Source organism: Hemitrygon akajei, chromosome 15 (genome assembly GCF_048418815.1).
Source record: "Hemitrygon akajei chromosome 15, sHemAka1.3, whole genome shotgun sequence".
In the NCBI taxonomy this organism is placed as follows: Eukaryota; Metazoa; Chordata; class Chondrichthyes; order Myliobatiformes; family Dasyatidae; genus Hemitrygon; species Hemitrygon akajei.
The window spans coordinates 31,070,565-31,142,653 of record NC_133138.1 but is presented as its reverse complement, the minus strand read 5'-3'; positions in this window follow the sequence as shown (position 1 = coordinate 31,142,653).

Here is a 72,089-nt window from a genome sequence, read left to right as displayed (position 1 = left end):
GAGCAAGCCATTGGAAGGATTATGAGCAATACGAGAGAGACCATTTACCATTTATATTTATACCATTTATATGGTAGTTTTTTACACTGTCAGAATGTCCCAATACACTTTATATGTTAATATTCTACCATGAGATGTGGATATTGATAGTAAAGCTTGGTATATTATACCTCTGCTTAATTGCCCTTGAGACTGTCCAGATGATAACATCTTCATAGCTGAAGATTTGCTTTTTGATGTGCTCAAAGCAGTCGGTTTGCTCACAGCAATACACACCATCGAGCAAGAGTCTGGGTGTTCTTGACTGAGGTAACTGCTTTTCTGTTCATAAACTGCAGAGATGAAACCTTTGGTCTCAAACCTTCAATCCATGCTGTGAACTAATCCGAGCCAAGAAATACCTTGGGTATTACTATTGATGGCAGCATGCAAAGACGACAGAGGGAAAAAAATATAAATGTTGGGGTTGATGAATTACATCTGATCCAACAATTCCTGGTGGAGAGTGCTATAAGCTGGCAATTAAATGGAAACAGAATTGAATCAGGGCAAAACACCCCAAAATGTATGCTCACTTGAGAAGAAAAAGGGAGCAAGAAGATCTTAGTTTAAACCCTGGGAAACAAGGTAAGTGAGAAAATTAGCTGAGAGGCAATGATCAACCATGATGTGGTTTTTAGAATCAGAATCAGATTTATTCTCACTGACATATGTCATGAAATTTGTTGTCTTATGGTAGCAGTACAATGCAATACATTTTTACAAATATATTATAAGATACAATAAAAAATACAGTACTGTGCAAGAGTCTTGGGCACATATACATATGGTAAGGGCGCTTAAGACTTTTACAAAGTATATTTGGCAACATGGAGCAGAGAGCTGGTTTGTCAATCTGGCAGGAGCAAAGGATGTTGGGAATGGTGAGGATGGAGTGTAGAGGGAACAAGTGCTGGGGTAAGGGGTGGGGTGGGCACAGGCGTACTCAGCCCTGAGACATCAGGCAAGATCACTTGATTCCAAACAGTTGGTTTATTGATCATTACAGAATGTCTCTCTGGTGTCTCCTGCTCCCTCCCTTCTCCCTTCCTCTTTTCTCAACTACGATTTCCTCTCCCTGCCCCCTTCCCACTCTCAATCTACAATAGAGACCCATATCAAAATTGTGTTTATCATCACTCACACGTCATGAAATTTGATTTTTTGCAGCATCGGTAAAGTGGTAAACATAAAATCACTATAGTACTGTGCTAAAGTCTTAACCACCCTAGCTATACATTTGTGCCAAAGACTTTTGCACAGTACAGTATATGTATAAAATAGATAAGTTATGCAAAATGAGAGCAAAATTATAAGGTAGTGTTCATGGACCATTTTAAAATCTGATGGCAGAGGGGAAGAAGCCGTTCCTAAAGCATTGAGTCACAAACACAAGAAAATCTGCAGATGCTGGAAATCACATAAAATGCTGGAGGAAGTCAGCAGGTCAGACGGCATCTATGGAAATTAATAAACAGTCGACAGTTCGGCCCAAGACACTTCATCAGTCTTCTTCACTCAGAGGGTCATGAGAGCGTGGAATGAGCTGGCAGCACAAGTTGTGCATGAGAGCTCAATTCCAGCGTTTAAGAGAAGTTTGGGGATAGGTACATGGATAGTAGAGATATCGAGGGCTATGTTCCCAGTATAGGTTGATGGGAGTAGGCATGGTTTGGCATGGACTAAATGGGCTGAAGGGCCTGTTTCTGTGATGTATTTCCCTATGACTGTTTTAAACACCACACAAGCCAGAAGAGAGTTTGCAGCTCCATACAGATAGCACCTAGGTCCTGAACTGTGAGACAACAGCAACAACTGCTACATCATCTCATCGAGCCATGGTTTCTGATGCGTTCCTGCTTTCATTCACTCCATCTTCAGTGCTCAGGAAAGATTGAAAATTCTGGAATTTCATCCCAAAATCTCCTTTGTCTTTCTACCTGTCATTTACTGATATTCTCTTTAAAGCCTACAATATTGTGCAAGAGTCTAAGGCACATACATATAGCTAGGGTGCCTTAGACTTCTGCACCATACTGTTGCCACAAAAAAAATTAAAAGACAAATTTCATGACACGTGAGTGAATATAAACCTTATTCTGACATTTGTCTCTATTGTGGACTGAGAGTGGGAAGAGGGCAGGGAGAGAGGATTCATGATAGGAAAGGGGGCAGGGAAAAGGGAGAGAGCAGGGAACACTGGAGAAACATTCTGTAATGATCAATAAACAAATAGTTTGGAATCAAATGACTTTGCTTGGGCTCTCAGGGCTGGGTATGTCTCCACTCCTTTGCCCCTGGCATTCCTTCTCTACCACTCTTTCCTTGGCATTCCCAATGTTTGTTCCTACCAGATTTAATAAGTTGCTCTCCACTCCACGTTGACAAACACAGAATGGCTTAGGCACCCTGGCCTTATACATATACGCCTAAGATTTTTGTGCAGTACTGAACTTCATTGATTAAACTTCCATTCACCATCTCAATACTAAATTATCAGTAGTTGCATCAAATTCTATTCAAAATGTTCTGTGAGTTAGCTAATCACAAACAAGAGAACATCTGCAGATGTTGAAAACCCCTAGCAACACACAAAAAGTATTGGAGGAACTCAGCAGGCCAGGCAGCATCTATGGAAAAGATTACAGTCGATATTTCGGACAGAGACCCTTCATCAATCAACTGTTTACTCTTTTCCCTAGATGCTGCCTGGCCTACTGAGATCCCCCAGCATCTTGTAGGTGTTCCACGAATTAGCTCATGCGTTTTTAGTTTACTACGTTAAAGGTATTAGAAAGAGAAAAGTGTTTAATAATAAGTTTGGTGTTTAATAAGTACTTGGGCTGGATTCTGGAGGTTCAAAGTGCCTGTGGACCTGTAAGTAAGCTGACATGCAGGAGACCAAACAAAAAAGGTAATGATAAGAGAAATTCATGAAAGAGATATTCCCTGGGAAACCAAGATGCAGTAGTCAACTCAAACTTGGTATGAATAATTAAACATATGTCTGGGAATTTTAAAAAACGATGTTAAAATGTACTAAACATTTTGATTTCTGCACAGATCTTGTTTCTTGTTTGAAATTGCAATATGTCGAGGGGATATGCCATCAACTTACAAAGTTTTTACACTATAAATCCACTGCTGAATTATGTTAACGCCAGCCTTCTGTTCCCAATGTCTTTCAACAACTGATAGAAGAGCAAGAAGCAAAGATTGGATTTTAATGCTGGGACTCAGGGACAAGTGTTCACAGCCTCAAAGCAAGTGTAGTTGTGTGCTGACACTGTAATGTAATAATGTTTGCAAATTGGACTCTACTTTGAAATGTACTTTGACAGAACATGATTTCAGATGTAGAGTTCAATGCAGATATGTTGCTATACTCATCATCTCTTGTCCCATCATTGAAATGTTCTCACAATCTATGGACTTACTTTCAAAGACTCTTTATCTCATGTTCTCATTATTTATTGCTATTTATTTCTATTTACATTTACACAGTTTGTTGTCTTCTGCACTCTAGTTGATCTTTCTATCGATTCATTGAGTATGCCCACAAGAAAATGATTCTCAGTGTTGTATATGGTGACATATATGTACTTTGGTAATAAGATTCACTTTGAACTTTATTGTGTGTTCAATATGGTAACAGATAATAAATTTCTAACATCAATATATGATCATTATAAAGTTGTTGTTGTTTGGAGCTTGCTATGTGGAAGTTGCTGTGTTTCCTTGATTGCAACAGCGACCACACTTCAAAGAAGAATGTATTTGGTTAAAGATTTAAGATTAAAGATAAGCTTAATTTGTCATACATACATCAAAGCATCGAAAGATACAGTGGAATATGTCATTTGTGTCAAATCAAATCAGTGTGACTTTGCTGGGGGCAGCCTGCAAGTATCGCCAGGTTTCTGGCACCAACATAGCATGACCACAACTTCCTAAGACCCAAGGACCATGAGATATAGGAGCAGAATTAGGATATTTGACCCTTCAAGTCTGCTCCACCATTTCAATGTGGCTGATCCATTTTCCCTCTTAGCCCCAATCTCCTGCCTTCTCCCCATATCCCTTCATGCCCTGCTTCTGCCTTAAATATACTCAATAACTTGGCCTCCACAGCCGCATGGGGCAACAAATTTCACAGATTCATCATTCTCTGGTTAAAGAAATTCCTCCTCATCTCCATTCGAAAGAGATGCCCCTTTAATTTGAGGCTGTGTCCTTTGGTCTTAGACTCTCCTTTCCTAAAAAACATCCCTTCTACATCCTCTCAAAGATCCAATCTAATGTCAGAGAAATGTACACGATATACATCCTGAAATGCTTTTACTTTGCAAACATCCATTAAAACAGAGAAGTGCCCCAAAGAATGAACGACAATTAAACATGAGAACCCCAAAGTACCCCCAGCTCCCCCCTCCCGCATGTAAGTGGCAGCAAGCAACAATCCCCCTCTCCCCCATCGGCAAACAAGCAAGCATCGCACTCAAGCAAAGCAATAGCAAATACACAGATTTGCAGTTACTCCGAAAACTTTGCTTTTTACACCAGCATTCGAGATGCCACTGGTTCTCTCTCTCTCCCTTATAAGGGAGAAGGGGGTGTCTCCATTTTCCCAGCGAGTGGGGAGACATAACAAACAGCTTGCTGGTTTATGAAGTTAAAAGTCCGTTATGTTGTTTTTTTTTCCGAGCTCTGTGTCTGAAGATCACAAAGATCTTGGGTCTTCGTGCACACAGCTGAAGATTTCTCGACTTCCCCGACAACACATGGGGCTCCTGCCATGACACTGACCCTCGATCCACCCATCTCCTGAGTCCCGAGATCTTAGGCTTCCAAATACAAGCTGGACTCTCATGCCGAACCCTTGACATGCCGAACAACGTCCAGTCCCGAAACCCCAAGAACAGGTCCCATTCCCACAAAGAACCAATGTCAGCATTTAACTTCAGGTCAGGGCCTTCAAAAGAACCCTGAAAGAGAAAAATAAAGATAGTTAAGATGGAAATAGAGCTGTTTCTGAAGATGCAAGCAAAGGAGTCGTTGTTTAGCGCCATCTTTATCAAGATCTCTCAAGATTCAATAAATTTCAATGAGGTCACCCCCCGTTTTTCTGAATTCCAGTGAGTAGAGGCCCAGTGCCATCAAATGCTCCTCATACGAAAAGACTTTCAATCGTTTTGGTGAACCCTCTCCCTAACCTTAACCGTACGTCTTTGGAATATGCAAGGAAACCGGAGCACACAGGGGAAAGCTACACAGTCATGGGGAGAATGTACAAACTCCTTACAGACAACAGTGGGAATCAAACCCTGATTGGTGATTATTGGCACTGAAAAATGTCTGCGCTATAGCACCGCCCTTAATGATTAAATGCCTTGAGATATTCAGAGAGTACTAAAGATAGAATTTTGATAAAAATTTGTCTTTCTTACTCCTTCTTGTAACCATTCTCTATGCGTTTTGTGTTAATAAATTGCTCTTCCTTATTAATATCTTTTTCAGTGTTAATGAGAAACTTCCAATATAGACTGTGGTTTTTTACTGAAATCATACAGTGCCAAAAAAGTCTAAAATCAGTGCTTTTACAAACCACACTGCCTGGCTCCAAATTTCAGTGTCTTTGCTAAGTTAAAAGAGACACTGCAAATGAGAAACTAAGAGCAAGAGAACTGAAGCCTGGCTTCAACGTTCTCCCAAGGACAAGAATAAATGAGTGCTTGTGGTCAGAGAATAGAAACACTTGCCTTAATCAAACACCTTTTCATTTTTGCTCTGTCTCTCAGCTTGAGATAGCTTGTTTATCAGAACTGGTTTGCACAGTTAAATGTTCAATGAATTATTTATGAAGAATAATGTGGTTTTGTAGAATGGTGTGACACTCTAGATTTGAACCAACTGTTTCACTTAGTTCTGGAAAATTCTAATAATAGCTCCACTTGCTGGTGGTGATAAATCCTAATATTCCCGATAGGGACATAACTGAGTGAGTACCTTTACAGAGTCCCAAAGCCATAGAGTCCTACAGAACAGGAATGGGTTATTTAACAGAATTGGTCTATGCTGGTCAAGATTTCTATCTAAATTAATCTCATTTGCCTGTATTTAGCATATATCTCGATGTGTTCCTCAGGGGTTGTCTATTGTTGGCCTTACAGGCTGATCTGGGATCCACATTTTCTGATGCAGTGTAGACAAGAGTAAATGGTGGCTGTGGTTAGTGGTTGGGTCTTCTGGTTGTTGAATCTCTCCTTTTGCAGCTGCCACTTGTCTAACACAGCACAGCAAAGGTCACTCTGATGTAGCATGGCTCCCTCTTGAACAGCTTTCCTCCAGTTTTATCTATTGAGTGCCATGTCCTCCCAATTGTTAGATGTAGTATTATGCAAATATTCTTAATGTTGCTAATGTACCTTTCTCAACCACTTTCCTCTGGCATCTCATTTCATGTACAGTACTGTGCAAAAGTCTTAGGCATCCTAGCTATAAATATGTGCCAAATGCTTTTGCATAGCATTGCACTGACTAACCTCTGGGTGAAAAAGTTGCCCCTCATTTTCTTATTAAATCTCTATCTTCTAACATTAAATCTATGGCCTCTGGTTCATGATTCCCAACCCTGGGCAAAAGACTGATTGCATTCACTTTATTGATGGCTCTCTGGTAACAAGCAAGGGAGTCAGCAAACTTCACAGTCTTCTTCACTAAAGAAATCTTGAATCATTTACCAGAAAATGTCGATGGTTATGTTTACCACAGTTCAGGGTAGTTATATGCATTTTAAAGTAGAGCACTGAAATGTCGCAAATTCACCTGTCAATTTATAGAGCCATAGAACATTACAGCACAGAAACAGGCCATTCGGCCCTTCTTGGCTGTGCTGAACCATTTTTCTGCCTAGTCCCACTGACCTGCACCTGGACCATATCCCTCCATACACCTCTCATCCATGTACCTGTCCAAGTTTTTCTCAAATGTTAAAAGTGAGCCCGCATTTACCACTTCATCTGACAGTTCATTCCACACTCCCAACATTCTCCGTGTGAAGAAGCCCCCCCCCCCCATGTTCCCTTTAAACTTTTCCCCCTTCACCCTTAACCCATGTCCTCTGTTTTTTTTCTCCCCTAGCCTCAGTGGAAAAAGCCTGCTTGCATTCACTCTATCTATACCCATCATAATTTTATATACTTCTATCAAATCTCCCCTCGTTCTTCTACGCTCCAGGGAATAAAGTCCTAACCTATTCAACCTTTCTCTGTAACTCAATTACTCAAGTCCCGGCAACATCCTTGTAAACCTTCTCTGCACACTTCAACCTTATTAATATCCTTCCTGTAATTAGGTGACCAAAACTGCTCACAATACTCCAAATTCAGCCTCACCGCACAGTACTGTCAGCTACTGACCTATCAACCAATTGGTTCTCTAACTTAACCCCACAGCAGCCCTGAGTACAAGAGATTCTGCAGATGGTGGAAATCTTGAGCAACACACTCAAAACGCTGGAGTAGCTGAACAAGTCCAGGCCAATCTCTGTTTGGAGGAACAGCATTTCAAATTCTGTCTGGGTAGTCTCCATGTCTATCCATTTGCCTGTCCAAGTGACTTTTAAATGTTTTCAATGTACCTGCCTCAGCCACTTTCTTTAGCAGCTTATTTCATATACCCACCACCCTTTGACTGGCAACATTTCCTAGTAGATTCCTATTAGATCTCTATCCCCTAACCTTAAATCTATGACCTCTGGTTCCTGGTTCCCCAGCACTGGGCAAAAGATGGTGTGTATTCATACTGTATATGCCCATGATGATCTTATACACTTTCAGGAGGACTTCAGCAGAGATTCAAGAAAAGGAATCACCAGCACCTTCTTAAAGGCAGGTGACCAGAGACACTTACAGTACTGTGCAAAAGTATTAGGTACATATTTATATATATATACTAGTTCTTCTAAGACGTTTGCACAGTATTGTATGTGTATGTTGGTTAAAATATGAAGGTGATTTGGAAACAGAAATTAAGAGTTCTTAGCTTTGTATTAGAAGAAATTTAGCAACTAGAAAGATGTAATATACAGTGTTATGCAAAAGTCTTGGGTACCCTTGCTGTATGCTGTATATGCGCCTGAGACTTTTGCACAGTACTGTAAACTTTACTTTTGTATGGTTCCTACAGACCTGTATGTATGATTATCTCAAAAGAAATGACTGGTACAAATTGTAAGATATAAAATAACGATGTGTAGTTCACCACCTTGAAGTTTGGTGGAAATCAGTGCATTTGGAAGAATGATGGATGGCAATGTAAGAGAACAATTTGTAGGAAAATGTGGAAAGGTGATTGGAATGGGAGTGATGTTGTCACTCCACTGGAAGATAGCATAAGTTCAACAAACTGAAAGTTCTCCTTCATCTTCTATTAAGTCTGTAGTTCTGTACCTACAGTTTAAATGACAATGGAAGCATATTCTAAACTGCCAAAAGAAATGAGATATAATGAAACAATATTTATTGGTCTAGGTACTGGATTGGAATTATTCCTTTTCTAAATAGTTACCACATGCATGATCACCAAAGATACTCACAGATTTCTACAGATATATTCTAACTGGCTGCATTACCTTTTGGTATTGAGGTGGGAGTGGTAGGGCGGCACTGCACAGGATTAAAATAAGCTGCAGAAAGTTGTAAACTCAATCAGCTCCATCATGGGCACTAGCTTCCCCAGCATCCAGGACATCTTTCAAGGAGAGATGCCTCAAAAAGACAGCATCCATCATTAAGAGCCCCTATCACCAAGAACATGCCCTCTTTCCTTTGCTACCATCAGGGAAGAGGTCCAGAAATCTGTAGGCACACACTCAATAGTTTCTTCCTCTCCATCATCAGATTTCTGAATGGTCACTGAACTCCATGAATATGACCTCACTACATTTTTCTCTTTTTGCACTAATTATTTAATATGTATATATATAAGGTTCAAAGGTGCATTTTACTGTCAGAATATTCATGTACAATACAACTCTGCTATTTGTCTACTCTAGATAGCCATTAAATACAGAAAGACCATGGGATTTGATGAAGGAAAAGACATGAACTGCCCCCCTCCCTACAGCATGAAAAAAAGAAACAAAACTTGTAGACCCCAAATCCCCCCGTCCCGCAGCAAAAAACAAAGACAATAACAATCTTGACCCCCTCACTTGCAGAAAAGAACTATGACAATAACAAGAAAAGAACAGCGACAGCAGCACCAACTCCCCCTTTTACATACAAAAAAAATGAACAAATTACCGTAGATTCCGGACTACAGAGCGCACCTGATTAAAAGCCGCTGGCTCTAATTTTAGAAATAAAATCAATTTTTTACTTGTACAGGCCGCACCGGATTTTAAGCTGCACCGGATTTTCGGCCGCAGGTGTCCCACGTTGTAATATGAGATATTTACACAGAAAGATATTACACGTGAGGATTTTTTAACTTTTAATTAAATCCATATGGTAACATAAACAAATACATATTGCAAATGCTTTTTTTCAAACCGTGCCTGTAACGCGGCTACTTTTAAATATACGTTGCGTATACTTCTTTACTGAACAACATTCCAATATCTCCTAACGACTGGTAAAAAATATATATACTGCAGCCTACCAGGAAAAGTTATTGATTGCCTTTAACTTAAAAGCAGCGTTTTCGCTCCGCCGCTCGCCCCCCTTCCTTCCCGTTTATCGCAAACTGGTATCCCACAAGACGCGGCGAAACCAGGTGTGACGTCATAGCATCCCGCGATGTAGTACAGAAAACAAATATAGTTAAAACAGTTCTAACTTTAACTAACAAATGAATTACTAAGCGAAAATATTATAAACTAAATAACTGCCATAAAAGCAGCACAATGCTTTTCTTCGAGTGTTTTCCATGTTGATGAGGGTGAGTACAAATGACTGATTTACAATAATTTAATTGTGAAAGTGCACTTGATTTATCATACAATTTCATTGGACCTCTGTGAACTACTCATCAATTTTATTGGTCTACTGTTATGAGGCAAAATGTTTTTGGCGGCATGAAAAAAAAACATGTATTAGCCGCTCTGTATTAAAGGCCGCAGAGTTCAAAGCTGTTCAAAATGTGGGAAAAAAGTAGCGGCTTAAAATCCGGAATCTACGGTACACACTCACCAACTGGCCACAAGAAAGAAAACACTGAAAAACTGACAGACACCAGTCCAATAATCACAGAAATCTCAGAACATGGGAAGCATCTTTTCATCTGCATACAAGGAGAGCAGCCGCACAAACTCATTCCTTCCATAAGTGTGACTGCTACTGATCAAGTACCACTGATCTGGGGCTGAACACACCAATCCGGGTCCATTGGGAGCCAGCACTCACCCCCTCTGCATTCACCTCAGTTCTTCAAACTTCCTCGCCACTTTGAGATGCAGTCATTCATGACCCCGCTTCCCATGTTTGGTTTTCTCCGTGAGTCAGCTCATGCTCCAGGTCCTATTCGGCCCCCGTCTCTCATCTCCACAAAGCAGCTCTCCGGACATTGCCAAGCGCTGGATCCTTCAACTGAGTTCCAAACTGTATGTCACTGTCTCCAATAGTTTCCATAACACAAACAAGACAAAAAGAACAAACAGAAGGTGTAGAAAAAGTGAAATAATTGGAGAGATTTGCTATTTGGAAGATGTTGCCTGAGAAATCATTCACTTAGACCATGTTGACTGGAAGTCCAGGTCCAAGTATATATACCTACTTTAATTTACATTCTTGTATTATTATGTGTGGAATTGCATTGCTGTCGCATAACTACAAATTTCATGACCTATGCTGGTGATATTCTGATTCTGATAGGCTTAAAATAACTGCTAGCAATGGGAGGGTTCAGAGGAGGTGTATGTGACTGATCCTGGAATTGAAAGGGTTAATGAATGAGGAGTTCTAGATGGCTTTGGGCCTGTACTTGCTGGGGTTTAGAAGAATAAGATGGGTGGGGATCTCATTGAAACCTATCAAATATTGAAAGGCCTAAATAGAGTAGACATGGAGAGTATGTTTCCAACAGTGAGAGAGTCCAGGACCAGAAGGTGCAGCCTCAGAATAGAAGGATGTCCCTTTAAAGTAAAGATGAGGAAGAGCTCCTTTAGCCAGAGGGTGGTGAATCTGTGGAATTCATTGAAGAAGCCACGTCATTGGGTTTATTTAAAGTAAAAGTTTGGAAGAGGTAAGCAGAAGGGTAAATAATGAGAAAGTTAGGCAACCTGTGCTAACTATGGGTTTTTAGCAGGTTAAGGTATGGACCTGTATCAGTTTTTGCCATTCATTTGTGTTCAACAGATGCGTGGAGTGGGGGAGCTTGCTCTCTATATCATTCTGCCTTATCCTGCATAGCTAGACAGCTAGGACGCAACATCCATGGTCAACCCTAACAACAGAGACCTCACCAAGTTATTGACTTGAGTAAGTCGATGATCTTCGGTTTGTTAGGGAAGTTAAGCAGTGATAAACAGGAGCTACAGGGAGGTAGTAACCCCAAGCTACAGGAGACAGATAAATGGGTGAACCATCAGTAGAGGGTAGGAGGAACAACAGGCAGTGGAGAGCATCCCAGTGGCCATCCCGTCAACAATATGTACTCCTGTTTGAGTACTGTTGGGGTGGATAACCTACCTGGGGGAAGCAACAGTGGCTGAGCCTCTGTCCCTGAGTCTGGCCCAGCAACTCAGAAGCATGGGGAACTGAGGAGGATTACAGCAGTAACAAGGGACTTTGTAGTCAGAGGAACAGACAGGTGATTCTGTGGACACAAAAAGGAAACATGGATGGTAGCTTGTCTCCCAGGTGCAAGAGTTCGAGTTGTTTCTGGACATGTCCACAATATCTTGAAAACGGAGTATGAGCAGCCAGAAAATGTGGAACCAACAACAAGTGAAGGAGGCCCTGAAAACAGAATTTAGGGATTTAGGAAGAAAGGATCAAGACTTCAAGGGTAGTAATCTCAGGAAAGCTGCCAATGCCAGATGACATTGAGGATAGGAATAGAATGAGGAGGCAAATAAATGTGTGGCTGAAGAATTGGAGCTGGGGCAGGGATCCAGATTTCCAGATCACTGGGACCTCTTCTGAGGCAGGTGAGACCTGTACAAAAGGGACAGGTTGCACTTGAATCCAAGGGGGACCAATATTTTTGCAGGTAAGTTTACTAGAGCTGTTGGAAGTGGTGTAAACTAATACAGCAGGTGGATAGGAACCAGTATGATAGAGCTGAGGATGAGCCAGCAGGTTTACAAGAAGATGATAGGTGTAACATGAATCTGAAAAAGGACAATCCAATGATTGAGTGTAAATGCAGACAGAGCAAAGAGTTAAATTGTACCACAGAGGCAAAATTCAGAAGGGCAAAGAATGCTGGACTGAAGGTGCTGTATTTAAATGTGCATGGCATTTGGAATAAGGTGGACAAATTTGTGACACAATTAGAAATTGATTGGTATGACATTGTAGGCATCACTGAGTCGTGGCTGAAAGAAGGTCATAGTTGGGAGCTTAATATCAAAGGATATAATGTGCATTGAAAGGACAAGCAGGAAGGCAGAGGGTGTGGTGTAGCTCTGTTGGTAAGAGATGGAATTACATCTTTAGAAGGAGGTGATATAGGGTCAGAGACTGTTGAAATTTTGTGGGAGGAGTTAAGAAATTGCAAAGGTAAGCAAAACATTATGGGAATCATATATTAGCCTCCAAGTAGCAGATATCTGTGGGATTTAAATTGCAAAGGGAGCTGGAAAAGGCATGTAATAAGGGTAATGACTTAACTCTAATGGGGGATTTCAATATCAGGAGGATTGGGAAAATCAGGTTGGTGTCGGACAATAAGAGAGGGAATTTGTTAAATGCCTATGAGATGGCTTTATAGAGTAGCTTGTGCTTGAACCCACTCAGGGAAAGGCTATCTTAAATTGTGTATTGTGTAATAACTCAGATCTTATTAGGGAGCTTAACATAAAGGAAGCCTTAGGAGACAGTGATCATAGGATGATTGAATTCATACTGCAATTTGAGAAGGAGAAGCATAAGTCAGTTGTATCAGTATCACAATGGAATAAAATGAATTACAGTGGCATGAGACAGGAGCTTACCCAGGTGAATTGGAGGAGGATACTGGTAGGGATGAAGGCAGAGCAGAAATGGCTGAAGTTTCTGGAAATCGTTCACATGGCATGGGATAGTTATGTCCTACAGAGGAAGGAGCTCTCAAATGGCAGGGCTCGGCAACTGTGGCTGACAAAAGAAGTTAAGGATTGCATAAAAGTCAAGGAAAAGGCATATAAAGTAGCAAATGTGAATGGGAAGTTGGATGATTGGGAAGCTTTTAAAATCCAACAAAAGGCAACTAAAAACGCTTTAAGAAGGAAATAAATGAAATATGAAGGCAGACTAGTCAATAATGTAAAGCGGGCTACCAGAAGTTTTTTCAGTTATATAAAAAGGTGAGAGTTAAGATTGAACCACTGAATGCTGGTGAGGTAGTAATAGGGTCAAAGAAATGGCAAATGAACTTGATGGGTACTTTGCATCTGTCTTCACTGTGGAAGACACTAGCAGTGCGCCAGAGGTTCATGAATGTCAGGGAGCAGGAGTGAGCACCATTGCTATTATAACGGAAAAAGTGCTAAGCAAACTGAAAAGTCTTAAGGTGCATAGGTCACTTGGGCCAGATGGACTACATCCCAGAGTCCTGAAAAAGTTTGCTGAAGAGGTAACAGATGTATTAGTCATGATCTTTCAAGAATACTTGATTCTGGCATGGTCCCGGAGGGCTGGGAAATTGCAAATGCCACTCCACTCTTTAAGAAGGGAGGAAGGCAAAAGAAAGGGAATTATAGGCCAGTTAGTCTAACCTCAGTGGTTGGGAATATGTTGAATTCTATTATTAAAATGAGGTTTCGAAGTACTTGGAGATTACTGGCATGGATAGAGGAATGGCTGACAGGCAGGAGGCGCAAGTGGGAATAAAGAGGGCCTTTTCTGGTTGGCTGCTAGTGACTAGTAGTGTTCATCAGGAGTCAGAATTCAGACTGCTGCTTTTCACATTGATCATCATTGATTTGGATAATGGAATTGATGGCTTTGTGGCAAAGTTTGAGGATGATATTAAGATAGGTGGAGGGGTAGGTAGTGCTGAGGAAGCAAGCAAGACTTTGACAAATTTGAAGAATGGGCAAAAAAGTGGCAGTTGGAATTCAGTGTTGGGAAATGTAGAATAAAGCATTTTGGTAAAAGGAGGAGACAATGCTCAGCCTTTATAAGACACTAGTCAAGCCCTAGTTTTGGGCCCCATATTTTAGAAAGGATGTGTTGTCATTGGAGAGAGTCCAGAGGAGATTCACGAGGATGGTTTTGGAGATTAAGGGGTTAACATATGAAGAGCGTTTGGCAGTTTTGGGCCCGTACTCATTGGAATTTAGAAAAATACAGGGTTGGGGGGGGGGGGGGGGGATCTCATCGAAACCTACCGAATGTTGAAGGGACTAGATGTAGAGAAGACCTCTAGTGGGGTATCCAGAACTAGAGGGAACATCCTCAAAATTGAGGGTCGACACTTTAGAACAGAGCTAAGGAGGTTTTTTTTTTAGTCAGAGAGTAGTAAGTCTGTGAAATGCTCTGCCACAGACTACAGTGGAGTCCAAGTCTGTGCATATATTTAAGGCATAAGTTGATAATTTCCTAATCGGTCAGGGCATCAAAGGATATGGCAAGAAGACAGGTGTATGGAGTTGAGTGGGATCTGGGATCAGCCATGATGGAATGGCAGAGCAGATTAAATGAGCTGAATGACCTAATTCTGCTCCTATGTCTTAAGGTCTTATGGTCTAAAAGTGTACAGATGGCATACTGAAGGATGGAGTCAAGTGTGTGGAATAATGGTGTTCAAAAAAAAGTCTATAGAGAAAAATGAAGTATTTCAGCCTGAAACATTGACTATTTATAATCCTCCAGAGGTGCAATTTGAAACTGAGTTCATCCAGCATGTTGTGTGTCGTTTCAGTATTTCCAGCATCTGAAGAATCTTTTGTGTTTATGGCTATCGGACCGATTCCAGCCTAATTTGCATAATGCACATTACAACTCCCATCAATCCATGTACATTTTTTTTTTAAAATTAGACATTAAGCAGTTTCTTTGAAACCGTAGGGCTCTAAATTATTCTCACTCGGTGAAATTTGAATGAAAATTGGAATCATTAATTGATGAGTTCTTCTAAAGGTCAAGAGGAAAACATTCTATTAAAGTAAGAGATCAAGTACGTGATTGGTAACTATGTGAAGTTGTTTTACCGTTGTTTATATAATGGATTACTTTTTTATCTACATTTTTAATGATCCAGAAATTGTCAGTTTTTGCTATATTTTACTCCTGCCATAGATTCATGGACGTGTACAGGAAGGAAACTGGCCCTTCAGCAAAACTTATCCTTGCCAACCAAGATGCCTACTTTCATTAATCCCAGTTGCCTGCCTTTGGCCCAAATCCCTCTTAACCAGTTCTACCGTATACCCGTCCAAATGACTTTTAAATGTTGTAATTGTTCCTGGCTCTACCACCTCCTTCTGCTCCATATACAACACACACAAAATGCTGGAGGATCTCAGCAGGCCAGGCAACATCTATGGAAAAAAGGAAACAGTCACCATTTTGGGCTGATACCCTTCATCTGGACTGAAAAAAGAAGGGCGAGGGAGTCAGTGTAAGAAGGTAGGGAGAAGGGGAGGGAGAAATACGAGTTGGAAAGTGATAGGTGAAACTGGAAGAGGGGGAGAGATGAAGTAAAGAGCTGGGAAGTTGATTGGTGAAAGAGATAAAGGACTGGAGAAGTGGGAATCTGATAGGAGAGGACAGCAGGGCATGGAAGAAAAGGAAGTGGGGGGAGCACCAGAGGGAGATGATGAGCAGGCAAGGAAAGAATGTGTGAGAGGGAAACAGGAATGGATAATGCTGAAGGAGAGGAGGGGGGTAATTACCATAAGAAAAGATGTGCTGGCATTGCAGAGGGTCCAGAGGAGGTTCACAAGGATGATTCCAGGAATGAAAGGGTTATCATACGAGGAATGTTTGATGGCTCTGGGTCTGTACTCACTGGAATTCATGAAGAATGAGGGGAGATGTCATTGAAACTGTGTGAATGTTGAAAGGCCTAGACAGAGTAGATGTGGAAAGGATGTTTCCCATGGTGAGAGAGTCTAGGACAAGAAGGCACAGCCTCAGGATAGAGAGGCGCCCTTTCAAAACAGAGATGCAGTAATTTCTTTAGATAGATAGATAGATAGATACTTTATTCATCCCCATGGGGAAATTCAACATTTTTTCCAATGTCCCATACACTTGTTGTAGCAAAAACTCATTACATACAATACTTAACTCAGTCATAATATGATATGCATCTAAATCACTAACTCAAAAAGCATTAATAATAGCTTTTAAAAAAAAGTTCTTAAGTCCTGGCAGTTGAATTGTAAAGCCTAATGGCATTGGGGAGTATTGACCTCTTCATCCTGTCTGAGGAGCATTGCAGGTGAATTTATGGAATTTGTTGCCACATGCAGCTGTGGAGGCCAGGTCACTGGGTGTATTTAAGATAGAGATTAATAGGTTCTTGATTGGACATGGCAGCAATGGCTACGGGGAGAAGGACGGGAACTGGGTTTGAGGAGGTGAAATAAAGGATCAGCCATGATTGAATGGCAGAGCAGACTTGATGGGCGTCCAGCTGCTCCAGTTTCCACCCACAGTCCAAAGACGTTCCAGTTAGTAGGTTAATTTCCCTGTGAATAGACTGATGTTCATTAAGTGAGATGAAGGGTGGTGCAGCTTGTGGGAGCAGAAGGGCCTGTTCCACGCTGTATATACCAATATGTCATTTTCACCACTCTGCCAGCCTGTGTCGTCATTTTCAAGAACCTGATTGTAACCCAATTTCTCTAATACTCCCCATGGCTCTTTCCTCTGAGCTCGTTGAACTTCCAAAAATACATTGTTTCAATAATTCATTTCATGCAATGCACCTTCACCTTCATGTATTTCTAAGAAAAAAATGCATAAGAGGTCATCATTCAATCCTGCTGACAACTTCTTAGCTCACTGATTGTAGATTAATGAGTTTGACAAAGAGCAGTCAGTAAATGCATATCTCTCTCTCTCTCATTTTGTGCCAAGAGCAATTATGGTCACTGACTATAATCCCCTACATCATATGACATGGCACATAATAATGATGATGATGATGATGATGGTGAGTGCAAACAAAGGACAAAATAGTGAGGCTGTGTTCATGGGTTCATGGACGAGTCAGTAATCTGATAGTGGTGGGAAGAAGCTGTTCCTAAAACACTGAGTGTGCATCCTTAAGCACCTGTACCTCCAAACTGATGGTATTAATGAGAAGAGGGCATTCCTAGATAGTGAGGGTCCTTAATGTAGATGCCACCTTCTTGAGGCTCCACCTACTGAAGATATTCTCGATGGTTCCGATGTGGAGTCAGATGATTCTACAATACTCTTCAAACTTGTGCATTGGAGTTTGCATTCCAGACAAAATGTTCTCCATAGTAAATCTGTAGAAGTTTGCTAGAGATTTTGGTGGCATACCAAATCTCTTCAAATTCATCATGACGTACTTCAGTGAGGACAGCTTATGCTAAATTAAGTTCAAACATTTTAATTTGTTAAACACAAGAGATTCTGCAGATGCTGGAAATCCACAGCAACACGCACAAAATGCTGAAGGAATTCAAGAACTCAGACAGTATCTATGGAGAGGAATAAACAGCCAATGTTTTGGGTCAAGACCCTTATCAGGACTGGAATGGAAAGGAGAAGGAAGCCAGAATAAGAAGGCAAGGAGAGAAGGAGTACAAACTGGCAGATGATATGAGAAACCAGGCAGGGGGGAAGGTGGGTAGGTGGCAGAGGGGGATGAAGTAGGCTGGTGAGAGGTGACAGATAGATGAGGTAAAGGGGCTGAAGAAGAAGGAAGCTGATTGGAGAGGAGAGTGGACCATAGAAGTAAAGCAAGGATGAAGAACACCAGAAGGAGATGATGAGCAGGTGTGGAAAGGAGAATATGTAAGAGGGGAGCCAGAATGGGTAATGGAAAATGAGGAAGGGGTAGAAGTAAGCAGAAGTTAGACAAATCAACTTTTAAACTGTTTCTTTTTATGTTTTGCAAAATTGGATATTTTCATTTATTAAAAGGTCAATTTGGGGGTCAGCTTAGAACATTCTTTCTACATGCGAAAACACATTATAATTGTCTACCTTCTACCAGTCACGCAGCTGACCAACGTATTCCACAATCAGAATCAGAATCAGGTTTATAGTCAATTTTTATATGATGTGAAGTCTGTCGTTCTGTGACAGCAGTAAATAAATGGGATTAGTCAGTAATCGATCCATAGACACATTTTTAATGGGCACGTGTGGCTTTATACATACAAAAATGAACGGAAATAAAAATTCTGCACGGTTGACATTTATTAGTGACTTGGAAACTTATCAAAAAATACAATTCAATTTTATCAGGTGAAGACTTGGAATTTTGCTTTACAACAAATTAGATCACAAATTGATTATCAATTATAGTGCCCGCTAAGCCATTAACTCTTCTGTAAGTATGCTCCAGTATGATATTTCATCTGCTTATTACTGAACTGGATAAACTGCTGGATGCCAATCAAGAAAGGGAAAGGAAACCATGCCAGAGGGAATGAAAAGTTTTCTCAGTAGGTCACAGCCACCATCTGAAGTGGAAGGAAAGTTAACAATTTGTGGTACTGTTCTAAGCAGTTACTTTGCATCAATTTGTCAGTTTTGTTTTTTTTAATCTTTTGAAATCTTACTGAAGACAAAATGTGGAGAAGAGGATTCCTTTTGGAAAGGTGACTGAAGGTAAAATTGAAAGCCATCAAAATATACTCAGTGCCCACTTTATTAGTTACACCTGTTTGTTAATGAAAATATCTAATTAGCCAATCACGTGGCAGCAATTCAATGCATAAACACTTGCAGACATGGTCAAGAGGTTCAGCTGTTGTTCAGACCAAATAACAGAATGGAGAAGTAACGTGATCTAAGTGGCTTTGACTGTGGAATGATTGCTGATGCCAGATGGGGCAGTTTAAGTACCTCAATAAACTGCTGATCTAGAGTCTTTAGGCACAACAATATCTAGAGTTTACAGAAACTGTTTAGAAATACAAAAAAAAAGCCCAGTGTGCAGTAGTTCTGTGGGTGAAAGTGCCTTGTTAATGAAAGAGGTCAGCAGAGAATGGCCAAACTGGTTCAAGCTGACTGGAAAGTAACAGTAACTCAAATAACCGTGCATTACAGCAGTTGTGTGCAGAAGGGTAGTGGGTGGTACGGGTACAGACATACCCAGCTCTAAGACACCAGGCAAGTTAAGTTGATTCCAAACAACTGGTTTATTGATCATTAAAAGATGTCTCTTTGGTGCTCTCCCCTCACTTCTCCTTTTTCCAACCATGATTCTCCTCTCCCTGGCCACTTCCCACTCTCACTCCACAATAGAGACTCATATCAGAATCAGGTTTATCATCATTCACATATATCATTAATTTTTTTGTAGCAGCAGTACATACAAATATATAAATCTAAATTAAATAGGTAGTACAAAAGAGAGCAAAAATAGTGAAATAGTGTTCATGGGTTGGATCATTGTCTATTGAAAAATCCGATGGTGGAGGAGAAAGAACTGTCCTAAAATGTTGAGTGTGTGATGGGATTAGAGGATTTCTGATGGGAAGAGGTTGAGTGAGGCATACGGAATGTCCACTCTGTTGACTCAGATGAGGTCTTTGGTACAAATTCAAGGATAAATCCAAGGAAGGCGATGGGCCCAGATGGCGTCACGGGACGGGTTCTCCGGGCCTGTGCAAGTGAGCTAGCTGGAGTGTTTGCTGACATCTTCAACTGCTCCCTGCTTCAATCTAAGATCCCCTCATGTTTTAAGAAGGCACTGATAATCCCAGTGCCGAAGAAAAGCAAGGTGGCATGCCTGAATGACTACCGACATGTGGCTCTAACATCAATTGCTATGATGTGCTTCAAGCGATTGGTTGTGGCACACATCAACCATAACCTACCGGTCAACCTCGACGCTTTGCAATTCGCCTACCGGAGCAACAGGTCAACAGCAGATGCCATCTCTCTGGCACTACATTCCTCCTTAGAACACCTGGAGAATAAAGACGCATATGTAAGGCTCCTTTTCATTGACTACAGCTCTGCCTTTAATACCATCATTCCAAATAAACTGATTCCTAAGCTCTGGAACCTGGGTCTTAGCATTCAGATCTGCAGCTGAATCTTCAACTTCCTCACAGACAGGACCCAGGCTGTAAAAATAGGAGACAAGTTCTCCTCTACAATCACTCTGAGCACCGGTGCCCCACAAGGCTGTGTACTCAGCCCCCTGCTGTACTCACTGTACACCCAGGATCGTGTAGCCAAGTTTCCATCGAACTCAATATATAAGTTTGCTAATGACACCACAATTGTAAGCTGTAGCTTGGGTAATGATGAGTCTGAGTACAGAGAGGAAATTAAGAACCTGGTGGCATGGTGCAAAGACAATAACCTATCTCTCAATGTCAGCAAGACGAAGGAATTGGTTGTTGACTTCAGAAGGAGTAGTGGACCGCACAACCCCATCTACATCGGTGGTGCGCAGGTGGAACAGGTCAAAAGCTTTAAGTTCCTCAGGGTGAATATCACAAATGACCTGACTTGGTCTAACCAAGCAGAGTCCACTACCAAGAAGGCCCACCAGCGGCTTTACTTCCTGAGAAAGCTGAAGAAATTTGGCCTGTCCCCTAAAACCCTCACTAATTTTTATAGGTGCACTGAAGAAAGCATTCTTCTAGGGTGCATCACAACCTGGTATGGAAGTTGTCCTGTCCAAGACCGGAAGAAGCTGCAGAGATCATGAATATAGCCCAGCACATCACACAAACAAATCTTCCATCTTTGGACTTGATGGGTTTGTAGTTCCTTTCTGGGGAATGTTCTAAGACGGTAGCGCGATATCGATACGCAGCAGCCTCTCTGGACTCTAGATTTGGGATTACCAAACGTTATGTGGTTTTTCTTGTGTGGTCTGTTTTGTGCTTTTTCGTGATATCATTCCGGGAACGTTGTCTCATTTTTAACTGCATTGTATTTGTGGTTTATAAATGACAATAAACTGAATCTGAATCTGACTTTACACTGCACGCTGTCGGAGCTGTGCTGCCAGGATAATCAAGGACACGACCCACCCAGCCAACACACTTTTCGTCCCTCTTCCCTCCAGGAGAAGGTTCAGGAGCATGAAGATTCATACGGCCAGATTTGGAAACAGCTTCTTTCCAACTGTGATAAGACTGCTGAACAGATCCTGACCCGGATCTGGGCCGTACCTTCCAAATATCCAGACCTGACTTGCACTACCTTACTTTCCCTTTTCTATTTTCTAATTATGATTTATAATTTAAATTTTTATTATATTTACTTTGATTTGTACTTCAGGGAGCGCGAAGCGCAGAATTGAATATCGCTGTGATGATTGTACGCTCTAGTATCAATTGTTTGGTGACAATAAAGTAAAGTAAATAAAAATTCTAAATGTTACTTCTGAAACTGCCACGATATTGTGATGCAGTTGACATCACAATCATTTCTGAACAAATCTGAATGACATCATCAACCTTCAGTCCTCCACATAAACCGAACCATGTTACACAAGGTTGAATATAAAACACCTTTATTCTGTGAAAGGAACAGAATTTAGGCGCATCCTGAGTGAAGATGGAAGACTACTTTGTAAGGCACAGTATAAAATAAGATTAAGTAGGCAGTGATATAATAAGACCTGATGCTGTGAACTTCTTCAACACAATGGTGCTTAGGGCTACATTAATTCCCCCATAGGCAATTCCACAGCACAGAGGAATTCTGTTCACACATGTACGGGTTATAGTTGATAATCATCACTCAGCTGTTCTCAATTCGTTGTTGCTGAATTCTGGAGTCAGAGAACTGATCTAAAAGAATTAAAGGACTTGAATATTTCTCAAGGCATGGAGAAAATGGAAAGGGTGGCTAGTGGTAACAAGGTTAGGGTGATTATTCTATAGGGGAGAGCTGTTGTGTAAGATATGCTGCAGTCCTTATGAACTGGGACTCAGTTATACTGTCATTTTCTCTGTACTATGAAACTGATGTCAAAACTAGTAAGAATACTGAATGTCTGGTGTGAGATCATGCCCTCGAATAGCGCCAAATAACTGCAACTGTATTGAACAACCTGTTCCATAATGAGTAATCTGATGCCTACACCGGTATCACCCCACAACACCTCCTACGCTACATCGATGACTGCATGGTGCTGTTTCCTGCACCTAGGCTGAGCGTACTGAGTTCATCAACTTTTCCTCTAATTTCCACCCTGCCCTCAACTTTACTTGGTCTATTTCCGTCACCTCCCTCCTCTTTCTCAATCTCTCTGTCTCCATCTCTGGAGACAGTCTGTCCACTGGTATCTTCTATAAACCCACTGATTCTCACAGCTACATGGACTATACCTCTTCCCACACTGTCCCTACTAAAAATGGCATCACCTTCTCTCAATTCCTCTGTCTCCAGCAGATGTGCTCTCAGAATGAGGCTTTTCATTCCAGAACTAGTGAGATGTCCTCCTTCTTCAAAAAAGGGGCATTCCTTCCTCCACCATTGATGCTGCCTTCACCCATATCTATTCCATTTCATGCACGTCTGCCCTCACCCCATCCTGCTGCACCCCACCAGGGATAGGGTTCCTCTTGTCCTTACCTACCACCCCATGAACCTCTACATCCAGCACACAATTCTCTGTAACTTTCACTATCTTCAACATGGACCCCACCACCAAGCTCATCTTCTCCCCCACGCCCCCCCCGACTATCCACTTTCTGAAGGGACTGCTCCCTAAGCAACTCCTTTGTCCACTCATCCCTCCCCACTGAGCTGCATCCTAGTACTTACTCTTGCAAGCACAACAAGTGCCACATCTGCCCCTACACCTCCTCCCTCACTACCACTCAGGACCCTAAACAGTCCTTCTAGTTGAAGCGACACTTCACCTGACAGCCTGTTGGGATCTTTTACTGTATCTGGTGCTCCTGGTGTGGCCTCCTGTATATCAGTGAGACCTGACATAGACTGAGAGACTGCTTCACCAAGCACCTACACTCCGTCTGTCAGTAAAAACAGGATCTCCTGGTGCCCACCCATCTCAATCCTACTCTCAATTCCCATTCCAACATGTCACTCTAGGGTCTCCTGTACTGCTGTGATGAGGCCACACTTAGGTTGGAGGAACAACAAATTATATTCCATCTTGGTAACCTCCAACCTGACGGCATAAACATCTATTTCTTGATCTCACGGTAATTGCCACCCTCCTCTCCTTCAACATTCCCTTTCTTGTTTCCCTCTCTCAACTTATCTCCTTACCTGCCCTTCACCTCCCTCTGGTGCGCCTCCCCCTTCCCTTTCTTCTATAATCTTCTATCTTGTCCTACCTGATTCACCCTTCTCCTCTTTCATCAATTAACTTCCCAGATCTTTACTTCATCCCCTCCCCTCCTCCGGGTTTGAGCTATCATCTACCACCTTGTACTTGTTCCTCCCCTTCCACCCATCTTCTTACAAAGATTTCTTATCTTTATTTCCAGTCTTGATAGAGGGTCTCAGCTTGAAAAGTCGACTATTTACTCTTTTCCATAAATGGTATCCGGCCTGCTGAGTTCCAACGAGAAAATCTGCAGATGCTGGAAGTCCGAGCAACACACACAAAATGCTGGAGGAACTCAGCAGGCCAGGCAGCATCTACAGGAAAAAGTACAGTCAATGTTTCAGTCCTGCAAAGGGTTCCTCCAGTATTTTGTGTGTGTTGCTTGGATTTCCGGCATCTGCAGATTCTCTCTTGCTTGTGTCTTGCCGAAGGGTTTTGGCCTGAAACATTGACTGTACTTTTTTCCATAGATGCTGCCTGGCCTGCTGAGTTCCTTCAGCATTTTCTGTGCGCTGCTTGGATTCCCAGCATCTGCAGATTTGGAACTTGATGCCTTTTTTTGTTGTTTTTGGGAAACAATATATGCAAACCCTGAATTGCTTTGAAGTACTCTTGGCTCCATATTATCATATTAGTTCTCTAAGAATCGTATTCCTCAAATTTTCAGAGAAAATGTCAGAGCATGAGATCATCAGTATTTAAGTGCCAGAGCAGATGTATGCAAAATGGTGCCCCAAAACCACTCCATCATTCCGAAAGGGCATGTCCAAAGGATTTTCTCTTGATCATTTCACCCCATCATGGGTATTAGTCTGCGTACTATCTATGACATCTTCAAGCAGCAATGCCTGAAAAAGGTGGCGTCCATCGTGAAGGGCACCCATCACCCGGTACATGCCCTCTTCTCAGTGCTACTGTCAGCAAGATATTTTCAGGAGCCTGAAGGCATATATTCAATGATTCAGGAATAGGTTCTTCCTCTCTGCCATCTGAGTGTGTGTGTGTGTGTGTGTGTGTGTGTGTGTGTGTGTGTGTGTGTGTGTGTGTGTGTGTGTGTGTGTGTGTGTGTGTGTGTGTGTGTGTGTGTGTGTGTATTTTTATATATACTGTACTTGCTGTAACTCACAGTTTTTTCTCTATTATCATAAATTGCATTGTACTGCTGCTGCAAAGTTAACAAATTTCATAATGTATGCCGGTATTATTAAACCTGATTCTGATCATAATAGTGCCTCTTTAAATGTTTAATTGTCAAATTCCATTTGCAATGGTGATGATGTGTCACTCTGTACCACAATCCTTGTGGAAGGAGCTGGCTAGCTTTAGTCCGCCTCATCGTAGTTTATACTTTCCCTCAGTGGATGGTGGTGCGGCAAATTTTTGTCTCATTTTCAATGATTTAATTGGGCCTACAGCCTGCCAGTCTGCTTTACCAGTGGCAATGAGCTCTGGATATCTTGGTACTCTCAAGGCCATCTGGCTAATGGAAGGAGACTCCTGGATTCTTCTCTGAACAAAACAATAACTCTTTCTGTTGTGTACGTTCTTCATAAAGACAAACAGTGTGGTTAAAACTGGCACGTCAGTAATGGTTTCAGCTTGACACAAGTGCATCCAGCCTCATTTCTGGTTCCAGGTGAACTATCCACATTACATACTGGGAACAGAGGTTCTTTATTATGAATCAAAATCAGAATCAGGTTTAATGTCACCAGCATTTGTTGTGAAATTTGTTAACTTACCAGCAACCATACGATGCAATACATGATAATAGCAAACAAAATATAGGCAAATCAATTACCTTAAGAATATATATGTATATTAAATAGTTAAATTAAAAATAGTGCAAAAACAGATATAACAAAAGTGAGGTAGTGTTCATGGGTTTAACGTCCATTAAGGAATCAAATGGCAGAGGGAAAGAAGCTGTTCCTGAATAGTTGAGTGTGTGCCTTTAGGCTTCTGTACCACCCTGCTGATAGTAACAACGAGAAGAGGGCATGGCCTGGGTGATGGGCATCCTTAATGTTGTATGACGCCTTTCTGAGGCACCACTCCTTGAATGTGCCTTTGATACAATGGAAGCTAGTACCCAAGATGGAGCTGACTAATTTTACAACTTTCTGTAGCTTCTTTTGATCCTGTGCAATCCAGACAGTGATGCAGCTTGTCAAAATGCTCTCCACAGTACATCTGTAGAGGTTTTCAAGTGTCTTAGATAACAAACAAAATATTCTCAAATATGTACATGTACACATATAATAACACATCTTCCCCTTTAAAGAAAAACAAACACAATACTCCATCCTCATAAACAATAATACTTTCTGGCAAAAATATTTACATTAATTTCATTTGTAATGAGCATACAGTCCCTAATTCACTCAAGAACTCTCAAGCAGTCTCTGTGGTTTGATGATCCTTTTTGATCTGCTATTTGTCTCCACAGATGTATTGCTTTCATTTGATGTATTAATATTAGTGTATTTCTGAGAACTCCAAACAAGAAGTTTATTTTTCACATCTTCTGGCTGCATTGGTGTACTGATAGATGGTCCCAGATCCACATAGTTCTTTCTCAGAGATGGTCCTCACTTTGTCTGAATTGGTGGGAATGTGGAGCATCATTGTCTTGCACATATCCTTGCATTGACTATGTACCGGAATTGTGATCTCAGATTTGCACTTGATCTCGGGCTTCAGGACTGATAGGCTTTTCACAGTCTTGTTCTGATACTATTTTTCTTTTTCTTTCTCCTTAGCCAATTTGATTTTCTGTGCTACTTTAGGTGTCAGCAAGTTTTCATGCACTGAAAGTTTAGTGCATATGCGTCAACCCATTAACATTTGGGTTGGTGAAAGGCCACTCTGCAGTGATATAATTTTGTAAATCATCAGACTTTTGTAGAAGTCCTCTCATCCATCTTGCACCATCATGACGGCCTTCAATACCTTGACTGAACTTTCTGCTAGGCCATTAGATTTTGGGTGATGTGGGCTTGAAGTTGCATGTCAAAAAGCCCCCAATAATTGGCAAGGGACTCAAATTACAGATAAAAATTGTAGAAGATTGTCTGATACTACTTCACATGGAACTCCATGCCTCACAAACACAGCATTCAGGAAAGTGATGGCGGCTTTGCTGGATGTTGCAGGCTCTGGGTAATTGGAAAAGTAATCTGTTACAATATGACTTTTCCCATTACATTCAAACAAATCCATTCCAGCTTTGAAGTATGCCCTGTCTAGTACAGAATGTGGTGTAAGTGGTTCTGCTTGCTGCTTTGGTCTGTAGGTAAGGCATATTTCACATTAAGCCGTGGTCTAGCTGATGTCTTGGTTTATTCTTGATTCTTGGCCAGTACATCACTTCACGAGCTCTTAATTTGCATTTTTACTCATCAAGATGCCCTTCCTGTATTTTCTGGAGCTTTTTTTTGCATAACAACACAGGAATCACAAACCTGTTCCCTTTGAAGACCATATCTTCCACTACTAACAGTTCAGATCTGCATGCGCAATAATTCCAAATACATATTGAACAATCATTCTTAGTTGCTGGCCATCCTTCTGTGCTGTCCCTTTGAGTACTTTCATTGATTCATCCATCCCTGCAGCTGTCCTAATCTTCTCTGTTCTACCAGGAGATACTGGAATGGGGGTGACAACCATGTCAACATAGACCTGTGTATCAGTGTTAATTTCTTGATAACCCTTCGCTTTCATGTTGGTTGCCCGAGACAATGCGTTGCAGCAAATATATGATGTTCCAGTGTGTAGATCATCTTCACATCATATCTTTGCAGCCTTATTAACATGCACTGTATCCTCATGGGACAGTCATTCTGTGGTTCGGACATAATTGAGACCAGTGGTTTAAGGTCAGTCTCCACTTCAAAAGCTTGTCCATAGATATATTGATGGAACATTTTGCATGCATATGTGCTGGCAAGAAGCTCTTTCTCTATCGGTGCATAGTTGGCTTCCACACTTGTTAAAGCTCTTATGCATAGGTCAGAGGGTGCCATGTGTCTTTATGCTGCTCCAAGGCCATACCAGGACTCATCAGCCGAGATCCTCGTACACCTTTCCAGATCATAACACTTCAGCATGGATTCTTCAGTTAGGATTCTTTACAGCCTTTGGAAACACTCTTCTTGCTCGTGATTCTAAATCCATTCATTTTGCTGCTCGAGGAGTGACCTAAGTGATGCTGACACAGTAGATAGTCAAAGGATGAACTTAGCCAGGTAAGTCACCATTCCCAACAAACGTCTCACCTCCTCTTTCATTTGGTGCCTCTCCATGTTCTCAATGGCTGGCGTTTTTCTTGGGTCAGGCTTCAGTCCCTCTTTGGATATGACATCTCCTAAGAAAGTCAGTAACTTAACACCAAACTCACATTTCTTTTTATTTAATTTTAAATTGACATCCCATGTCATGTCCGGCACCTATCTTAGTCATGCATAATGTTCATCCTTTGTGGGCCCACAACAATGATGTCATCCATCATGGTCTCAACACCAAATATGCCCTCAAAAATCAGTGGATGGTTTTAAGTAGACTTCTGGTGCAGAGAGAATCCTATACAGTAACCAAAAAAAATATATCTTGCCACCGGTGTGTTAAAATTACACTGTCTTGAACTTGCCACATCAAGTTTCATCTATCAAAACCCAGAAGATGCATCAAGTTTGCTAAACCATTTGGCACCTACAAACTGGGATATGATCTCCTTCTGCATTGGCAGTTTAAAATGCTCTCTCTTGATGGCTTTATTTAAATCTCTTGGGTCTAGACATATCCGCAATACTCCATTTTTCTTTTGCACAATGACCAGTGAGCTCACACAATCTGCAGGCTCTTCAATTTTCTGTATGACATTTCTCCATTACATGCGTGCAATTCTTGTTCAAGTTTGTCTCTAAGTGCGAATGGAACTTTCCTGCATGCAGATACTTACACCAGGTAAGTAACTGAGTCCCACAAAGACATCTACGTACTCTTCAATGAGTGTTACGTAGTCATCTTTGGTCTGTGAAGCTATTATGATAATTCTTTTCACCAGGTTGAGCTTTTGACATACACTCAGATCTAATATTGTCTGTACTAACTTTTGACATATCAGTAGCTGTGCCCATCGATGCTGTTCCTTGTGCTTAAAGGTCACTATACAGCCCCCTTTTACTGGAAGGTTCTCTCCCATATAGCCTGTCACCTTTAACTTCACCGGGTAATTCTTGCTCTTTTCTTTCAGAGTCTTGTAATCATCTATTGACAATAGATTCACTTGAACTATGGTGTCAATCTTGAATGGAATTACAGAATCACTGGAACAATCCATTCAGTTTTACTGGCACCAGCAGTCTGTAGAAAATCTACAGAGGCTTCCTCCATTTCCCCAGCAACCATGTGCACCTTTCTCTTGGTAGACCCCATTTTGCAATAATTTGCAAAATGAATCTTCTTTCTACAATTGTCACATGACTTTCCATAAGCAGGACACATCTTTGGAATGTGCCTGCTCCAACATTTGCTGTGTAAGTTTACCTCTTTGCTTTGCTGTTGTTTTGGGAAACTTCCTGTTCTCTGCCCCTCCGTTCTCACAGCATGCACAGTTGTTTCTGCCCTGTGCAGCTCCTTAGCTTGTGCTCATGTGGTATCTGCTGCCCTACACATATCTGCAGCTTTTTCCAGCGTCAACTACTTTTCAAAGAGCAGCTTCAGCAACAACATATTCTCTAGCCAGCAGCTTCTCTCATGCTGACTTTTGTTATGTTTGTTGTTAATAAAGACAAGCAGCATGGTTAAAAGTAGCACATATTTACTTATAGGACTCACCAATAATGGCTTCAGCTTGACACGAGTGCGTGCAACCAGCTCACCAACATCACAGCTGGTTCCAGGTGAACCATCCACATTGCACACTGGGAACTGAATTTCTTTATTATGTGCAACTCATAATAACACACTTGCAAATGCACAGCCCCTTAATGGGCAATTATTTATCTAATCTATAGCCTCAATGGTACTCAGGGATTTGTGCTTGGCCATTATGTACTCATGATCTAAATGAACAATTTGGCTAACAGGACTAAATGTCATATTTGTAGGTGTGCTGGATGATACAAATCTAGTTAGCTAAACAGTTAACTTTAGAAATGCTTCTTCAAGATCTTCAGAACATCCTCATTAACGACCCTATCCATAATGTTACTGTTATATTTACATGGGGCAAGTACAGTAGGCTTAGTACCCATTAGCTTAAATACTTGGGTTTGGAAGTGTTTCGTATTTCATGTTTTTTTCAGATTATGAAATACATAATGAGATAGCTTAGGATCGCCATCACTTCCGACTCTGAATTTATGTGCTACTGGTAAGCAGTCTTTGTCTTACGCTTGTTCATCACACAAACGTACTTAACAGTAAAAATTATGACATACCATTAATATAATGAAAGTATAATATTTGCAAGGTAACAGAAGCCACACAGCAGCATCAGGAGAATACTTGAATCAGCCGTGAACAACAAAAACAACAGCAGGATTTCAGTCTCCACCTACGATGCCATGTTTTAATTGAAAGGCTACAGTACACTGAATTTGCAAACAATCAGCATTACAGACTTACTCTAGTGTTAGATTTTCATCAGCAATGCTTTAAAAATGTAATGCATGTATGCAAGACATGTTCTACTGCTAGATGTTCATGATTAGCAGATACTTTAAAAATTTAATGTTGTGCTTTTTCTTAAATTTCTGTATTCAGACTGAAAAATATTCACAATTACCTTCAATTTTCAGTTCCTTCTGACAGATCTTTGCTTATTTCATGATCAGCATTTCTTGTGGGATGTGGGAAGGCAGCTATTACAACTGTGAGAAGTGCTTCCAGCTGCAGGTTCTACCAATCCACATTAAGGAGCGGGAGCTGGAACTGGATGAACTCCGGATCATTTGGGAGGTCGATGTAGTGATAGACATGACATTATAGAGAGGTACTTACAACCAAGGTGCAGGACACAGGAACTGGGAGGGAGAGCAAAAGATTTTTGGATCATTGCACTTCCTTCCAGGGAAGGTGGGACCTGACCAGAAGGGATTGTTTGTGCCTGAAGGGGTCTAATACCCTAGCAGGAAGTTTTGTTAATGCTGCACAGAGGGATTTAAACTAGAGTTGCAGGGGAATGAGAACCACAGTGCCAGACACTCAGTGGAGAAGTTGTGGAGGCAGATAGACAATAGACAATGGACAATAGGTGCAGAAGTAGACCATTCGGCCCTTTGAGCCTGCACCGCCATTTTGAGATCATGGCTGATCAATTACTATCAATACCCAGTTCCTGCCTTTTCCCCATATCCCTTGATTCCCCTATCCATAAGATACCTATCTAGCTCCTTCTTGAAAGCATCCAGAGAATTGGCCTCCACTACCTTCCGAGGCAGTGCATTCCAGACCGCCACAACCCTCTGGAAGAAGAAGTTTTTCCATAACTCTGTCCTAAATGACCTACCCCTTATTCTCAAACCATGCCCTCTGGTACTGGACTCTCCCAGCATCTGGAACACATTTCCTGCCTCTATCTTGTCCAATCCCTTAATAATCTTATATGTTGCAATCAGATCCCCTCTCAATCTCCTTAATTCCAGCATGTACAAGCCCAGTCTCTCTAACCTCTCTGCGTAACACAGTCCAGACATCCCAGGAATTAACCTGGTGAATCTACGCTGCACTTCCTCAACAGCCAGGATGTCCTTCCTTAACCCTGGAGACCAAAACTGTACACAATACTCCAGGTGTGGTCTCACCAGGGCTCTGTACAAATGCAAGAGGATTTCCTTGCTCTTGTACTCAATTCCCTTTGTAATAAAGGCCAACATTCCATTAGCCTTCTTCACTGTCTGCTGCACTTGCTCATTCACCTTCAGTGACTGATGAACAAGGACTCCGAGATCTCTTTGTATTACTCCCTTACCCAACTCTATACCATTCAGATAATAATCTGCATAATCAGATAATGTTTGTAAGACCATGAACAAAGTTAGGAACAAATTGTTGAACATGCCTCGACTAGTGTCCCAAGCTGCATGTATTTTAATGCAACAAATATCATAGGAGAGGCAGATAATAGTACCAAAGGTGAGGTAGCTAGTTTACAACCAGAGGCAATGTGTAGTGTGGAGAGGCTGCTGATAGGGCAAAATTGTAGTCAATAGGATGAGTTACAATGTAAAAGACAAAAGTGTAAAGGGTGAATACACAACTGAAGGTGTTATATTTGAATGTGTTAACTATACAGAATAATGTAGATCAACTTGCAGCACACTTGTAAACTGGTAGGCTGAATCATGGCTGAAAGAAGGTTATGGCTGGGAGCTTAATGTCCAAGGATATTGAAAGGACAGGCAGGAAAGTAGAGGGGGCAGTGTTGCTGTATTGGTAAAAAATGAAATCAAATCATTAGAAAGAAGAGACATAGGGTCGGAAAGTGTTGAGTCATTGTAGATTGAGCTATAGAGCTGCAAAGAAAAAAGACCCTGATGAGAGTTGTATACAGACCCCCAAACAATAGTAAGAATATGGCCTACAAATTACAAGAGGAGATAGAAATATTAAAGAGGATACCATAAGTTTCTTCAGTTACTGTACATAAAAAGTAAAAGAGAGGCTGGAAAATGATGTTGGAGAGGTAGTAATGGTGTACAAGGAAATGGTAGACAAATCCAATAAGCATCTTGCTTCATTTTGGAAGACACTAGCAGTATTGTGTATGTTCCAGGTGTCAGGGGTCATGAAGTGTGTGCAGTTACCATAACTAGAGAGAAGGTTGTTGGGAAACGAAAAGGTCTGAAGGTAAATAAGTCACCTGCATCAGATGGTGTCCACCCCAGGGTTCTGAAAAAGGTGAGTCAGGAGATTGTGGAGCCAACGTTAATGATCTTTCAAGATTCACTAGGTTCTGGAATGATTCCAGAAGTCTGGAAAACTGTAAATGTCACTCCACTCAAGAGAGAGAATTTGTAGAATGTCTAAGGGATGGCTTTTTAGAACAGCTTGTTGTTGGGCCCACTGAGGGACTGGCTGTGCTGGATTGGGTGTTGTGCAATGATCTGGAGGTGATCAGAGAGCGTAATGTTAAGGAACCCTTAGGGAACAGTCATCACAATATGATCGAGTTCACATTGAAATTCGAAAGGGAAAAAATAAAATCCAACATGTCGGTATTTCAGTGGAATAAAGGAAATTACAATGGCATGAGAAGGGAACTGGCCAAAGTTGACTAGAAAGGGACATTTGCAGGAAGAACGACAGAGCAGGAATGGCTGGAGATTCTGCAAAAAATGAGGAAAGTGCAAGACAGATATATTTCAAATAAGAAGAAATTTTCAAAGGGAAGAAGGATACTAATGTGGCTGACAAGTGGTCAGAGCCAAAGTAAAAACGGAAGAGAGGGCATACAAGGAAGCCAGAACTAGTGGGAAGATAGAGGATTGGGGAACTTTTAAAAACTTGCAGAAGGAAACTAAGAAGGTCATTCAGAAGGAAAAGATGAATCATGAAAGGAAGCTGGCGACTAATATCATGTAATAAAGGGAATTTAAGTAATTGAGTAATGCAGTAGGGGGGAATAAAAACTCAGGGAGGAGTTGAAGTGCAAGTTAAATTTATTTTCATGCGCACATACATGGTGAGGTAGAGGTACAATGAGGAATTTGCTTGCAGTAGCTTTCATGACACATAGGCACAAATATAAATCATATATGAAGTGCACAAGATTGTGAGAAGAGACAGTAAGGGAGCAAGAGCTATAGTGGTGGGGGGGGGGAGAGAGAGAGAGACAGACAGAGTATGCAAAAACAAAACACGGCAAGACTAGACACAATCAGAAGAGACCAGTCAATGGTATTGCAAGAGGTGATACACCGTGTCACAGTGTCCTTTTGCTGAGGTAGGGTTAGATTTGTGCAGGTAAGCTCAGAACCTGATGGTGTGTGAAAGAGCTGTTCCTGAACCCAGTCATGTGGAATTTCAGGTCTCTGTAGTTCCTGCTTGACGGTGACAGTGAGAAGAGAACATGACCAGAATAGTGGAAACCTTTGATGATAGATGTCACATTCACAATGCAGTGTCTCCTGCCGGTGCAGGCAATGGTGGGGAGAGATTTGTCCATGATAGTCCATTACTTCTTCAGCCCCTTGCATTCTTGTGCTTTGGGACTGCCATACCAAGCCATGATACAACCACTCAGGATACCTTCAACAGTGTATGTTAACTTAAGAAGTCTTTTTTATTGTTTGTGTGCCAGACTCTGCCAGAGCCTCAGCTACCACTTTTTTTCCCAAACAACACAGACAAAATGCTGGTGGAACACAGCAGGCCAGGCAGCATCTATAGGAAGAAGCACTGTCGACGTTTCGGGACGAAACCCTTCATCACGACCCTTTGTTCCTGATGAAGGGTCTCGGCCTGAAACGTCGACAGTGCTTCTCCCTATAGATGCTGCCTGGCCTGCTATGTTCCACCAGCATTTTGTGTGCGTTGTTTGAATTTCCAGCATCTGCAGATTTCCTCGTGTTTACTTTTTTTTCCCAAGTGGTTGTCTTGGAGGAAAGATTCAGTGAGTGGTCCCCCATGTCCTTCTCACAGTGTAGTGTTCTTTTTTTACGAGGCCAAGTTGCAAGCTCAACACTCAACCCGGCACGGATGGAAAGCAAGTCTGGGAGCGGCCTGACTGGATTCGAACTCGGGAACCTTCGCTCCGGAGTCTGGCGCTGGTGTCACTGCGCCATCAGCCGGGTCATAAGATGTCTACTCTACTACAATAATGAATCCCCCTCTCCCAAATCCATGATGTCTACCATGCAAAAGGACAAGGGAAACAGGTACAGAGGAACATGGCCAGCTACTGGTTTTGTCATTTTGTTAATCCTACAGTGTCACTGACTGGATCTCCCACCCAGCAGCACTGTGAGAGGACATACAGCTGTAGGACAGCAATGGTTCCAAAGGTCAAAGTAAATTTCATTATCAAAGTACATATATGTTACTATATACAACCCTGAAATTCATTTTCCTGTGGGCAAACTCAACAAATCTGTAGAATCGTAACCATAACAGGATCAATGAAAGATCAACCAGAGTGCAGAAGACAACAAACTGCGCAAATGCAAATGTAAGTGAATAGCAATAAATAACAAAACATGAGATGAAGAGTCCTTGAAAGCAAGTTCATTGGTTGTGGGAACATTTCAATGATAGGGTGTGAGTGTAGATATCCACTTTTGTTCAAGAGCCTGACGGTTGAGGGGTAGTAATTGTTCTTGAACCTGTAGTGTGAGTCCTGAGGCTTTTGTATCTTCTGCCTGATGGGAACAAGGAGAAGAGAGCATGATCTGGGTGGTGGAGATCCCTGATGGTGGATGCTGCTTTCCTACAATAGCGTTTCATGTAGATGTGCTCAATGGTTTGAAGGGCTTTACCGATGATGTACTGGGCCGAAGCCATTACGTGTTGCAGAATTTTCCAATTGAAGTGATGTTATGGGTAATAAGTGCTGAACTCACCAGTAATGTCCGTAAGACCATAAGACATAGGAGCAGAATTAGGCCATTTGGCCAATCGTGTCTACTCCGCCATTCAATCACGGCTGATCTTTTTTCCCTCCTCAACCCCATTTCCTGGCTTTCTCTCGTAACCTTTGATGCCATGTTCTATCAAAAACTTATCAATCTCTGCCTTAAATACACCCAACAACCTGGCAACCACAGCTGCCTGTGATAAAAAATTCCACAAATTCATCACCATCTGGCAAAAGAGATTTTCCACACCTGTGCTTTAAATGTACACCCCTCTATCCCGAGGCTATGCCCTCATGTCCAAGACTCCACACATGGGAAATATCCTTTCCACATTTGTTCTGTCTAGGCATTTGAACATTCAAAGGGTTTCAATAAGATCCCCTCGCATCCTTCTAAATTCCAGCAAGTGCAGACACAGAGCTATAAAACATTCCTCATATGCTAACCCCTTCATTCCCAGAATAGTCTTTGTGAAACAACTCTGGACCCTTTCCAATGCCAGCACTTCTTTTCTCAGATAAGGAGCCTGAAACTGTTCACAATACTCAAGGTGCGGCCTCAACAATGCCTTACAAAGCCAGACACTCCTACTCTCACCTTTAGCCTACTCCTAACAACGGCCGCCGTGCTTGTCCCTTCTGTACTTTTATTTAATTCACTGTATTCTGCTCCCATCACTGTTAGGGCCTCTAGAATGCCTGAACACCCACGTAGCTCCCCTTTTAAACAAGCATCCCCAACCTGCGAGAAACCTCAACACTGCGCTCTGCTTCCGCTGCTGATTAGGTCTCCAGAATGTCCAAATGCCCGCGAAGCTCTCCTTTTAAGAAAGGGTCGCAAACCTGTGAGAAACTTTGACGCTGTGTTCTGCTCCCGCTGCTGATTGGGCCTCTGGAATTCTGGGAAAAAGCCTGAAGAATAAAAGCTAGGAAGTCAAAGTAAATTTATTATCAAATTACATATACTACCTTGTAATTCATTTCTTGCAGGCATTTACAGGAAAATAATGAAATACAATAGAATTTATGAACTATGCATAAATAAAGACTGATACACAACCAATATCCAAAAGAAGATAAATAGTGCACATAAAAAGATAGATGTATAGATAGACAGATAAATACTTAAATAAACAAATACATAAATTGAGAGCTTCAATTTTAGAGTCATTGAAAGTGAGTCTGTAGCTAGTAGAATCAGTACAGTGTTGTAGTGAGTGAAGTTATCCATGCATTGTTCAGAAGCCTGATGATTATTGGGTAATAACTGTTCCTGAACTTGTTGGTGCAGCACAAAAGGCTCCTGTAACTCCTGCCCGGTGGTAATGGTGAGAAGAGAGCATGGCCTGGATGATGAGGATCTTTAATTACAGATGCTGCTTTCTTGTGACAGCACTCCTTGTAAATGTCCTCAGTGTTGGGAAAGAGCATTATCTACCAACTTCTGAAGACTTTTCCATTCCTTGGCATTGTTGTTACCATACCAGGCCGAGATTCAACAAGATTGGGTCCACTACTCATTCTGTGCTATCTCAGCAAGCTAGTCCCTGTTTTTAGGCGAATGCCGGAGAAACACAGGATGAAGCTCGGTCACAACATCTCTTCGTTTGTGTTGGCTACCTTTGCTTGCACATGGGAAACTGCAATATTGACATAGAATGAGAAGATTGCTGGCAGCTACAAAATCATTACTGGTGGGAGAAGGGGAGCTAATAGTGTGGAAAGACAGGGCAACAGCAGGCTAGATAAACACCAAGCCTTGAAACAAATGATGCATCGTTCCAAATGGCCCCTCAGTGCTTCAGCAGCAGCACCAGTGAACTTGTCACGAATAGATTGCAGCCAATAGCTGTCCATATCCTGTCAGCTTCGCTGAGGGGGTTTCAAAGGCAATCAGCTATCATGTGCTCTGCCGAGAAACAAACAAATTAAGGAAAGACAGCTTGATTAATGACAGAAATATGTGTGAGGAGTCACACTTGGACTGTGAAGTTGTCAAGTACACTGGAGAGATAGTAAATTAGTCTAGATTGATTTTCTTTTTAAACTTGCAAATGAGTGCAAGGGTATTTAATTGGAAGAGGTTTAACGACTGGAGCAAATTTTACCTGCATCAGCTCACATATTATGCTAAATATTAGTACAGATTGAGCGAATGACTTACTATGTGTTACGGGCATGGGCAATTGGTAATATAAATGATCAGTAATGTAAGAGACGCTTGAAGTTAATGAATAAAATAAAGATACTGGAAGGGATAAAATGGTTCAAAACTCATGGACACAGCAGCTCTGCATTTTAAATGTGTACCAGTAACTCAGAGCAATAAAATGATTCCTCAGAGGACAAAATAGTTGATAAAATAACAAATGAAGATTGCTCTTCAAACATTTGAATTTCATCTTAGAATCTAACACTTTGATTTAACTTTTCTACGGATGTACAGATTTCTGGAGATGTACGGAGGAGAGTATTCTAAAGGGCTGCTTCACCGCCTTGTATGGGTTGGGGGGGGTGGGGTGCAGGAGCTACTGCCAAGATCAAAATAAGCTTCAGAGAGTTGTAAACCTGTCCATCATGGACACCTTCAAGGAGTGATGCCTCAAAAAGGCTTCATCCATCATTAAGGACCCCCATCACCCCCATCCTTGTTCTCATTGCTGCCATCAGGAAGATGATACAAAAGCCTGAAGGCACACACTCAACTATTCAGGAACAGGTTCTTCCCCTCTGCCATTCGCTTTCTGAATGGAACATTGAACCCATGAACACTAGTCTACTTCTTTTTATTATTCATTTTTGCATACTTAGTTAATTTAACTATTTTTTTAATGTATTCATTTATGGGATGTGGGTGTTGCCAGCTAAGCCAGCATTTATTGCCCATCCCTAATTGCCCTTGAAAAGGTGGTGATGAGCTGACTTCTTGAACCGCTGCAGTCCCTGAGGTGTAGGTACACCCACAGTGCAGTTAGGTAGGAAATTCCATGATTTTGACCAAGGACAACGAAGTTATGGTGATATGTTTTCAAGTCAGTATGGTGAGTGACTTGGAAGGTATTTCCAAGTGGTAGTGTTCCCAGGTATCTGCAATTCTCATCCTTCTAAATGGTAGTGCTCATGGGCCTGGAAGGAGCTGCCTTAGGAACAATGGTGCGTTGTTGTAGTGCATCCTGCATCTTGCAGTACAACTGTTCATCGATGATGGAGGAATTGGATGCTTGTGGAAGAGGTACCAATCAAGTGGGCTGCCTTGTACTGGATGGCGTCAAACTTCTTGAGTGTTGATGGAGCTGCACTCATCCAAGCCAGTGGTGAGTATACCATTATATTCCTGACTTGAGCCTTATAGATGGTGGACAGGTTTTGGGGAGTCAGGAGGTGAGTTATATGCTGCAGGATTCCTAGTCTTTGACCTTCTCTGGTAGCCACGGTGTTTATATGGTTAGATCAGTTCAGTTTCCTGTCAATGGTCACCCCCAAGACGTTGATAGGGGATTCAGTGAATGTGATGCCACTGAATGTCAAGGGACGATAGTTAGAGCCTCTCTTGTTGGAGATGGTCATTGCCTGGCACTTGTGTGCCTAGAATGTTTCTTGCCAGTTAATGAATTTATATATACTTACTGTATTTCACAGTTTTTTAAAATATTTATCATGCATTGCATTGTACTGCTGCTGCAAAGACAACAAATTTCACTACATATGCCACTGATCTTAACAGTTTCTACTGTCAAGATGAAGCCACACTCAGGTTGGAGGAACAACACCTTATATACCGGCTGGGTAGCCTCCAACCTGATGGCATGAACATTGACTTCTCTAACTTCCATTAATGCCCCTCCTCCCCTTCTTACCCCATCCCTGATATATTTAGGTTTTTTCCCCCCTCCTTTTTTTCTCTCTTTCTGCCCATCACTCTGCCTGTTCTCCATCTCTCTCCGGTGCTCCCCTCCCCCTTTCTTTCTCCTTAGGCCTCCCGTCCCATAATCCCTTCCCTTCACTACCTCTGTATCCCTTTTGCCAATCGCCTTTCCAGCTCTCAGCTTCACCCCACCCCCTCCGGTCTTCTCCTATCATTTCACATTTTCCCCTCCCTCTCCTACTTTCAAATCTCTTACTATCTTTCCTTTCAGTTAGTCCTGACGAAGGGTCTCGGCCCAAAATGTCGACAGCGCTTCTCCCTGTAGATGCTGCCTGATCTGCTGCATTCCATCAGCATTTTGTGTGTGTTGCTTGAATTTCCAGCATCTGCAGATTTCATCGTGTTTGCCGCTGATATTAAACCTGATTCTGATTCTAATTCTGAAGTGATAAAATGTTCGAAGGCCATTTGTAGAGCATCATCAAACAATATTGAACTTCAGCTTAGGCCTACATCCAAGGTTTCCAAGATGGTGCCATGTACGGCAGCCATGTTGTGTACTCCAAATGTTATTGTAATTTTCATTGTAGTTGCTTATCTCTCTACTTCCTTCTGCACTACTTTTACAAGAAGCTGAAAGTCACATCAGGTATGATTGATTGACTCTTTTGGACATCATAAAGATGGCATTCAATCACAACTTGCCGTCTTTCTAACAGTGGGATCCCATGCTTCCACGAACCATGGCAGGTTCATTCACCACACCGGCATTACAGAGGAGGAAGAGCTGGCGTCTTGGTTACATTAAGTTGGTGCACAAATTGGCTGTCGCTCCCTGGCATGCTCCTGGCCAATGTACAGTCTCTGGTCAATAAGCTGTGTGAGCTGAAAGCCAGAATCTCCTACCAATGAGAAACAAATCAGTGTAACACCTTATGCTTTCCCAAAACCTGGTTGTTGGAGGAGATACAAGACCAAGCCATTGAGCTCATTGGGTTCTTTGTTTTCCAAGTGGACAGGTCAAAAGACCTCTCTGGGAAAAGTAAAGGTGGAGGAGTATGTTTCATGGTGAATAAAGCTTTTTGCAACCCAGGTAGCATGCACACCTTCAGATCCTTTTGCTCCCTAGATCTGGAGTACCTTCTGCTGCTATGTCGACTTTTCTGGCTGCCTAGAGAATTCACTTCTGTTATTGTTACAGCTGTGTACATCCCACAACAGGCCGATAGCAACCTAGCTCAATGAGCTTTGCAAAATCATCAACATTCATGAAACCACACACCTGGGGGCAGCTTTCATCATCACTGGAGACTTTAACCAAGTGCTGCTGACCAAAACTTATCCAAAGTTCTGCCAACACATCAAGGTGAGCAAATAGGGAGCAAGGATACTGAACCACTGCTACTCTCCCTTCTGAAATGTCTACTAATCACTTCTCCACCCTCCATTTGGAAAGTCTGACCATTCCTCCATCTTGCTCCTGCCTGCCTACAGGCAGAAATTGAAGCAGAAAGCAGCCATTGTGTAAGCTATCCAACCAGTCAGACTTAATGTTACAAAACTGCTTTGATAGTGTTACCTGGGAGGTATTTTGAGCTGAGAACATCTCTGAATACACGGAGGTGGTCACAAGCTTCATGCGGAAGTTCATTGAAGACATTGTTCCCCAAAAATCGGTCCAGGTCTACCTCAAACCAGAAGCATTGGATAGTTCAATGCGTGTAGCACTCAGCGCAAGGGATAAAGCCATTGCCTCCGGAGACCAACAGGAGCTCAACAGATGCCATTATGACTTACGTAGGGCCATCAAGGTGGCAATACAACAATGCAATGACTAAATCCAATTACAACTCTGTGACAATGACACTCGCAACCTATGGCAAGGACTGCACACCATCATGGACTTCATGAGGAAACACAGCAGTACAGCAAACATTTGCGCCTCGCTCCTAGATGAGCTAAATGTATTTTATGCTCAATTCGAGGTTGATAAGACTGAACTCTTGAGGAGAGCCGCCGATGAGACCTGCTTCTTGGTCATCTCCGAGGCTGAGGTATGTAGAACATTCCAACGTGTCAACAGCCACAAGGCAGTGGGGCAAGACAGCATCCCAGGGTGCATCCTTAAAGTGTGTGCTGAACAGCTTGATGGTGTGTAATGCCCTCCTGTTTCAAATCACCCATCATCATCCCTGTATCTAAAAAAAACAAGGTATTATGCCTGAATGATTGGCGCCCTGTCACACTTACCTCAATTATAAGCAAATGCTTTGAGAGGCTGGTTAAAGACTACATCTGTTGCATGCTACCACCCACACTGGACCCCCTACAATTTGCCTACCAATAGAAACGATCTACCGATGACAACATAGCCACAGCACTACACACCATACTCACTCACCTGGAGAAGAGGGATGCATACATTAGAATGCTGTTCCTGGACCACAGTTCAGCACTCAACACCAGAATTCCCTCCAGACTTGACAGAAAGCTCATAGAGCTCAGCCTGAACCCTACCTTGTGCAGCTGGATCCTAGTCTTCCCATCAGATCGCCGAAAAGTGGTAAGGATAGGCTCCCTCACCTCTGCCCCTCTGACCCTCAACAAAGGTGCCCCCCAGGGTTGTGTTCTGAGTCCCCTTCTCTACTACTTTTACACCCATGACTGTACTGACACACACAGCTCCAATCTGATGGTCAAATTCAGAGATGACACAACTTTGATCGGCTTTATTTCTAGTGGTAATGCAACAGGCTACAGAGGATAGGTTGACACCCTGACACAGTGGTGCCAGGATAACAACTTCTACCCCAATGTCCAAAAAACAAAAGAGCTGATTGTGGATTACAGAAGGAACAGAGACAGGCTTGGCCTGATCAACATCAATGTGTCTGCAGTTGAGAGGGTGAGTAGTTTCAAGTTCCTCGGTGTACACATCACCGATGACCTCACCAGAACTGTACACGCCGGTTTTGTGGCAAAAAAAGCACAACAGCTTCTCTTCTTCTCAGGCAACTGAAGAAGTTCGGACTGGGCTCCCAAATCCTCAAGACCTTCTACAGGAGCACCATTGAGAGCATATTGATTGGCTGTATCACCACCTGGTACATGAACTGTACCGACCTTGATCGCTGGGCACTGTAGAGTGGTATGGACAGCCCAGCACATCTGTGGATGTGAACTTCCCTCCATTGAGGACATTTATAGCAGAAGGTGCAGAAAGAAGGCCTGGAAGATCATCATGGACACCAGTCACCCCAACCATAAACTGTTTCAGCTGCTTCCGTCTGGCAAACACTATCGATGCATTAAAGCCAGGATCAACAGACTACAGGACAACTTCTTTCTACAAGCCATTACACTTACAAATTCATATGTCTGTACATTGCAAAGATTTTTAGTCCCTCACATTGTGGGATGGAGATAAGATTTAAATAAATTCAATTCTATTCCATAGATTCCTAAAGGTTGCTGCTCAAGTTGATGGAATGGTTAAGAGGGCGTATGGTGTGTTGGCCTTCATTAGTCAGGTGATTGACTTTAAGAGCTGCGAGGTACTGTTACAGTTCTAGAGAACTGTAGTTAGACCACACTTGGAATTCTGTGTTCAGTTCTGTTTGCCTTATTGCAGGAAGAATGTGCAAGCTTTAGAGAGGTTTTAAAGGAGGTTTACCAGGATGATGCCTGGATTGGAGAGCATGTCTTATGAAGACTGGTTGAACAAGATAGGGGTTTTCTCTTTGGAGTGAATGCAGATGAGAGGTAACTTGATAAAGGTATACAGATTATATATGGCATGGATGAGTAGACAGTCAGAGACTTTTCCCAGGGCAGAACTGGTTAATACGAGGGTGTAGCGATGTGCTACACACAGCGCTGAAATAACGACACGCAGTCGGTAAGTCGTTTTGAGACTAGTTTATTCAACCTTCGCGGTGCTGGCATTTAATCCCTAGCGCCGGCCCTCTCTGGGAGGAAATGACGTCAGAGGTGCATTACCAAAGTCTCTCCCCATGCACTGTCTATGAGGCGTGCAGATCCTCTTTGGACGCTATACGAATTCCGAGCAAGACCCAGGGAAGCTCGTCCACCCAGTTAGGTCCTCTCAGGTGGGCCATGAGAGCCAACTTCAAGTGACGGTGGAAGTGGTCCACTAGTCCGTTCGACTGTGGGTGGTACGCAGTAGTGTGGTGTAGCTGCGTTCCCAACAGGCTGGAGGTGAACTGGGCGACTCTGTCGGAGGTAATGTGGGCCAGTACCCCAAAGCGTGCTACCCAGGTTGCAATCAGTGCTCGGGCGCAGGAATTGGCAGATGTGTTGGTGAGCGGGACCGCCTCTGGCCACCTCGTGAACCGGTCTACCATAGTTAGGAGGTACCGCGCTCCTCGGGACACTGGTAGGGGGCCCACGATATCCACATGAATGTGGTCGAACCTCCGGTGGGTGGGTTCGAACTGCTGCGGCGGGGCTTTAGTGGGCCGCTGCACCTTGGCTGTTTGGCACTGCGCACACGTTCTGGCCCATTCACTGACCTGCTTGCGAAGTCCGTGCCACGCGAACTTGCTGGAGACCAGCCGGACGGTTGTTCTGATAGATGGGTGTGCCAAACCGTGTATGGAGTCGAAAACTTGCCGCCTCCAGGCTGCAGGGATGATGGGGCGAGGTTGGCCGGTAGTCACGTCGCACAGGAGGGTCCTCTCACCTGGGCCTATGAGAAACTCTTGCAGCTGCAAACCCAAGACTGCGGTCCTGTAGCTGGGCATCTCATCGTCTGCCCGCTGCGCCTCCGCCAGTGCTGCATAGTCCACCCCCAGGGTCAGGGTCAGGGTCTGGAGAGTGTGTCCGCCACGACGTTGTCCTTTCCTGAGACATGCTGGATGTCCATCGTGTACGCGGAGATGTAGGACAGATGTCGCTGCTGGCAAGCCAACCAGGGATCGGACACCTTCATGAATGCGAAAGTCAATGGTTTGTGGTCCGTGAACGCAGTGAACTGCCTGCCTTCCAAGAAGTACCTGAAATGCTAGATTGCCAGATACAGTGCTATCCCAATAATAAGCCCTGGATCACTAGTCACATCAAAGGCCTCCTAAACCAGAAGAAGAGGGCCTTTAAAGATGGTGATCGGTTGGAGCTTAAAAGAGTTCAGAAGGAACTCAGAGTACAGATAAGGGGGACAAAGGAGCAGTATAGGAGGAAGCTAGAACAAAAGCTGCAGAAAAAAAGCATGAAGGAGGTGTGGGATGGGATGAAGATCATCACCGGATGCGGTGCAAAGCGGGGGGCGAACATAAGTGGAGATGTGGAGAAAGCGAACCAGCTGAACAACTTCTTCAACAGGTTCGACAGCTCAATCTCATCCTCACCGCAGAAATCCACACCAGGCTTACTTCCCTCACAGGAAAATAGCCACTCACAGGAGACCTTGCCCACGCCCAGGATTATGGCTGCACAGGTGGAAGGTCAACTGAGGAAGATCTGTACCAGCAAGGCGGCTGGACCGGATGGAGTTTCCCCACGATTACTGAGGGCCTGTGCGACTGAGCTGGGAGAACCACTACAGCGCATCTTCAACATGAGCCTGGAGCAGAGAAGAGTACCCAGACAGTGGAAAACATCCTGTATTGTCCCGGTACCGAAGAAACCACAACCAAAGGAGTTGAATGACTTCAGACCTGTTGCCTTGACGTCGCACGTGATGAAGACCATGGAGCGGCTGATATTACAGAATCTGAGGCCACAAACCAGGCACGCCCAGGATCCTCTTCAGTTTGCGTATAAGGAGAAGGTGGGAGTGGAGGATGCTATCACGTATTTGCTGCACAAATCACTCTCTCACCTAGAGGGGGTCAGTTGTGCTGTGAGGATTACATTCCTTGACTTCTCTAGTGCCTTTAACACCATCCAGCCCAAGATCTTAAGGCACAAACTAACGGAGATGGGAGTAGACTCTCACATGGTGGATTGGATAGTGGACTACTTGACAGATAGACCTCAGTATGTGCGGTTGGGAGACTGTAGGTCTGACACGGTGGTCAGCAGCACAGGGGCGCCGCAGGGAACCATACTCTCTCCGGTCCTGTTCACCCTGTACACATCAGACTTCCAATATAACTCGGAGTCCTGCCATGTGCAGAAGTTCGCTGATGACACGGCCATAGTGGGGTGTGTCAGGAATGGACAGGAGGAGGAGTATAGGAAACTGATACAGGACTTTGTGATATGGTGCAACTCAAACTACCTGCGTCTCAATATCACCAAGACCAAGGAGATGGTGGTGGACTTTAGGAGATCTAGGCCTCATATGGAGCCAGTGATCATTAATGGAGAATGTGTGGAGCAGGTTAAGACCTACAAGTATCTGGGAGTACAGTTAGACGAGAAGCTAGACTGGACTGCCAACACAGATGCCTTGTGCAGGAAGGCACAGAGTCGACTGTACTTCCTAAGAAGGTTGGCGTCATTCAATGTCTGTAGTGAGATGCTGAAGATGTTCTATAGGTCAGTTGTGGAGAGCGCCCTCTTCTTTGTGGTGGCGTGTTGGGGAGGAAGCATTAAGAAGAGGGACGCCTCACGTCTTAATAAGCTGGTAAGGAAGGCGGGCTCTGTCGTGGGCAAAGTACTGGAGAGTTTAACATCGGTAGCTGAGCGAAGGGCGCTGAGTAGGCTACGGTCAATTATGGATAACTCTGAACATCCTCTACATAGCACCATCCAGAGACAGAGAAGCAGTTTCAGCGACAGGTTACTATCGATGCAATGCTCCTCAGACAGGGTGAAGAGGTCAATACTCCCCAATGCCATTAGGCTTTACAATTCTACCGCCAGGACTTAAGAACTTTTTAAAAGCTATTATTAATGCTTTTTGAGATAGTGATTTAGATGCATATCATATTTTTTACTGAGTTAAGTATTGTATGTAATTAGTTTTGCTACAACAAGTGTATGGGACATTGGAAAAAAGTTGAATTTCCCCATGGGGATGAATAAAGTATCTATCTATCTATCTATCTATCTAACAGCTCCCGGTCGAAAGCACTGTACTTGAGTTTGGGTGGTCGTAGGTGCTTGCTGAAGAACGCCAAGGGTTGCCAGTGCCCCTCGATGAGCTGCTCCAGCACCCCACCGACTGCTGTGTCGGATGCGTCCACCGTGAGTGCGGTTGGAACGTCCGTTCTGGGGTGCACCAGCATCGCGGCATCTGCCAAGGCTTCCTTGGCTTTAACAAAAGTGGCCGCGGCCTCCTCGTCCCAAGTAATGTCCTTGCCTTTACCTGACATCAGGGTGTACAAAGGGCGCATGATACGGGCTGCTGAGGGGAGGAAACGGTGGTAGAAGTTCACCATACCAACGAACTCCTGCCGGCCTTTGACCGTGTTGGACCGGGCAAAGTGGCAGATCGCGTCTACCTCGGCAGGCAGAGGTGTTGCCCCGTCTTTGGTAATCCTGTGGCCCAGGAAGTCGATGGAATCGAGACCAAACTGGCATTTGGCCGGGTTGATCGTGAGGCCAAAATCACTCAGGCGGGAGTAGAGCTGGCGGAGGTGGGACAGATGCTCCTGACAACTACTGCTGGCTATAAGGATGTTGTCCAAATAGATGAACGCAAAGTCCAGGTCACGTCCCACCGCATGTATTAGCCGCCGGAACGTCTGTGCGGCATTCTTCAGGCCGAATGGCATTCAGAGGAACTCAAACAGGCTGAATGGGAGAATGAGTGCTGTTTTGGGGATGCCTTCAGGGTGCACCGGGATTTGATGGTATCCTCGGACGAGGTCTACTTTGGAAAAGATTCTTGCCCCGTGCAGGTTTGCTGCAAAGTCCTGTATGTGCAGCACGGGGTAGCAGTCTGGAGTGGTAGCCTCGTTCAGTCTGCGGTAGTCGCCACATGGTCTCCAGCCCCCAGCTGCTTTGGGCACCATGTGCAGGAGGGAGGCCCATGGGCTGTCGGACCTCCGTACGATCCCCAATTCCTCCATCCTCTTGAACCCCTCCTTCGCCAGGCGGAGCTTTTCCAGGGGGAGCCTTCATGCACGGGCGTGGAGGGGTGGTCTCTTGGTCGGGATGTGGTGCTGTACCCCGAGTCTGGGCATGGCTGCCGTGAACTGCGGTGCCAGAATCGATGGGAAGTCCGCCAGGATTCTGGTGAATTTGTTGTCCGACAGCGTGATGGAGTCCAGGTGTGGGGCCGGCAACTTGGCTTCACCCAGGGAGAACGTCTGGAAAGTCCTGGCATGTACCAGTCTTTTCCCTTGCAAGTCGACCAGCAGGCTGTGAGCTCGCAAGAAGTCCGCCCCTAGGAGTGGTTGGGCCACCACGGCCAATGTGAAGTCCCACGTGAACCGGCTGGTGCTGAACTGCAGCTGCACTGTGCAGGTGCCGTAGGTCCATATCGTCCTGCCGTTTTTGGCCCTCAGGGTGGGTCCTGGCTTCCTGTTGCGGGTGTTGTACCTCGTCGGGGGAAAGACGCTGATTTCCACTCCGGTGTCGACCAAGAAGCAGCGTCCCGACTGTTTGTCCCAGACGTACAAGAGGCTGTCCTGGTGGCCAGCCGCCACAGCCATCAGCAGCAGCTGGCCCTGGCCCTTGCAGGGTGGGTGACAACGGTGGGCTTTTGTGCCCCACCGCTGGTGGTAGAAACACCACTGTTCACTGGCCTCCTCACTCCTGCCTCTGTGTTGTGTGTGCCCCCGTGCCGGGCCTGGTCTGGTCCGCTGTTGGGCACGTGGTCTGGTAATCTGACCAACAGATGCCACGCTCTCCCTCTTGGCTTTCCACAGCACGTCTGCCCGGGCCGCCAACTTCCGGGGGTCGCTGAAATCTGCGTCGGCCGGCAGCAGATGTATGTCCTTGGGCAGTTGCTATAGGAACGCTTGCTCGAACATGAGGCAGGGCTTGTGTCCATCAGCCAGGGCCAGCATCTCGTTCATCAATGCTGATGGCAGTCTGTCTCCCAAACTGTCCAGGTGAAGTAGGCGGGCACCCCGCTCACGCCGTGAGAGGCCAGAGGTCCCAATGAGCAGCGCTTTGAATGCTTCATATTTGCCTTCTTTCGGGGGCAACTGTATGAAATCCGCAACCTGGGCGGCCACCTCCTGGTCAAGTGCGCTCACCATGTGGTAGTAATGTGTGGAATCAGAGGATATCTGCTGAATCTGGAACTGGGCTTCTGCTTGGCTAAACCACACGCGTGGTCGCAGCGTCCAGAAAGTCGGCAGTTTCAGCGAAACTGCGTGAACAGATGAAGAGTCGGTCATCTTTGGTCCAAATCCCATTTGGACCGTCGGGGTCACCAATGTAGCGATGTGCTACTCACAACGCTGAAATAACAACGCGCAGTCGGTAAGTCATTTCGAGACTAATTTATTCAAATTTTGCGGCGCTGGCATTTAATCCCTAGCGCCCGCCCACTCCGGGCGGAAATAACGTCAGAGGTGCATTACCAAATTCTCTCCCCGCGCGCTGGCTATTTGTGAGCCGGTTCGCATGTGCAGAAAGTGGGTCGCCACAAGGGAACATAATGTTAAGGTGATTGATGGAAGATATAAGAGGGATATCAGAGGTAGTCTTTTTTTAACACAGAGAGTGATGAGTGCATGGAAAAGGCTACCAGGGGTGGTGATAGTGGCAATATTTAAGAGATTCAGATGAAATAAAAATGGAGGGCTATGTACGACTGAAGGATTAGACTGATCTTAGAGTAGGTTACAAGGTTGACACAGTATTATTGGCAGAAGAGCCTGTACTGTACTGTTCTACTTTCTGTGTTCCATGTTCCAATCAGAAAGTAAGCAGGTGACCAATTGACTGAATCAGGTTTATTATCACTGACAATTTCTGTACAGTGCAATGCATAAAAATTACTATAGGTTACAATAACAAATTTTTTTAAAACAAATAAATAAGTAAGTAGTGCAAAAACAGGGCAAAATAGTGAGATAGTGTTTATACATTCGTTGACTTTCAGAAATCTTGATGACAGAGAGGAAGAAATTGTTCCCAAAAATTTTATTGTGATTTTTCAGACTCCTGTAACTACTCCCTGATGGTAACAATCAGAAGAAGGCATGGCTTGGATGCTGAGGGTCCTTAATGATGGACGCTGCCTTTTTGAGGCATCACCTTTTGAAAATGTCCTCGATGGGGAAGCTTGTTGGCTGAGTTTACAATCCTCTGCAGTTTGTTATGATCCTGTGTATTGTAGCCTCCATACCAGATGATGATGCAATCTGTCAGTGTTTTACGTGTCACATCTTTTGCTATTTGCTGGACTCTGTGGTAACTAATCTCAAACTCCAAATGAAGTGTCCTGATATAGGGTCTCAGCCTGAAATGTTGACTATTCCTATCTATAGATGCTGCCTGACCTGCTGAGCTTCTCCAGCACACTGTGTATATTGCTCTAGATTTCCAGCATCTGCAGTACCTCTTGCATCCTAATGAAGTAATTTCTCCTTTTTAAGGAACTCCTATATATCATCAAAAGGATAGATATTAAATTGTCCATTAAAGTAGGAGCAAGACAAGGAGCAGTTTAGTGAGAAAACTCCATTTTATATGGCATCATCACCATCATTATGAGCTGTGTCACATGATGTGGGTGATCAGGGTCTTTTCATGACCATGATTGTTCTTGGCAATTTTTTCTACAGAATTGCTTTGCCATTGCCTTGTTCTGGGCAGTGTCTTTACAAGACAGTTGACCCCCGGCCATTATCATTACTCTTCAGAGATTGTCTGCCTGGCAGCAGTGGTAACATAAACAGGACTTGTGATATGCACCAGCTGCTCATACGTATCTCCACCCGGCTACATATTTGAATCACCATCAACAATTCTGGAGCATGTTCTGTTTCATATGTGTAAGAAGAGTGTACTGGCCGAAGACAGAGATCTTCTCTAAGCCCGTCTCTTATGTTGCAGTCTTCACTAAGATTAAAAGTTATTCAGAACTGTTAATCTTCAACATTATGTTTAACACTTCAAAACCTTTGACTGCATAATCTCTGATTTTTTTTTTGCTTTTACATTCCCACCTTTTTTTGTTTTTTTTCAGCTCACAGACTTCTCTGCTGAAAGTTCACATAAAGTTATTGCAAGTTAGGAGTGCAATTTTTTTGCAATATTTGTGTTAGAATTCACTTTCTTCCCATGGCCGATGTTCCCTTCATTAGCTCATTGACATAATAACCAGGTGAACATAGTAGTTAATGCACGAGACCAGGGGTATTGAACCTATAATAGCATGTACAAAAATTTTGTTAGCATGTAGCATGCAGTACCACCTTCCCCAATTCTTTAAATCCCACACATAATAAAAAGATACATAATGACAACATTTAATGCCAAATGAAGCAGAAAATGATTCTTTTCAACTCGTGAGCAGTGAGATATTTTCACAGTAAGCGTCTCACACCGGCTAGATGGTTGTGAGAAGATGTGACATTCGATGATACATTTTTTGAAATCCTCGTAGAACTCATACATGAATCAGTATTTGGATATTAAACAGATAGAATAGCAGAAAAATTTGGAAATAATATTACTTTTCACTGTATTTTTAAATTATTAATATTAATAATTTTTGAGCAGGTTTTCTAAAATGCATCATTTTTTTCTATCTGATTCTACATATTATACTTTTATTAATAGTAAAACAATAAAAACACAAATATAAGGAATAGGAATCAGCCTCTTTCCTTAAAAATATCCATAATTGTTGCTACTGACTCATTAATCAACTATAACCTCTGCTCAAAATTATTAAGCCATATGAGAGAATTCTTTAGAAGATTATCTCAAATAACGAGGATTTGAATTTGCGACAATTTGAGCACATGCTCTTAAAAATGTTCACGACCCTAACCTTAGACTATTAATTAGGGGATTGTAGGGACATGCATTTTAAACCTGGAAAACTTGGTTTCAAATGAGGGTGGCGGGGTGGCTATATGTCTCTACTAAAGGAGGTGTAAGGCACTCCTTCCCTCCACTAGCCTGCACATTACCCTTGGAAAAGGTGCAGCACCTGCTTAGCTCCCTGATCAGGGACATGTGAAGCCGTGGGAGCAGGAGGTGGATGGTCGTATGAGCAGCTGGTGCATATCACAAGTCCTGGTAATGCAACCACTGACACCAGGCAGATAATCTCTGAAGCGTGTTAATAATGGCTGGGGTCACCCATCTTGTAAAGACACAACCCAGAAAAAGACAATAGCAAACTACTTTTGTAGAAAAAATTTGCCAAGAACAATTATGGTCATGAGTCCATGATCGGCTCTGTAATATGACATGTGAACAAATTTCAAATTATTGTATGATCCAAAATAGAACTGATAGAATTGTTAGTGATGACCATGAAATAAAACAGAGAATATTTGCTGTTCTTAGCTCTCATCAAAGTAGACAATGTAGGATATTTTTCTGGAGATCAGGCATCTGTGGAGAGGAACAAAGTTAATGATTGAAATCAATGTATTTTCATCAGAGCTCACTGGTTTTTATCTTTTTGATTCCTTGTGAACTGTGGGATCAGCTATGAATTTTTCTAAGTGTTGGTTTTGACTTTTATATCTCAAATATAAATTTTAAGTAAGTAAGATATCCCACTTTTTAAGGAATAAATTATTGCTTCTTCAACAGACAGTTCTAATTGCATCCCTTCTGAAGACTTCTGCAAGCTCACTGTCTGGATGTACTCACCCCCCAGAGGGTGTTCTTCATGGGTAATTGTGCTGGAGTGCAAGAGGGAATGAAGTACGATATACAGCACTGAAGGAGGCACTTCAGCCTACCATGCTCAAGCCAACTATTCAGTACCCACCTGTACCAATCCCATTTCTTCCTCGTACATCCCATCTTTATGCCCTGGCCCCCAATATACTGATTCTCCTGCCACTCACCTACTCTAAGACGGACTTATCAAATTAGCCTACCAACCAGCACATCTACAGAAAGAGAGGGGAAGCAGAAGTACACAGAGGAAATGCACATAGTTACAGGTGAATGCACAAAACCCACAAGTCAGCACCTGAGATGGGAAGGTTGTGGAAACATTAGAGGGGATACAGAGGAAATTTGCTGGGATCCTTCCTGGATTAGAAGAACATGTCTTATAATTGTTTGTTGAGTAAGCTAGGGCTATTCTCTTTGTAGCAATTGAGTATGAGAGATGACTTGATAGAGATGTAAACGATGATAAAAACCATACCCTTTTTGCTTAGTGTAAATGGCCAATATGAGGCTGCAAAACTTTAAGATGTTTGGAGGAAAGTTTAGAGGAGATGTCAGAGGTAGGTTTCATACACAAAGAATGGCAGGTGCATGCAATGTGCTGCCAGGGGTGGTGACAGAGGCAGATATATTAGGGAGATTTAAGGGATTCCTAGATATGCATATAGATGAATGAAAAATTGAGGGGTATGTAAGAGGGAAGGGTGAGATTGATCTTGGAGTAGGTTAAAGGGCTAGCACAACATCATGAGCTAAAATACCTGTACTGTGCTGCATTGTTTTATGTAAGCAACATCCAAACAAACTGCAGTAGTTTTAGAAGGTGCTCCACCATTACTTTCTCTGGTACAGTTAGCATGCAGTAATAAATGCTGGTACTGCCTATGATGCCCACCTCTCATAAATAAGATGTGCGCTTGACAAAGTTCAAAGTTCTTTGTAAATGGAGTTGGCATAAATAGTTATTTGTCGGTTGGCAGAGTCAAATGCCAAGTCAAAAGGACTTGCTTGCGTGCTGTTTGATTCAATGACTACTTCAAACTTTCTCACAAGAAAATAAATTTTATGAGATATAGAACATAGAACATTACAACACAGTGCAGGCCCTCCATCCCACAATGTAATTATATTTTCTTAACCTACTCCAAGATCAATTTACCATTTGCCACACAGCCTCCATTTTTCTATCACCCATGTGCCTAGATTAAATGTCCTAAGTGTATCTGCCTCTACCACCAACCCTGACATACACCCACCACTCTCTCTGTTAAAAACACAACTCTAACATCTCCTCTATATTTTCCTCCAATCACTTTAAAATTATGCCTGCTTGCATTAATCATTTCTGCCCCGGGTTAAAGGTGCTGGTTGCACACTCTATGTTGTTTATCATCTTGTACACCTCTATCACGTCATCTCACATTCTCCTTCGCTCCAAAAAAAAAGCTCTTGCTTGCTCAACCTTACCTCATAAGACACACTCTCTAATCTAGACAGCATCATGATAATTCTGGGATATCTCTTTGGTGAACATTCAGGCGAGTTCTCACATTAATTCAGAGCTCTTATTTCTAAGCTAAAGTGTAATTTCTATCCCTTTAGTAAAAGTAATTTCTCATTTCATTGCTTAAATTTTTATCAATAATGTTTTGCTAACCACCCCATTTTGATCATTGCTGTTAAAGTAGTAGCTTTCTTCATAGTTGGCTCCACATCTCCAGCTGAATCAGATTCCCTGTTCCTGATTTTTTTTTAACATAGGTTGCTTTTGATAAAGTGAAGCATGTATGCTACGGAAGAGTTCCCCAACCAGTGAACTGGACATTGTCATCTATACTCAGTAACCACATTATCTCCTGTACCTAATAAAATGGCCATAGAGTTTATGTTCATGGTCATCTGCTGCTGCAGCCCATTCATTTCAAGGTTCAACATGTGCATTTAGAGATGCTCCTGCACCCCACTGTTGTAATATACGGACATTCTCCTCTGACCTCTCTCGTTAACAATGCACTTTTGTCCACAGAACTGCTACACACTAGGTGTTTGTTTTTGGTTTTTGAACCATCTTCTGTAAACTTTAGAGACTGTCATGTATGAAAATACTGGGAGATCAGCAGTTTCTGAGATATTCAAACCACCCCATCTGGCACCAACAAATATTCCACATTCAAGATCACTAAAATCACATTTCTTCCCTCATTATGATGTTTGGTCTGAATGACAATTTTTGACATGGTTTTTATGCATTGAGTGCTGTCACATGATTGGCTGATTAGATATTTGCATTAAAGAGAAGGTGTACAGGTGTACCTAATGAATTAGCTACTGGTTCAAGGGCTTAGTATTTCATCTGAACATCTCACATTTATTCTTCAAAAAGTTAATAATGGAAGGAGTGATCTCTGTGGGAAGTGAAGAGTGGGGGGGAGGTAGTAAGGTACCATTGAAATTGGCAGAAGCTGCAGAGAATGATGTGTTGGATGTGAAGGTTCATGGGTTTGGTAGGTGAGGACAAGAGGAATTCTACCCCTGTTAAGGTGGTGGTGGGCCTTGATGTCTGGGAAATGGAGGAGATGTGGGTGAGGGCAGCATCAACGGACGAGGAAGGGAAACTTATCATATTTATTCTTTTCTGTTTCTACCTCAGGTGGTACAGAACTATAAGTTCTAAATCCTACAGTACTGTGCAAAAGTCTCCGGTATATATACAGCTAGGGTGCCTAAGACTTTTGCACAGTGCAGAAGTATTGCACTGTACTCCTGCCACAAAAAAAAACAAATTTCATTGACATTTGTGAATGATGATCTACCTGATTCTGATATGGGTCTCTATTGTGAATTGAGAGTGGGAAGGGGGCAGGAAGTGGGGAATCATGGTTGGGAACACTGGAAGGGAAAGCACCAGAGAGACATTCTGTAATGATCACTAAACCATTTGTTTGGAATTAAATGACATTGCCGAGTATCTCAGGGCAGGGTGTCAAATGACATTGCCTGGTGTCTGCACCCATGCCACCCCAGTCCCGGCATTCTATATACCACCTGTCCCACCCCTCCCACGGCACTCCACCCTCACCATTCCCAACATCCTTTGCTCCCACCTGATTTAGAAAATTTACCCCTCCACGTTGACAAATACAGTACTGTGCAAAAGTCTTCGGCACCCTAGCTATATATAAGTGCCTAAACCTTCTGCACAGTACTGAGCATGGCTTCAATTTGTTCTAACACAATCTCTGTGTCATTGATAAGCCCAAATCTGGAAGATGCATCTGTAAGAAAGTCCTTTGTGAATTTACAATGCCACTGCACACTACAAGCAAAGGCATCGCTCTTCCTCATTGCACATAAATTAGATGTTTGGCCAGCTGCAAGGGCCTTTCATTTCCCAGGTCAGTCACAGAAAATTAACCAGCAACAATTCAGCGCTCTTAAGCATCTATATACACAACACTGTCTCCTCTAACTCCCCAGTGGATCAGCTGAAAGACAAGTGGTCCAGGATCATTGGTTTACACAAAGGTTAATGGACAATGAATTTAAAATTGATTGTTGATGAGGTGGGCAATGACTGTGTAGAAGTAAGGCCAACAGGGCAGCTGATGCATTGGAATGCTGGCATCTTCAATTCTAAGTTTCACTCCAAGACATGCTGGAGATGCATGGTCGTCCCTCAATCATTACTGGGTCAGACGGCTCATACCCCATACTTTACACAGCATAATGGCAGTTCTTTTACCACACGAGTGATTCTCATCTTGCTGAGAGTGGTTAAGGTCAGGCATTATTGCTTGCTCCTAGCCTGAGAATGAATTATTTTTAAAATGCACTGATTGCTTGTCAGACGTGTTATCAGTCACCTCCAGCTAAGCTTATGGTAAATTTATAGGTTGCCCAGTGAGCTTACAAATTAAATGTGCAGCTGCCTCAGATGAAACAAGTTACTGCTCGTGATAAATGCAACTTCATCTAATTATCAGAACAGTAACATGGTGAGACATGATTGGCACTACTTTGCTTCCAGTGCTCGTCAGCAGGCCAGTGGGTGTATGATGACACCGAGAGTGTTTAATTCTTCACCTAAAAGACAAGTAGAGACAGAATCATAGCAGTCAGGTATCGACAGAATTGAACTACAGAGAGACAAATTGTACATTATCTCTAAAGCCAGGAAAATCAGGTCAATAATTCTGTGGAGATATATTGACCGTGATGTAGACCTACCACTGCTACATATAGATTACAAATTCTTCTGGTTTTTCAATACTCAACCTGCATTCATCAGGTTTATTATATGCTGGAACAAACTAGGCACAGCCAAGGCAGTAGGAGTTCAAAGAAAGAGAAAAACATGGCTTTAATTGTCATTATCAGTTTCAGTTGATACACAAAAGTTATTCTTTCTGTCACTCTGTTATGTGTGGGAGCTTGGCCATGACCACGTAAGGCTGGTGTTGTAATGATAGCTGTTTGGCACAAGAGCTTTAAGTCGAAATGTAATAAGACAAACCAAGATGAGTTTTATAAAGGTGAAAACACCATTATTCAATATCCTGATCTGGGATTGAATATGCTTCTAACAGAATGATCACTGTAGTGAGCCAAAGTGATGTTGGATACACTTACTCACCACAAAACTGCTCATCATTCAGCACCACTTCGTCCTAAATTGGCATTTTCATGGAGAGTGGTGCACAGTCTGTAGAGGCCTGCATGTGACAAAATCTAATAAATCCAATTTGCTTTATTGTTGGAGAGAGTCTTAAACAGACAGACAGACATTAAGGAAACTAATCAGAGTGGCTGTAGCCGGCTGCATGCACGACCGACGCATGCGCACTAACAGATTAAATTACCAGAAACAAAACCAGATTAAATTACACGGAGAAAATTTACAAGGACTTGGGGCACTGAGTGGGTTAGATTAATAAAGGGAAAGGTTGAATACTGTAGCTGAGGACATTATTCCCTAGGGCACTGAAGAATGAGGGGAGATTTGATAGAGGTATACAAAATTATGAGGGGTATAGGTAGAGTAAATATAAGCATGTAGTGGTGTGCTACACGCAGCGCTAAAATAACGACACGGAGTCGGTAAACTGCAATCAAAGATAATTTTATTCGAACTTCACAGCCTTGCTTTAAAGTCTCCCTCATCCCGCCCTCCCCGGGCGCGGATGCTCTAAGGGACACGTACTCACAAACCCCCGCAGGCTTTTTCCCTTTGTTGCGGACCTGGCCTTTGTGCCTGCGCGCTGGCTAATTGTGAGCCGGTTCGAGTGAGCTAGGAAGTGGGTCGCCACATAACCCCCCCCCCCCCCCCAGAACTGGCGATACACCCCCCCAATGTTCGCAGTCTGGGTCGGACCCTGTTTGGGAGGTCGGCCTCTGCGCCGCGGTGCCGGAAACTATACCGGTTGCACCAGGTCCACACGGGCCAGTTTGAGTCGGTCCACCGTGAAAACCTCCACTCTCCCCCCAACGTCCAGCATGAACGTGGACTCGTTGTTCCTGAGCACCGTGAACGGCCCCTCGTAGGGCCGTTGCAGCGGTGGCCGATGCCCGCCCTGTCGTACAAACACAAACTTACAGTTCTGCAGGTCTTTGGGTACGCAGGTCGGGTTCTGCCCATGCTGCGAAGTGGGTATGGGGGCCAGGTCACCGAGCCTCTCATGTAGTCTGCCCAGGACCGCTGCGGGTTCTTCATCGTGCCTCCTTGGGGCTGGTATGAACTCCCCGGGGATGACCAGGGGTGCGCCATACACCAACTCGGCCGACGAGGCGTGCAGATCGTCTTTGGGCGCCGTGCGGATACCGAGTAGGACCCAGGGAAGCTCGTCCGCCCAGTTAGCTCCTCACAGGCAGGCCATGAGAGCCAACATTAAGTGACGGTGGAAACGCTCCACTAGTCCGTTCGACTGTGGGTGGTAGGCAGTGGTGTGGTGCAGCTGTGTCCCCAAAAGGCTGGCCATAGCAGACCACAGGCTGGAGGTGAACTGGGCGCCTCTGTCGGAGGTAATGTGGGCCGGTACACCAAAGCGGGACACCCAGGTGGCAATCAGTGCCCAGGCGCAAGATTCGGAGGTGGTGTCGGTGAGCGGGATCGCCTCTGGCCATCTTGTGAACCAGTCCACGATAGTCAGGAGGTGCTGCGCTCCACGCAACACTGGCAGGGGGCCCACAATATCCACGTGAATGTGGTTGAAATGCCGGTGGGTGGGGTGGAACTGCTGCGGCAGAGCTTTGGTGTGCCGCTGCACCTTGGCCGTCTGGCAGTGCATGCACGTTCTGGCCCATTCACTGACCTGCTTGCAGAGTCCGTGCCAAATGAACCGATTGGCTACCAGCCGGACAGTTGTCCTGATGGAGGGGTGCGCTAAGTTATGAATGGAGTCGAAAACACGTCGCCGCCAAGGTGCCGGAACAACGGGGCGGGGTTGGCCGGTGGCGACGTCACAGAGTAGGGTCCTCTCACCTGGGCCTACGGGGAGGTCCTGGAGCTGCAAACCGGAGACTGCGGTTCTATAACTCGGGATCTCCTCGTCTGCCTGCTGCGCCTCTGCCAGCGCCTCAAAGTCTACCCCTTGGGAAAGGGCGTGAATGTTAGGGCGAGAGAGCGTGTCCGCCACGACATTGTCCTTAACCGAGACGTGCCGGACGTCCGTTGTGTATTCAGAGATGTAGGACAGATGGCGCTGCTGGCGGGACGACCAGGGATCGGACACCTTCGTGAACGTAAAGGTAAGCGGCTTGTGGTCCGTGAACGCGGTGAAGGGCCTACCTTCTAAGAAGTACCTGAAATGCTGGATTGCCAGGTATAGCGCCAACAGCTCCCAGTCGAAAGCACTGTATTTGAGCTCGGGTGGCCACAGGTGTTTGCTGAAAAACGCCAGGGGTTGCCAGCGGCCCGCGATGAGCTGCTCCAGTACCCCACCGACTGCCGTATTAGATGCGTCCACTGTGAGGGCGGTAGGGACGTCCATTCTGGGGTGCACTAGCATCGCGGTGTTCGCCAAGGCTTCCTTCGTTTGAACGAAAGCGGTGGCGGACTCCTCGTCCCAGGCAATGTCCTTGCCCGGACCCAACAGCAGGGCGAACAGGGGGCACATGATCCGGGCAGCTGAAGGGAGGAAGCGGTGGTAGAAATTGACCATACCTACGAATTCCTGAAGGCCTTTGATCGTGGTGGGTCAGGGGAAATGGCAGACTGCATCTACCTTAGCGGGCAGAGGGGTTGCCCCGTCTTTAGTAATCCTGTGGCCCAGGAAGTCAATGGTGTCGAGCCCGAACTGGCATTTGGCCGGGTTGATTGTTAGACCGTATTCACTCAGTCAGGCGTAGAGTTGACGGAGGTGGAACAGATGCTCCTGACGACTGCTGCTGGCTATGAGGATGTTGTCCAAATAGATGAATGTGAAGTCCAGGTCGTGTCCCACCGCGTCCATTAACCGCTGGAACGTCTGTGCGGCATTCTTCAGGCCGAATGGCATGCAGAGGAACTCTAAAAGGCTGAACGGGGTGATGAGAGCCGTTTTGGGGACGTCGTCCGGATGCATCGGGATTTGATGGTATCCTCGGACGAGGTCTACCTTGGAGAAGATCCGTGCGCCATGCAGGTTTGCTGCAAAGTCCTGAATGTGCGGCACAGGGTAGCGGTCCGGTGTGGTAGCCTCGTTCAGCCTGCGGTAGTCGCCGCATGGTCTCCAGCCCCCTGTCGCTTTGGGCACCATGTGCAGGGGGGAGGCCCATAGGCTGTCAGACTGCCGGATGATCCCCAATTCCTCCATCCTCTTGAACTCCTCCTTCGCCAGTCGGAGCTTGTCCGGGGGAAGCCGCTGAGCACGGGCGTGGAGGGGTGGTCCCTGGGCCGGGATGTGGGGCTGTACGCCGTGTCGGGGCATGGCTACCATGAACTGCGGTGCCAGAACCAATGGGAAATCCACCAGGACTCTGGTGAAGTCGTTGTCGGACAGCGTGATGGAGCCGAGGTGTGGGGCTGGCAACTGGGCTTCTCCCAGGGAGAACGTCTGAAAGGTCTCGGCGTGGACCAGCCTCTGCCTCGGCAGGTCGACCAGCAGGCTGTGAGCCTGCAAAAATTCCGCACCCAGAAGCGGTTGGGCTACGGCGGCCAGTGTGAAGTCCCACGTGAACCAGCTGGAGGCGAACTGTAGTTGCACCGTACGGGTGCCGTAGGTCCTTACCGTGCTGCCGTTCATGGCCCTCGGGGGGGGGACCCGGTGCCCTGTTGCGAGTGTCATAACTCGTCGGAGGTAAGACGCTGATCTTGGCACCGGTGTCAACCAAAAAACGGCGTCCCAACCTCTTGTCCCACACATACAGGAGGCTATCCTGACAGCCAGCCGCCGTAGCCATCAGCGGCGGCTGGCCCTGGCGTTTCCCGGGAACTGGCAGGGCGGGCGACAACGGTGGGCTTCTGTGCCCCACCGCTGGTGGTAGAAACACCAGTGTTCGTTGGGCTCCCCACCCCTGCCTCTGGGGCTAGTGGGCTCTGCTGCCGGGCCTGGTCTGGTCTGCTGCTGGGAGTGTGGCCGGGTGATCTGTGCGATGGACACCTCACTCACCTTCTTGGCGTTCCACAGCAAGTCCGCCCGGGCTGCCACCTTCCGGGGGTCGCTGAAATCCGCGTCGGACTACAGCAGGCGTATGTCCTCGGGCATCTGCTCCAGGAATGCCTGCTCAAACATGAGGCAGGGTGTGTGTCCGCCGGCCAAAGACAACATCTCATTCATTAAAGCCGATGGAGGTCTGTCTCCCAAGCCATCCAGGTGCAGTAAGCGGGCAGCTCGCTCGCGCCATGAGAGTCCAAAAGTCCTTAGGAGCAGGGCTTTGAATTCCGTGTACTTGCCGTCCGCCGGGGGAGACTGTACGAACTCCGCAACCTGGGCCGCTGTGTCCTGGTCGAGGGAGCTCACCACGTAGTAGTAACGGGTGTCCTCTGAGGTTATCTGCCGAATGTGGAATTGGGCTTCTGCTTGCTGGAACCATAGGTGAGGTCGTAGCATCCAGAAGCTTGGAAGTTTCAACGAAACCGCATGAACAAATGCGGCGTCGGTCATCTCTGGTGCAAAAATCGTTTGGACCGTCGGGGTCACCAATTGTAGCGGTGTGCTACACGCAGCGCTGAAATAACGACACAGAATCGGTAAACTGCAATCAAAGATAATTTTATTCGAACTTCACAGCCTTGCTTTAAAGCCTCCCTCATCCCGCCCTCCCCAGGCGCGGATGCTCTAAGGGACACGTACTCACAAACCCCCGCAGGCTTTTTGCCTTTGTTGCGGATCTGGCCTTTGTGCCTGCGCGCTGGCTATTTGTGAGCCGGTTCGAGTGCGCTAGGAAGTGGGTCGCCACAAGCAGGCCTTTCGACTGAGAATGAGTGAGACAAGAACTAGAGGTCATGGGTTAAGGGTGAAACGTTGAAGGAAAACATGACGGGGAACTTCGTTACTCAGAGAGTGGTGAGAGTGTGGAGTAGAAGTGGTGGAAGCTGGCTTAATTACAACATGTAAGAGAAATTTTGTATAAGTACATGGATTGGAATTGTATGGAGGGTGATGGGCCAGGTGCAGGTCAATGAGACTAGGCAGATTAATAGTTTGACTTGACCAGATGAGCCAAAGGGACTGTTTCTTTGCTTGTATTGTTCTATGGCTCTGTGACTCTAAACTCTGACATTCATGCAGAAGTATCCCTCAAGGCAGTGGCACAGGTAGATAAAGTGGATGAAAAGTCATGCAGGATATTAGTGTCTGTTTGCCAGAGTGAAACATATTGAGCAGGGAGGTTATGGAACAACTTTACAAAACGTTTGTAGGCCACAACTGGAGTAGTGTTTGCATCCCTGTGCATCACTGAAGAAGAATAATGTGATTGTGCTGGAGAGTGGTTCAAAGAAAGTTCTTCAAGATGTACCTGGGATGAAGCATTTCATCTGAGAGCAGAGTCCCAGATAGGGGTTGTTTTCTTTCGGACAGAAAAGGTCAAGGAAATATATAAGTGAGATCCAGTGATAGTCTACCCCATAAGAAACATAGCTCTTAACAGAGATGTCTATAATCAAGGTGTTTTGTTTTGTAACTTTAAAACAGTAAACTAATCCCAAGGAAACTGTGTCCAGTTCTGGTCACCTCACTATAGGAAGGATGTGGAAGCATTGGAAAGGGTACAGAGGAGGTTTACCAGAATGCTGCCTGGTTTAGAGAGTATGGATTATCATCAGAGATTAAGGGAGCTAGGGCTTTATTCTTTGGAGAAAAGGAGGATGAGAGGAGACATGATAGAGGTGTACAAGATATTAAGTGGAATAGACAGAGTAGACAGCCAGCGCCTCTTCCCCAGGGCACCACTGCTCAGTACATGAGGACATGGCTTTAAGGTAAGGGGAGGGATATTAGAGGAAAGTTCTTCACTCAGAGAGTGGTTGGTGCATGGAACGCACTGCCTGAGTCAGTGGTGGAGGCAGATACACTAGTGGAGTTTAAGAGACTACTAGACTTGTATATGGAGGAATTTAAGGTGGTGGGTTATATGGGAGGCAGGGTTTGAGGGTCAGAACAACATTGTGGGCCGAAGGGCCTGTAACGTGCTGTACTATTCTATGTTCTATGTTCTACTAAGACACAGGAGTCTGGGAATGCAGGTCTAACTTTGTGTTTCCTTTAAACAAAGCATGCACATACTTGTGTAATAATGTATGGAATTCACCTTTTTAAACATATAATTCATAATTATTTAAAGGACAAGAATTCTTACTCAAACAATATATTTACAATATTACTCAAATATTACTGAAATATTAAATACACAACACAGGGATCAAGGTTTTTAAGATGTTGGTAGGTTTGATGAGGCTTTTTTTTATTATCCCGAGGGCATTGGAAACCTGGAATGCACTGCCAAGGTTATGTGGAGGCAGAGACCTCATAAACTGCATGAATTACTGAGATAAGTCTCTGGAAAATCATATCATAGAAGGCATCAGACCAAGAACTGGAAAATGGGATGAGACTAGATAGATAACAGATGGCAATAATTATACACAATGTGGCAGTGTAGTAAACATCTGACTAATGAACAGATAATGCACACACTGAATAACAGCATTGCTACACATTGAAGATGTGGAAACACAGCAAGCATTAAGACTATTAATACTAATTCATACTGCTGCATCATGGATCTACTGACCAGTGTTTGATCCTGGCCTCTGGTGCTCTCGGGATAGAGTTTGTTCATTCTCTCTGGGGTATTGGGTATTTATCCTGGCTAATGTGGTTTTTCTCCCATTCCTCAATGGCATGGTGTTGGTTTGGTTAATTGTCCACTGTAAATTATGGCAACTGTGGGTGAGTAGTAGGAGAATCAGGGTGGGAAATCTGGGAGAGAATAAGTTAAAAGAAAATTAGTGACGGAATTGGATCAATCAGAGAGTCAGTATACACTAGATAAGCCAAACGATCTTCCATATTGTAAGGAAAAAAATCACATATGATAAATATTACTTCACAGGGCATAAAAGGTTATGCTAAAGATAACAAACGCTCATCATTCCTGAGATCCTTCCACCTTTAATACTTCTTCCCTCAAAGAAGGAATTGGAAGGTAATCTAAAATATAGTTTTGATATGAAATCCAGATTCCTGGGATGGTAATAATGCTTGAGTTCAAGAACTTTTGTTTATCGGGGGAAAACTACCCATATACTTAATGAATTGTGAAGTAATCAAATTGGTATCAGTCAGAGCAGTTCCAAGGGTCCCAACAGATAAATAGACAGGTAGTCAGTTAGATAAATATATAGACAGACAGACAGACAGACTGACAGCTAGTCAGATAGATAGGACTTTTGACAGACAGACCAACAGAGCCAGATTGTTAGAGAGACAGATAGACAGACCTTCCTATAGATTGAGTTTATAGAGAGGAAGACAGATAGAGAGCTAGATAAATAGGTAGAAAGATGGATGGATAGATAAATAGATACAATTCCACAGTATAGAATCAGGCTCTTAAGCCCATCACATTCATATTGCTATTGATGTGGATGCTCATACGGTGATTACCTGCCTATAAGACAACAAAGTAACCAGCCCACGTTTCTTCATTGGAATTGCATGCCAAGACATCTGGAGAGTTCTGATCAGGCATCGAAAAGGAAAAGACACAATGGACATGACAACCTCATGACAACATGAGTGTGCATTACTGCCCTTCATAAGTGAACACTTATGAAAATCCTAGTCACCTTCCACTCTGTCTTTCAGGGATTATAGATCATTCCTTTATAAGGAACCTTATCCAAAAAGATTTTTTGAATTGGTTACCATGATTGTTTGAAAAATGCTCCTTTGCGTGGTTTCCCCACGTTAGTGGAAGCTGACTGCCTCGTGCATCTGATCAGTGCTGAAGGCTTTTTGTTCTCTGCGTCTCTTTGGTACTGAGAGTTTAACACAAGAATGCTTCATCTTGTGAAATGGGTTCAGCATTTTGGGGAAATCTTTTTACTGAGATTTGATGCCACAATTCAGAATGGTCCACCATTGACCATTCCTTCATTATGCTTTTGTTTTGCACTATTTATTTATTTATTTATTTGTTTATTTTTACAGTCTATAGTAAATTTACTGTGTCTTTACACTGTATTATTGCCACAAAACAACATATATAGTACTGTGCAAACGTATTAGGTACATATCTATAGCCAGGGTCCTAAGAGTTTTGCACATTACTGTACTGTACAGCTGCAAAAAAAAACAAATTTCATGACATATGTGAGTGATGATAAACCTGGTTCCGATATGGGTCTCTATGGGACCGAGAGTGGGAAGGGGGCAGGGAGAGGGAAGGGAGTGGGAAGCAACAGAGATACATTCTGTAATGATCAATAAACCAATTACTTGCAATCAAATGACCTTGCCTGATGTCTCGTGACTGGGCGTGTATGAACCCCGCCACCCCCCACCCCGGCACTCCATCTCTGCCACCTGCTCCACACCCTTCCCGTGGCACTCCACTCTTGCCATTCCCAACATCCTTTGCTCCGGCAAGAGTTATAAACTCTCTCTCCGCTTTACGTTGATAAATACAGTCCTGTGCAAAAGTCTCAGGCATCTAGCTATATATACATATGCCTAAGACTTTTGCACAGGACTGTAAGTCAGGAAACCACTGGATTGTTGCAAAGATAATAAAGCTGTTTATGATTAAACTGAAACTCTTTTCCCTTTTGTTTCTCAGGAATTTTGTGATTTGGATGTAAAACAGCCAAGAGAAAGGAATGACCCTCAGATTCTAAGTACCAAGAGAGATAATGGAGTGTTCCTTCAAGCAGATCCAACTTCAGATAAATGCAATGAGCTGCTTCTGATGATATGGTTGGTTGACCTGTTTATGTTCAGCCTGTCTTAGTATTACTGAGTTATGCTCTAGTAGCCCAAAGGGTAGCATTGTTAATTGCCATAGCATTATAAAGTCATTGAGCACTAAACCACAGAAACAGGCCCTTCAGCCCATCTAGTACATGCCAATCTATTATTCTTCCTTGTCCCATCAACTAGCACCTGATCATTACTCTTCCCATCCATGTACCTATCCAAATTTCTCTTAAATGTTGAAATCAAACCCGCATCCACCACTTCCACTGGCAGCTTGCTCCAAACTCTCACCACCCTCCATGTGAAGAAGTTTCCCCTCATCTTCCCCTTAAATATTTCACCTTTCAAACTTAACTCATGACCCTTAGTCTGGTCTCACCCAACCTCAGCGGAAAAAGCCTGCTTTCATTTGTTGGGCTTGAAATTCTGCCCTGTGTTCGTTTAGGAAGAGAGACAACCAACACCGGAATATTACAAAACTTGGGTTTATTGCAGAATCCGTAACTGGCACAGCGAATCGACGGAGTCGCTGGAGAAGGCGCGTTCCGACTTCCCCTTACAATCTGCTCTTATTTATATCCCTTTCCCCCCCAGCACAACCCCCCGCTACATATTAGGTAATATCGGGCACTTGTGTCCATCTTATTGGCCCAACGCCATACACTCACGAGTTACCTGTTTCTTTTGTTTACTGAATCGCGTGACACTGGTAGTTTCGGTGTAGCGGAATCCCCAGTTTCGCTCCCCCCTCCCTCGCATTCCGGCCTCCTAATATTACGTGAGCCACTCATGACCTGTAATGGCAGTCTCGAATTAACCCTAACACATTGTAGTTAAGAAATAGGTTAAAATTGGAAAATCAGAACTATTGGTATAGAGACATTAGCTCAAATCCCACTTCAGTAATTGAAGAATTTAAGTAATAAATTGAGAATTTTTAATAAAGTAAGCATTGATAAGGCTATATAAGACTAGATTCAATAATCATAGTCAGAAAACTACTGGATTGTTGCAAAGACCCACTGATTCACTAACATTCAGCAGAAGGAACCATCCATCCTTTTCTAGGCTGCTTAGAATTGGCTATTGCCTTAGCAATGTGGAGGACTCAACTCATGGTATGAAACCAATCTTTGTCTCCTTTAACTCAATCCAGAGAATCATGAAGTTAATGATTTAGTTAAAGAGAGAGTTCAAAGGGAGAGTCAAATGGAGCCAGTATCTTCCCTTTCCAAGCTGAGCTTTGGACTACCTGTACAAACTGGCATTTTTGTGGTGCGAACTGAAGTCTCGGCAGTGTGATAGGTACAGGCCTAATCGAGGCAGCAGGGCCCAGGGCCAGAGGGGAATGAACCAGTGTTTGGCCATGCTGGGTTGGTCTTGGAGGCAATTCGAAGTGGCAGATCTGAGATCAGGCAGAGTCAAGGCAGCAGGGTTCGATCCTGAGTGTGAGGAACAACATGCTTGTTTGGCCAGTTTAAGTGCTAGGCCAGAAAGGCCTGGATGTCGGTGGAGAGGGATGGGCCAGTGTTCAGATTGCTGTTTAGCGAGGTTTACTTGCCCCTGCAACTAATGGGCTCCTGGGCCAACTGTAGTGTTGACTGGCTTTGTGGCCAGAGGAATGCAGTTTCCTGGACTCACTTTTGTAAACTTCAGTTCCAAATGTTACTTTTTTACTTTTATTGTATGCACGATTTGTTTTTTTTCCTGCACATGGGGTGTTTGGCAGTCTTCTTTGTTAATGGGTTTTATAGGGCCTTGTTATTTTGTGGCAGCCTGTAAGGAGATGGATCTCAAGGTTATATATAGAATAAGTGTACTTTGAACTTTGAATCCAACTCTCAATATTAATTGACTATGTTAATTGTGAAGATGTAATTGTAGTAAAAAGAAAAAGGTAATGAAAATAGCAATGATTTTACCAACTATTTTGCAAACATGACAATATCCCTTTCTGAATGACCTGAAACACCCTCTCCACTCCCTGTCTGAATGCCCTGCTGACACTTCCATTTAACCCCAGCTCCCTAATTCATGGACATGCCCTCATCCTGCACTGGTCATTTTTATCTTCTATTGCTATTGCTTCACATACTTATACAACTATTTGTTTTATCAGAATAGTGCCAGTAACATTACACTGCCTCACATAAACATTTTCAACCATCCTGTCCATCCTCAGACCATGCCACTCAAGGACTTGTGAAAATATTATTTTGTGACTGCATGTGCTGGACCGTAACTCTATGTGCTGAGTGTGACTACATGTACTGTGTTTTGCACCCTGGCCCCAGAGGAATGCTGTTTCCTTTGGCTGTAGACATGTGCATGGTTGACTGACAATTAAATTTGAACTTGATAAGTACATAACATGGTTAGGGCGTAAAGGTGTCAATAAATGCACCAAAAGGTGACAATAGCTGTACCCTCACTTGGCTTTACATAACCTTCCTTGGCCAATCAGTCCAGGTTATCTGTGGTTCTTATTTCATTTATTTTATTTTATTTAATGATACGGTGTGGAGTAGGCTCTCTGACTCTTTAAGCCTCACTGCTCCTGCAAACACCAATAAACTAATCATGGGACAATTTACAATGACCAGTGAACCTAGTCTATATGGTACATCTTTGGACTGTGGGAGGAAACCGGAGCGCCCGGGAAAGAACCATGCATACCATGGAAAGAATGTGCAAACCCCTTACAGCAGCGGAATTAAACTCAGCCATCCCACTTCTCCCGGAAGTTCCGGGAGTCTCCCGCATATTGATAGCAGCTCCCTGACACCCACAAATTATGTACAATATCCCAGAAATCGATTTTTTTTTTAGAGGGAGAGGGAGAGGAAGAGCGAGAGTGAAAGAGAGAGAGAGAGCATCCTGATTGGTCTCTCTTCATGCTAAGTAGATCTATCAGTTTTCTCTGTGGGCAGGCTTTACAGTCGACCTCAAAAGTAATGACAATGTTGCTCGCTGCACTGTTGCAATAGTGAATTTTCTATTGCCCATGGTGGGTTAAAATGTAAAAGATATGTTGAGGTGAGTTTAACAGGTGTCATTCGTTCTTTAGCATAGCTAATGTTATTAAACTAGCTGGCTAGCTGCTATTGATGTCCTATGTGATGAGGCCAAACTCCCTGTAGACTTGCTGAAAGTTGTAATAGAATAAAAAACGACTTCATGATAATATAAGTACATATTTTAATGTCACATTTTATGCATATACGCAACTTGGTTTACAGATTAGACAAAATCACTAAACGAAGTATTACATGCACCCTTGAAGGTCGACGGTGGTGGGGGGGGGGGGGGGGGGGAGTGAGGGAAGAGGGTGCTGCCTTCCTGAAATAAGTTTTTGCAGGGTGGAATGTCTGTAAACTCAGAACTCCAGAATAACCTAAGGTGTCATAGTGTCATGTTAGCTGCTACACTACCATGACTTTGCGTTTCTTTTAATCGGATTAATAAAATCAGCATCAATTCACCTCTTTCATTTATGTCCAAAGCCTTTCTGACTGATTGTAATGTGGCCAAAGCTTCAAGAGATTAGATGCTGCTTCAGAAGTTCCAATGTGTTTGAAACACAAATAAATTTTAGTATTTCAATGTACAAAATCAACTGTTTACTAAGCAATCACAATTGTTAAGATAAAATCCTTGGGTACTTCATTTCAATATTATCCATCCCATGAGTAATTATCAACAGTTCTCTTTAGCTCCCAGTAGTGTTTCCTTCCATTACAATGCTTCCTAAATCCTTTCAACTGGTATCATTACTGAAGCAATTAAGTTAATTTCTTTACAGAGTTTACCGGTGACTTGATAATTAAAAAAACACACAATCGCTCTCCCAAGAGTCACGTAACTATTTTGTGTGTTGTCTTTGAGTAACTCTTTTAGAGTGTGATGCACCATCAATACCTCACTCTGAGACGTAAAAGCAAGGTATCCGCTTTTATTGGCTGGAAGAAGGAACAAGCAGTGAATGACCACCATACTACATCCTGGAGACTGAGAGGCCAGGCTCAGACCTCCATCACCTTTATACAGGGGTCTGTGGGAGGAGCCACAGGAGCAGTCATCAGGGGGTGTGTCCAGACAGGTATATGTAGTTCACCACAGAGTGCTATGGTAGTGTAGAAATTAGCACAACACTATCAGAGTTCAGAGTTCAGCTCTGGTGCTGTCTGTTAGAGGTTTGCATGTCCCTCCCTTGACCATGTGGGCTTCCTCCCCCATTCCAAGACATACCGGTTAGTAGGTTAATTGGTCATTGTAATTTGTCATGTGATTAGGCTAGAGATAAATAGATGGATTGCTGGCCAGTGAGGCTCATTTTGTGGATTTTCTGGTGTAGTCTGCTTGTGTGCTTTTGTGATATCACTCTGGAGGAACGTTGTCTCATTTTTGAACTGCATTGCATTTGTGGTTTCTAAACAACAATATACTGAATCTTGTATCATTGAGACAGAATGGCCCTGTTTTTCTAAATAAATAAACTATATCATACCTGGGACCTGTCTGTTACATTGTGCTAGTTCCCTCAAACATAATCAATCAAATTTGAGCATGGAATGACATCCCAAATCAGGCCACATATTTAGCCCAACACAAGCATTTCTATATAATCTGACCAACAAATTAAAGTGGCTCTGGAGAATTTGGTTTATCTCATCGCCTTGATCTGACTGTGTCAGGGCTGAACAGATTATCAAATGCAGATCTCCTCACAGGCAGAGAAGGTACAGTATTCCCAACAGAAACTTGATAACGGCCTCTTCTTGACTTACTTCAGAAAATATCTGCATATGTGATGCACCATCAATAACTCTCTGAGATGTGAAGTTGAGATATCGGCTTTTATTGACTGGAAGAAAGAACAAGCAGTAGTTGACCACCATACTACCTCCTGGAGACTGAGGGCCAGGCTCAGGCCTCAATCGCCTTTATACCGGGGTCTGTGGGAGGAGCCACAGGAGCAGTCAGCAGGGGGCGTGTCCAGACAGGTATATGTAGTTCACCACAATATGCACCCACGTGCTTCTTGTTATCCAGGTATTGATTCCACAGCCTAGTTAATTGTCCAGCTTCCAGATATTTCCAGTTGCATTGTAAGTGCTGTATCTATTTTGATCAAGAATCTTCGCATTATTTACTGACCACCACAGAAGCTTAATAATCCATGATTCTGTGGCAGTGAAAGTGAAGCCAGGATGGTTTGTTGCCTCCCAGCTGCTAGGGTCCAGGATGACTCAGAGCGACTGCAGAATTTTCTCAGGGGTGGGGGGGATGAGGTCATGGTGTAGATTGGCACCAATGACATGGTATAAAGGGGAAAGATGTCTTGCACAGTGCATATAGGGAGTTGGGAAAGAGGCGGAAGAGCAGGACCTCCGAGGCAGTCATCTCCGGATTACTCCCGGTGCTCGTCAGAGCAGGAATAAGATGATTAGTACAGATGAAGGAGTGGCTGAGAAATTGGTGCAAGGGGCAGGGTTTTAGATTCTTGGGTCTTTGGAACCTTTTCTGGGTCAGAGGTGACCAGTACAAGAGGGATGGGTTGCATCTAAAATGGAGGGGAACAATATCCTGGCCAGGAGCTTTGCTAATGCTACTCGGGAGTGGGGGAGAGTTGCACTATCAATCAGGGACAATATCATAGCTGCACTCAGAGAGGAGATAATGGAGGGTTTATCCACTGAGTCTATATGGGTAGAATTCAAAAATAGGAAGAGTCACTCTGATGGGATTGTATGACAGAACCAACCACACCTGTCCCCACCCCAATTGCCACCAGGACATTGAGGAACAGATATACAGGCAGATTAAGGAAAGATCTAAAAATAGGGTTGTTGTCACAGAGGAACTTCAACTTTCCTAATCTTAGTGCAAGAGGTTTAGATGGTGCTGAAATTGTTATGTGCATCTTGGTAGGGGTTTTTAAATCACTATGTAACTAGTTCAACAAGAGGAGGGGCTATATTGGATTTGGTGTTGGGTAATGAGCCTGCCTAATTGATTGACCTTTTAGTGGGTGAGCAGTTAGGGAACAGTGAACAGAACTCTCAAGTGTAAAGATAACTAGAGATAAGTATAATTACGGACCTTGCAGGAGAGTATTAAAATAGAGCAGTGCAAATTACTTGAGCACTGGTTGGAAATAGGGAGAGTTAATTGGGAAGAGCTGTTTTTGGATAAGTCTACACCTGACGTGGAGGGTGTATTAATATGAACTGCACTGAGTACAGGCCAGGTACATTTCAGTCATTAGGAAGGACTATGTTGGTAAGGTAAGAAAACATGGATGTTGAGAGAAGTGATGAATTTAGTCAAGAAGAAAAAGGAAAAGTTTATAAAGTTTAGGAAGCTAAAATCAAACAGAGCTCTTGAGGATTATAAAAAATCCAGAAAAAGTCAAGAAAGGAAATAATAAAGCAAAGAGGGCCCATGAAAGTAGGATTAAAGAGAATCCCAAGGCACTCTATACATACATCAAGAGCAGGAGGATAACTAGGAAGAGGGTAGGGCCACTCAAGGCTAAAGGTGATAGCATTTGTTTATTTGTGGAGAATATAGGTGAGGTACTTAATGAGTACATAAGTATTTACCAATGAAAAGGACATAGAGGATAGGGAGATCAGGACCAATTGTATTGATAAGCTAAAGCATTTCAGGGTAAAGGAGGGGGTCTCTTTAAGGTGGCTAGGTTACCAGGGTTTGATGGACCTTACCCTGGTTTATAAAGGGCAGCGAGAGATTGCTGGGGCCTTGATCATTATCTTCATGTCCTCTCTAGCGACAGGCAAATTGCTGGAAAACTGGCAAGCAGCTAATGTTATTCCATTATTCC